The 72,089-nt window shown below is 41.7% G+C and overlaps 3 protein-coding genes across 6 annotated transcripts; all 3 read left to right on the top strand.

The window, feature by feature from the left end:
* Positions 1–10,681: 10,681 nt before the first annotated feature.
* Positions 10,682–17,168, top strand: LOC143103189 (sushi, nidogen and EGF-like domain-containing protein 1). Its single transcript, XM_076267007.1, has 9 exons — positions 10,682–10,743; positions 13,824–13,844; positions 13,962–14,089; positions 14,238–14,516; positions 14,634–14,729; positions 14,823–14,979; positions 15,098–15,121; positions 16,100–16,182; positions 16,573–17,168. The coding sequence occupies exons 1-9, from the start codon at positions 10,701–10,703 to the stop codon at positions 16,648–16,650; spliced, it is 909 nt and encodes a 302-aa protein (XP_076123122.1). The 5' UTR covers positions 10,682–10,700; the 3' UTR covers positions 16,651–17,168.
* Positions 17,169–36,508: 19,340 nt separating this feature from the next.
* LOC143103184 (oncoprotein-induced transcript 3 protein-like) lies at positions 36,509–41,176 on the top strand. 3 transcript variants are annotated; one of them, XM_076266995.1, is made up of 6 exons: positions 36,509–36,862; positions 38,239–38,339; positions 38,742–39,164; positions 39,277–39,321; positions 39,452–39,534; positions 40,627–41,176. In XM_076266995.1, exons 1-6 carry the CDS (start codon positions 36,738–36,740, stop codon positions 40,702–40,704), a joined length of 855 nt encoding a protein of 284 aa, XP_076123110.1. In that variant the 5' UTR covers positions 36,509–36,737; the 3' UTR covers positions 40,705–41,176. The 3 variants fall into 3 exon arrangements, with proteins under 3 accessions (XP_076123110.1, XP_076123111.1, XP_076123112.1); XM_076266996.1 differs by having other exon boundaries at positions 36,514–36,862; positions 38,262–38,339; XM_076266997.1 differs by lacking the exons at positions 39,277–39,321; positions 39,452–39,534 and having other exon boundaries at positions 36,580–36,862; positions 38,742–39,034.
* Positions 41,177–50,996: 9,820 nt separating this feature from the next.
* Positions 50,997–65,098, top strand: LOC143103186 (pancreatic secretory granule membrane major glycoprotein GP2-like). 2 transcript variants are annotated; one of them, XM_076266999.1, is made up of 6 exons: positions 50,997–51,131; positions 61,734–61,811; positions 62,222–62,644; positions 62,751–62,795; positions 62,906–62,988; positions 64,621–65,098. In XM_076266999.1, exons 2-6 carry the CDS (start codon positions 61,754–61,756, stop codon positions 64,696–64,698), a joined length of 687 nt encoding a protein of 228 aa, XP_076123114.1. In that variant the 5' UTR covers positions 50,997–51,131; positions 61,734–61,753; the 3' UTR covers positions 64,699–65,098. The 2 variants fall into 2 exon arrangements, with proteins under 2 accessions (XP_076123114.1, XP_076123113.1); XM_076266998.1 differs by having other exon boundaries at positions 50,997–51,135.
* Positions 65,099–72,089: the final 6,991 nt, after the last annotated feature.

Raw genomic sequence — 72,089 nt, 5'->3', positions numbered from 1 at the left:
AATGACTTGAAGTTTCAAAGGGCTGTAGTTTTGCAACGATTAGTTATCCAGATATACTATTTAAGATCTATGCATGGATTTGGTCTACAAACACCTGTAATTTTTTTCAGATTTTTTCGGAGAGGGTCACCTGCCAAATTGTGCTGAAATTGGGTGATTTCACACGGAATGACCCAGGTGAGTCTGGTGGTGCGGGAGCGCAGGCTTCTGTACCTCTTCCCAGAGGGCAGTTGGATCAAACAAATTGTGAGCGGGGTGACTTGCATCACTCACAATTGTGGTCGCCTTGCGGGTGAGGTGGGAGGTGTAAATGTCCTTCAGGGAGGGGAGTGAAGCGCTAATAATCCTTCCAGCTGTGTTCACTATGCGCTGCAGGGCTTTCCTGTTGTATTCAGTGCAGCTTCCACCCCACACAGCGATACAGCTGGAGAGTATGCTCTCAATGGTGCCTCGGTAGAATGTGGTCATGATGGCTGGTGGAGCACTTGCTCGCCCGAGTTTCTGCAGGAAGTACAGGCGGCGCTGAGCTTTCTTTGCCAGTGATGCAGTGTTGGTGGTCCAGGAGAGGTCTTCACTGATGTGCACCCCCAGGAATTTGGTGCTGCTCACTCTCTCCACCACAGCACCGTCGATGGTCAGTGGCAGGTGTTGGGTGTGACCACTCCGGAAGTCAACAACAATCTCCTTGCTCTTGCTGACGTTCAGCAGGAGGTTGTTGTCCCTGCACCACGTGGTCAGAAGGTCGACCTCCATCCTGTATTGAGTCTCGTCGCCCTTGGTGATGAGACCCACCAGAGTTGTGTCGTCAGCAAATTTCACTATGTGATTGTTGCTGTAGGTTGCAGTGCAGTCATGCGTCAGCAGGGTGAAGAGCAGCGGACTGAGCACGCAGCCTTGGGGGGCCCCCGTGCTCAGTGTGATGCTGCTTGAGATATTGTTGCCAACACATACTACTTGAGGCCTCTGACAGAGGAAGTCCAGTAGCCAGTTGCAGAGGTAGGTAGTGAGTCCCAGTTTGTCAAGTTTTTCAGATGAGTTGTTGTGGTATTATGGTGTTGAATGCAGAACTGAAGTCTATAAACAGCAATGAGTCTCTTTTTTCCAGGTGGGTGAGGGCTGGGTGGAGGGCAGAGCAGATTGCATCCTCTGTGGACCGTTTGGCTCGGTATGCAAACTGGAAGGGATCCAGGGTGGGGGGGGGAATGGATTTGATGTGTGACATGACAAGCCGCTCAAAGCACTTCATGATGATGGGTGTCAGTGCCACGGGGCGGTAATCATTGAAGCAGGATGGAGCAGTTTTCTTCGGCACAGGTATGATGGTGGCAGCTTTGAAACATGATGGGACGATGGCTTGCTTCAGGGAAGTGTTAAAGATGTCTGTGAAGACATCCTTAAGCTCCTCAGCGCAGTCCTTCAGCGCACGACCTGGGATGTTGTCTGGGCCTGCTGCTTTACGGGTGTTGATAGCAGCAAGTGTCCTCTTCACGCTGTCGGCAGAGAGGCACAGGGGCTGCTCGTGTGGAGGGGGAGGGGTGTTCTGTGGGCAAGTGCTGTTTTGTGCTTCAAAGCGAGAAAAGAAGCGGTTCAGATTGTTGAGCAGAGGGATATTGCTCTCACAGCTCTGTGGCGCGGGCTTGTAGCCGTGATGGCCTGAATGCCCTGCCATAGGCATTGTGCGTTTCTGCTGTCTTTGAAGTGGGTGGTTATCTTGTGAGTGTATTCCTTTTTTGCTTCCTTGATGCCACGGGACAGGTTGGCTCTCGCTGTTCTCATGCCAGCTTCATCCCCAGCTCTGTAGGCTTTGTCTCTGGCCCTCAGCAGCCTGAGGACATCCCCTGTCAGCCATGGCTTCCAGTTAGCCCGAGTGATGATGTCCTGATGATGATCACGAGGAGGAGGAATCTGTGTTTACATCCGTGACGAATGGTGCCGGGACACTGTCGTAGTATGCAAACACTGCTCACCACTGGCGGAGTTTATGATCATAAAGTGCCGTCCTTTTTACCTGCCAAGGGAAATTACTGCGATTCTGCTAGTCACAGTATACATCCCGCCTACCAGCAATAACAGCGACAGGAACACGGCTCTTAGTGAACTGTACCAGGCTGTCAGTGAACAACAGACGGCACACCCAGACGGTTTCACCATCTTCGCTGGAGATTTTAACCATGCTGATCTTAAAACTGTTCTTCCAAACCTACACCAGCATGTTGATTTTCCAACAAGAGGAGACAACATCCTGGACCTGGTCTACACCACACACAAAGGAGCATACAAAGCCACCCCCCTCCCCCACATTGGACTTTCTGACCATATCACTGTTATGCTAATGCCCGCATACAGACAAAGAGTGAAAGCAAACAAACCGGTTCGCAAGCAGGTAAAAGTGTGGCCTGAGGGAGCCTCTGATGCTCTTCAAGACTGCTTTGACACAACAGACTGGGAAATGTTTAAGCAGGCAGCCACTAACAACAACCAGACAGACATAGAGGAGTATACAGACACTGTAACCTCTTACATCACCAAGTGCATCGATGATGTGACCCACACAAAAGACATCATCAAAACACTCAGCACACAGTGAACACACAGTGAGGTGAAACACACACTAATCCCGGCGCAGTGAGCTGCCTGCATCAACAGCGGCACTCGGGGAGCAGTGAGGGGTTAGGTGCCTTGCTCAAGGGCACTTCAGCCTACTGGTCGGGGTTCGAACCGGCAACCCTCCGGTTACAAGTCTGAAGCACTAACCAGTAGGCCACGGCTGAAGCGCTAACCAGTAGGCCACGGCTGAAGCGCTAACCAGTAGGCCACGGCTGAAGCGCTAACCAGTAGGCCACGGCAGCCCCTTAAGCGCTAACCAGTAGGCCACGGCTGCCCTCCGGTTACAAGTCTGAAGCGCTAACCAGTAGGCCACGGTTGCCCTCCGGTTACAAGTCTGAAGCGCTAACCAGTAGGCCACGGCTGCCCTCCGGTTACAAGTCTGAAGCGCTAACCAGTAGGCCACGGCTGCCCTCCGGTTACAAGGCTGAAGCGCTAACCAGTAGGCCACGGCTGCCCTCCGGTTACAAGGCTGAAGCGCTAACCAGTAGGCCACGGCTGCCCCAACACTCGACACCCAACACTGGTTCTGCTCAACACGCAGCTAATCGCCAGGGGTGTCCTGCAACATACTGTAAGCGCCGCCTTGCAATGCCTGCAAAAAGTATGGACAGGTGGCAAAAGTATGCAGGGGAAGCAAGCAGGTTCAGATGGCCAAGTTACAACAAAGTTGTTTGTTCCATCTACAGCCACTGTCCAGAATGTTAAATTGAACCCACTGGGATGTGCTAAGGGCTTTACACACCTGGTTAAAGCCGGGTGATTCTCATGAAGCTGTGGTTAACATGTCCAGGTTCTATTTTCCGAAAACAATATTTTATTAATAGTAACTATGATATTTTCTACAAAGACAGTAAAGAATACTATAGGGACAGATGGTTTTTACTATCATTATAACACTATTTCATAGCAATTTAACAAAAAATCACAGTGAATTCTCATTACCGAAATGTGTCCGGATCCATTATTCTACTGTTTGTTTTAATTTCATGAAAAATCCTTTTTACCTAAATTGAAGAAGATTATGCAAAGTTGTGTAAAAATGTCTATATTTATGGTTAATATTTATATTTATGATATTTTGCAAAAGGAAAGGTTACATTTATTGTAAAAATATTGTGTCCACACTAAATGTTCCTCATTACCATAATGCGACTTGCCTGCCTATAAAAAGTACACTGTTCCATTAAATTAACAAGCAGACCCATGATGCATCACTTGGGACAAAAGGTTCAAAACGGAATCAAGTTCAGTTGTTCTCTCTTCTCTCATGATATCATGATATTTGTGTAAATGTCATAGAATCTTTATTCTGTTACACTGTTGATTATCATTACCGATATGCTGCGATACTCAATGCTTTTAAAAATATTTGAAATTATATTTTATGATGTTAAAGACAATATAAGCCTTTAATATGTTGTAAAGGTTAAGGTTACATAGCTTGCTACCATTTTGTGTTATTTGCCAACTTAGTCAAGGACATCTCATTACCGTTACTCCAATTTCTCATTACCACGCATTTTAAAGGGTAATAACAGTAATGAGAAGCTGAGTTGCGGTAATGATGTGGTGATGATCTTGATATAAGATGACCTGTTCCCTCTACTAGTCAGGTTCACCTAACATCTAGTGTTCTCTCCACTAACTTGTTTCTCAGCCCGTTGTTAAAAGGCGTTAAAACAGTTGATGTGATACCGCTTTGTGATTCCGATTTGTCCTCCCCAGATGATCTTTTTTTCAAGCGTAGCCTATTTCATGTTAAATCTTCTTGGATTTTTTACTAACTTTACTGTTTTATCTACAGTTTCGCCCGGTCCCTTGATATAATTTTGCCCCGATTGTCTGGTCTGCTCTGTACTGGCTCTGTGTTTTTGACTGTGGATTCTGTCTCATTTTTTGATGCCAAGTTTACTTGCATGGCATACCACAACACAGGCATTAAGACCAATGATAGTGTTTTAATCAGTTGCTTGTGTTTTTTTTCTATCTCTTGTCAATCAGTAATGTCATGGTTTCTTTTTATTTCTTTTAACTACCATTGGTTTTCACCATGGCAATGGAGGTAATTATGAGGGCACCATAATGGGTTGTCAAATTGGTTGTTGGAGGTACAGTAAAAGGTGCAGGATGGCACTCAGATACCTCCCATCTGAGCTTATGTGGCCCTACTGAGCCTATGTGGGCACTCAGATACCTTCCATCTGAGCCTATGTGGGTGACATGACCAATGTACTTGTGGCCATGTATCCGTCGGCTCCATGTACCCGTAGTCCAAGTTGAATGATAAAATGGATAACAAGGATATAACCTAGCAAATGTACAGGTGTATCTATTAGGAGAGGGAAACTAGTGGAAGAAAAGTTGTATATTGATGGCGAGGTGATTCCGTCTATTGTGAAAAACATGAATTTAGGGAGGTGGTCCAATGTTGTTGGGCAGGAGCAGAAAAGAAGAAAAGAGTTTGGTCTTGGTATCAGTTGGAAAGTGTGGGGTACTGTAAGTCTACAGCACAGGAGAAAAAACAGATGGTAACCAGCTTGTTTTGAGAACAAGAGGAGCAAACTAGACATTCAACAGCATTGCCTCAAGCAAAACAAGGAAAATGGATGAACTGGCATGATGTGGAGAAGATCAACTGAGAGAGCTAGGGCCATGGATGCCACTGCAATTGGAGAGACATATGGGTCAGGGATGTGACTGCTTTGAAACCAGACATGACATTTTTTTTCGGAGAGTAAGCACATTGTCTACTTTATTGCGCTAACTATTCTCTTTTGATGATGTGGTGGAGAAAGCCTTTGAAAGTTAAAGTATGCAGAACTGGTATCAGAGGTAAGGGAAGGTGGCTGACAAGCACACACAGTGAAGATAGGTGTTTGAGGCTTTGTAAGTCAACCACAACACTTCTGTTAGATTTTAGTATTCAAATATGGTCACTGAAAGGAGCTGAAAAAGGAACTCAGTGGCCATGACTGAGGCTCTCATAGCAACCTGAATTGACTCTGAGATGTGTTAAATCTTGCTGCTGTGTTTCCAGAGTGGTAGTTGTTGGTGCCCACTCTAGGGCTTGAGGTTTGTCTGGTTATGTTGCTGATTGGATCATAAACAGCCACAGCAATGAACAGGAATACCCAAAGAATTTGTTGATATTTGTTGGTAACAAATCAGGAGTGTGGAGGAGGGTGGATCTGGGAAGCCAGACACCACTGTTGAGCATTCTGGAGGTGTCATGGGTTCTAATTCAACAAAACACAGACGACGGAAGGTATCTGCTTGTAAGCCCAGTGAAATGCTCTCAAAGCTACTCTTTTGGTGATGTTTTTTGCCCACAAAGGTTGCTTTGTTGGTGATTTTTTGGATGGTAAAAGTTTTTGGTTGTTGACCGGCCACTCTGGTAAATCCCCTTCCTGTGACACTAGCAATTTAACACCTCTCCTGTGTGTATCTGAAATTCATTTGGTAAAATGAATCATTACCGTAACATAAATTCTCATCCTCCGTAACAGACTTTTCATTAACGTAATGCATAAAAATGCATAGATATTGTAAAGATGTTGTTTCTCAGAGACAAAAATGTCTTCATTTTGTTATAATATGTTCCTTAACTGTGCCCCACAAGTGGGTTTTGTTCAAAATATATCTATAACAAAGAGATTATTTGAAAAAGTGAACTCTACAATACACATTGTATTTCGGTAATGAGAGTTAATTCATTTAAACTGGAATTTAAAATATATAAAATATACATTTTGATGTGCAGTACTGTTCATTTAATGTACTTATTTGTGTAAATGAAAAAAAAAATCAAAAAATAGTTTTCTTACTAATGGTCTCCGTTTGTAATTTACCATATCGGTAATGAGAATTATTCTGGATCTTGCTACCATAACATTGAAATAAAGTTATATTAAATTGTTTTACTATAATACTTTTATCAGAAAATAAAAGTTAACATTCTATTCAGTCACTTAAATTTAAAAATCAATCAAATGAGGTAGATAATATTTTGATGTCAGTTTGACAGGCTTCGTGAGATTCACCCGGCCAGGGATCACACCAGTCCAACAGAAACTGTTTGCTGTTAGAGAAGTGTCTGAGGAGTTAATAAGACTGGTGGAGCAGGATGTCATAGAGCCTGTAGATTCTTCAGAGTGGACCTCACCCATAGTTGTCACCACAAAGAAAGGGGACAAAAACTGAGGCTCTGTGTTGATTTGTGAGAGACTAACAAAAGCTAGTGGTGGGTGGCTTTCTACTGCCGCACATGGAAGAAATGTTTACAGAGCTGCAAGGATCAACACTGTTTTCTACATTAGATATTCAGAGTGCTTATCACCAAGTGCCACTTCACAAAGACAGCCGCAGTTTGACAACATTCATCACCCATGGTGGCCTGTTTCGATTCAAGCGGGTGCCATACGGACTGGCATCCAGGCCCAGCTGCTTCCAGCGGATGATGTCATCAAGCCTGAAAATCATGCAAGGGGTCCAGTGCTACTTAGATGACATCCTAATAGCAGGACCAACAGCTAATGTACATGACATCCTAATAGCAGGACCAACAGCTGATGTACATGGATGACATCCTAACAGCAGGACCAACAGCTGATGTACATGACATCCTAATAGCAGGACCAACAGCTGATGTACATGGATTGCATCTTGCTTGTGTCTGTTGAGGGGTCCACGACCATGGCACCCTTGACAGGGACAACAAGGAAGCGATCATCCTCAACTGCACTCTGAATTACAGGCTCAGTCCCTGCCCTGTCATGCTTGAGCATCCTTAAGCACACTATGCTGATATTTGATTTAGTTTATAGTATATTTAGTGTTTAGTATTTTAGTATCATGTTTATCTTCTACTGTCTCTATTGTACAGTAGAGTTTTTTTTTATATGTATATTACTTTTTCTGCTGTAAGTGTATGTTGTGTGTGATGTCTGTATGCTACTGAGACCTTGAATTTCCCCTTGGGGATCAATAAAGTATCTCTCTATCTATTTATGTGTACATGACAAAAGGTTAAGGCAGTGCTCCAGCCAGGGGGGTCAGGGTATGAGGGGTTAGCTTAAAATAATATTCCACCATTTGGGGAATTACACTCATTTTCCACCTCCCCTTGAGTTAAACAATTGATTTTTACCTTTCTCCAGTTCATCCAACCGTTCTCTGAGTCTGGCAATAGATCAGCATAGATCATTGAATCGGATTAGACCATTAGCATCTCACCTGCTAGCATAACGTTTGTCGTTCGCCAGCTTTCCGGTAATTTTCCTATTTAAAACTTGTCTCCTCTCAAGTTAGAAAGTGTAATAAGACCAACGGAAAATTAAACGTGGCGACATTCCAGAGTAATAATCAAGGAACACCATGGGCGCAACAGTACAATGATATCATGCAGCACCTGAAAATAGTCACCGTAGGCTAACTTCCAGCAACAAGGTTGAGTCAAATTGGTTAGTGACTGGATTATTATGCCTGAATGAGAGTATAGGTCCATGTCAAATCAGCCTAGAAAATTGCCACATTTCATTTTCTGTTGGTATAAGAATATAATATAATTATATTAACATTAAGAAAAGCGCTCACTGTAAAGATACACATAGTATGACTATATGACTTTATATTGTCCTAATAACTAAATTTATTGAAAACACATTTGGAAAATTGCCCTCCATTTCCAATCAACTACTAATGTAGGCTATTCATCAAATGTCTATCAACAAAAGAAACAATCAACAACTATATGTTAATAATTATAAGGCTCACAATTAAAATAACCATATGTCATTAAGCAGACAATCTGTGGTGTTTCGCGAGCAAATACATTTAGAAAATATAAATGGAATAAAGCTCTTAAAAAAAAATCACATGGATGTCTGATTTGAATGACAGCTGGCTGTACCAATAATACAACATAATTCACATTAGAGTGAACTAAGCCTGGCTGTTAGACACAGAATACATACCCATGGCAAATTTGCTTAAAGCACTGGCAGACAAATTTGCTTGTTTTAATGATACGATGTCTTAAAATAAGTCAAACTCTTATTAAAGTAAGTCAAATGATTTTATGAGAAAGCACTAGGTAATTTGTTCAACCCTCAATGGCATAAGATAGAATGGCACATGAAAATAGGAAAGCAGTATTATTAGACATTATTGTTAAAGAGAAAAAATAAACATACAGTATCAACTCATGTGTTCATTTGTACATATAACAGAATGGCCGGAACTGATTTCACCCGCCATGCATAATTAATTGCGAATTAATAAAAAACAGATGAGTCTTTAAGCCCCCTCCCAAAACAATCACAAGAATGTAAAACACTAGGCAACTCATTCCACCTACGAGAAACCACCAAGGGAGAGTCTTGATTGTGACCTTTTAAGGTGGTCGAAACAGCAGACACTCATCAAAGGACCGCAGTGGGTGAGGGGATGATTAATCATTTATTAATATTTTTTATAATCATTAAATAATTAATAATTTCAAGTATATGATGATTTGTTGTCATTTTTATGTTTCATATTAAGGCCCTGAAATATAAACGTTTAATTTCAATAATAATGTGTCTGTATTGGGAACACCTCATGTTTGGCTGTTTAGGTTTGAAGCTTTGGTCTAAGCACTCATTTTGTAGTGTGTAAGTGGGCAAAAACTGTAAACCTGTTAAGCTTGGTTTCAGGCATTCTAATTCTGTTGATGTCACAAGTACCTGTCCCACCCACATTTTCTGCATATCCTACTGTGTCAGTCCCTGTACCCTGCCCCTTCAGCCCCTTCAGTCCCTGTACCCTGCCGCTTCAGTCCCTGTACCCTGCCCCTTCAGTCCCTGTACCCTGCCGCTGGCTCAGCTTTCAGCTGGCCTTCTGTGTGTCCACAGCAGTGGTTCTCAAACTGTTTCTGTCATTTGTCCCACTTTGGAGGCGGGGGATTTTCAAGCCCCACCTGACCCCATCACCCTGGCGAAGTGGTAACGTTAAAATATAATTTTTTTGGTTCCATGTTACATTTCCCATCTCGATCCTCTGGATCTGATGTTTTAATTCACATGTCGGTCTGTTTATGACTCCTATGTTTGTGTGTGGCTATTTTGTTTTGAAACTATGATCTTCCTTGTCAAAAAAGAATGGCATTACAGTAATAACAACAGGCACAAAATACAAATGTCCTCCTGTTCATCGCGCCCCACCTGCCATGTCTCTATTCCCCACTAGTGGTGCCCACCCCACACTTTGAGAACCCCTGGTCTACAGTAACCACACCTGTAAGTCTCGACATGGTCAGAGTCTGTGCGTTCAAACATTTACCTGTGTTATGCAGGTGCAACCAGTGTAACAGGAAAACTTGTCCATTAAACTGGAGGATCAAAACAAGACTAGGGAGGTGAGAGTAGGGTCATGTGCTCAGACAACAGCGGTGGTGCAGTGGACTGACAGCATTGTTGGGGGGGGTGGGGGGGAGTCTGGGAGGAGTCTTTTCCCAGCAATTACTTAATCCTAGTTACTGTTTTTTCTACTTAAATGTGTGCTAGCTGACAGAGGGCCCAGACAAAGCTTTGGGATTCTGGAGATTCCCCACAGAACAGCTCACAAGGGACTTTGGTAAGGGCTCATGCCTTACTTTTCAAATTCTGCTTTTGCCTTTTATATCCATGGTAACGGTTAATCTTTCCTTTAGTGACTTGAAGAATATTCAAACTCATGGAGTCTGATACACTACTTTTACATGATACAGTACTTTTGACTGACTTCCTTGAAACTCTTTAGGACAGTAGTCATTGTTATTTAGAGTCCTTTTCCAAATGCCAGATGGTAATCAGTAACAATCAATCAGAACAATCAGATTGAAGAATATTCAACTCAAGGAGTTTGATTGATTTATTTAGCTATTGAGAGTCCTCTTCCAAATACTAGGGGCTCTACCTTTTTGATGGTAATCAGTAATCAATCAGAACCGCTAATTAAAAGACATATTACATCACACAAAAGTGATGCTGGTTTCCCTAGAGTCAGCAAAGCAAATAGTAACACCAAAATTATCTATATCTGTGTGTTAACAGGTGCAACTGGCAAGTCGCATAACCATGACTACTCCACTGTCATTGACTCTCATCATGGTGGCAATGGGTGAGATTGATCAGCTCTGTTTATCAATATTGATCAGCTCTGTTTATCTATATTCTTGCTCATTCACTTACCACAAAGTTATTTTTGGTATTACATGGCTCAGTCTTCAGGGCTCTAGAGTGCGACCACTGTACGACCAAAAGCTTTAAGGGTGCGACTAAAATTTTTCCTGGGTTGCACTGGTGCATCTAACGTCAGGCATGTTGTGAGTAAAAGTGAGCCAACAAAAAAAAAACAATCCCTAATTACTCCTTGTGGCCTGCTTATTCACAATCTGGGGAATTCTCCCATGTGCGTAAGGGTGCGTAAGTAAAAAAAAACAAAAAAAACACGTAACTATGTGCATTTCACTCTGCGCGAATTCTCTCCTTCGCTTACAGTAAATCTGTCATTTACACGTGATAGAGGGAGTTACGCGTTTTGGGAGGAGCAACCCCAAAATCTGGGCGTTTCTTATCTATACAACTCTTGTGCGCATTCTGCCATGGCTTAAGCACCTTTCCAGCTACGCGATCTGGAGGGCTGTATTAAGGTCGAGTGCCACTACAAGGTGAAACAGCATATTGCTTGATGTCGGCAGTAGGCCTAAATACATGTGGTTACACAAAACGTTATAAATTAACATTAGGCCTACAGTACGCGGTGGCATATTTCCCGACATTACCTTATCCATGAGGCTACATTGTTCAATAGTGAAAACCCCGTTATAATCACCCACTTTGGATTTTGGAGCTTACCGACTGTGCATCTTCAGTTTTAACTTGACGTGAAGTCATAATCATCATAATCATAACAATTCGACTGATGTCTTCATACATTTGCACTGACGTCTGCACTTGTCGAGCAGCGTTTATATTCGCCTGTCTCTTGATTCGTTTGTGATAAAGGCTGGTATTGTTATGCCAGTCTCTCTGCTGTATTCAAAACTGCAGGTGTCAGTGTACAGTTTTGTTAGCGTAGATAAATTGATATTATGAGAAGCAGCTGCCATTGAAACTTTCTTTTTCAACAGTGAGTTTTTAAATTATGGATCTACACACCTCAAGCACGTCTTGACTCTTTATAAACAAACCTCAAAGCAAAAGTGAAAAGTAATGGATGTTGATAGACAGAAAGCTGAATGGATGTTGATAGGCAGATTGTTTAATGGATGTTGATGGATAGTTTAATGGGTGGATGAGTGAATGGTTTGAAGAGGATGAATGGATAGAAAGTTGGATGGAATGTGCCTTATATCCTTGTAGAATGGAGAGACACAGAGGGTGTGTTTGAAACGGGTAAAGTTGCTGCCTTTTAAGATATCTAACTGGGGAGCAAGGCAGCAAGTGCGGTTCGAAACCGAAAAAACTAATTCTGCTGCCTTTTAAGATATCTTAGAATTCCCAAATAACGGTCATTTTTGAAGGCAGCATCGATGCACACTTCATTCTCCCTCCTACCCATAATCCCTTGCGGCAACGTCTGAAACAGCTGTGAAAGGTAAACAAACATGGCGGATGACATCGGTAATGGCTGCTGAATCTGTTTAAAATGTCATTTGTGTGACCTTATTTTGCTTAGATTTGTAGATAAGAGATGAAAAATAAACAACTTACTATCTGATTATGCCATTGTTGTAACCATTAATAGCGTCTGGTCTGATATATCTGCCGGCCGTAAAACTAATTTATACCGTTAGCCTGCTAGCTTACGTAAGCTAATTTAGTTTAACGTCAGGCCTTTGCTAACGTCATACCGTAGTGTTAACCAAAGATTCTAGAGTGCTACGCTCATTTTTAAAAGATGCATTTAATCCAAAGTCATGTCTAGTGAGACAGCTCTCTATGTAGGGAGGGAGGCAGTAGGCAGCTGTCTCCCGTTTCGAACACACCCAGAGAGTTGGCCTATAAGCAGAAAGCAGTTGATACAGGTGCAATCAGTTTAACTGGCCTTTTGATGGGTCCTAGTTGAGCAGCTGGAAGTTGATACAGGTGCAAATCAAGTTAATTAGTCCATTGTGATGTCATAGTGCTAATGTAAAGTCTATGGGGAAAAATAAGCTTGTTTTTTGTTAATATCTCAAAAAGTATAAAGTTTACAAAAGTGAAAAAAACATTCCTCGAGTGTCCTTTTCAAGACCTACGTTACAAAGTTTGAACGAAGTTTCTACGTTAAACGGTTGAAGCTGAATTAGACGCAGAAATTTGGTGGGAAGAAGAAGAAGAAGAAGAAGAAGAAGAAGAAGAAGAAGACTTCGGATAACAGAACAGCTGTAATTAAAGGAAAATTCGTTTTTAGCACTTTAAGGCCCTTTTCTGGTTTGTTTTGGATGAACTAGAGTGGTGGACACCGAAATTTTGACGATTGGTCCTATCTTGACTTTTCTGACTCGTTTTGAATCGCCTTTTCACTTCTCAGGGTGGCTGGCAATGGGCATACTGTAGTAGGCTACTCAAACATGTCCTAAAACAACCCTTAACGTTCGTTTTCAAAACTGTGCAACTCACCGAGTGGTTAGTGGTGTTCGTTGATGTTCCAAAACAAGTAGTGTAGCGAAATACAGTTTCTGTCGTCTTTTATTTGGCATTTTGTAAAATCCCATTGATTTCTGTTGGAAGACTCATTGCATGCTGCGCCACCGTCTATGCTTCAGGTTCAAATACGAATCATACATTGCGTAGATATATTTGCTTTTAATAGTCAACGAACTCCACTAACCACTCGGTGAGTTGCACAGTTTTGAAAACGAACGTTAAGGGTTGTTTTAGGACATGTTTGAGTAGCCTACTACAGTATATTGCCAGCCACCCAACTTCAGCTGTGAGTGTCATTTCCTGCGTTGATCTACAACCCAAATTCTGTTGAAGTTGGGACGCTTTGTAAAATGTGAATAAAAAAAAAACAATGTTATGATTTACAAATCATGTCTACTCTATATTTAACTGGGAATAGTTCAAGAGCAACATATGAACTGTTGAAGGAGAGAAATGTTATTATTTTGTGGATAAAATATGTTCATTTTGAATTTTTTGAACACATTTGTATATTTCACAATTGCATAATTCTGTGCATCTCATGATGTGTTGGTGTCTTCCTCTCAGGTGGGAGTACCAAGGCCCCGGGTGAGCACATTTCCCCTTCCTTCCACTGTCTGACTTTTAGACACATTTTAAATCACAACAGAAATAAAAAAGGGACTTTCTGACATTTTCCCTAATATGTTTTTGTTATCCCCTCAGGCATTTTCTATCCGTTTGGATCAGCTGCGGGTGATACAGATGCGGGTCGTTCAGATGACGGCAGCTCCCCTCTCATTCCCCTGCGCCGCTCTTTCCCTTACTTTGGTCGCACGTACCAGCAGATATACGTACGCAGTGCTCCACTTCCACCTGAGCATGACCCAGACCATGACATTATCATATGATTACCGTGAAAGCTACTGTAATTTCACTATACTGTGAAATCAAAGGAAATTCTGGGATATTAAATGCCACTTTCTTTATGGTGTCTTTCAGGTGAATCACAATGGACACCTCACTTTCAACCAGTCACTGTTTCAATACGTGCCTAATGAGTTCCCTGAGAACTCGGCCAGGGACATTATCGCCCCCTTCTGGACAGATTTAGACAATCGTGAAAAAGGGAACATTTCCTATCAGCAGTATACTACTGGTGATGTTCTTCAAAGTGCAACTCAAGATATCAACACCTACTTCCCCAATGTGACTTTCACTGCTACCTGGGTGTTTGTGGCCACATGGGACAGGATGGCCTATTATCCAAACACAGGAACAGTGAGTACCCTTTGTTGTTTTGGGGGAAATTATTCTACAATGGGCTCAGGGGAAACCTGCTCTACTTTCTCCACCTTAAAGCAACACAATGCAGTTATGTTACCTTCAAATTTTCAGGAAACGACCTTCCAGGTGGTTTTGATTTCCGACAGTAATCTGTCCTTTGTCTTCATGAACTATGGTGTCATTGCCCAAACTGAAAGGAAGGTACAGGTAAGATCACCACAGATGTGTTTTTGTTTGTTTTTCATTTTTCCATTTGAGCAAAGTTCTGCCAATATAGTTTACTTTAACACCTCTCTCCAGATTGGATACGACACCATCGGCTCAACCCACTACGGATCTCTACGCACCTGCTATCCAAACAACACCATAGACATAGTGAACTTACACACCTCCAGCAACATCAATGTTCAGGGCCGCTGGGTCTTTGCTACGTCCCTCCATTCAGAGGGCTTCAGTTGTGAGTATTACGTCATTTCCTGTGTTCATTTTCATCATTCTCTCTGTGCTGCATAAGCAGTAACAGTGTTTTGTGATGTAACAGCTCTTCCCATTATGGGGTCTGATGTGCTTTTTAGGTCCAAACTATCCAGGATTATCAGGTAAACTGAGTTTCACTTGTATTTACACCAGACACATAATACCATAGTGATCTGCAGTTGAGAGGATTGTAGACTGTAAGGCTCTGCTGAATTCCACTATTTAATGAACAAATTCAGCTCTCAACGTCTCCAGTAAAACTCAAAACGCAAGGGGCTGCAATAAGGAATAGTTTGAATAGTTAGTTAGTAGAATAGTTTGATGCCTTCTACTAAACTAAGGATATACTTGCAGAGAAGTCAACATTTTGCTTCACGTAAGCTTGCTTGGAGAATGGATGCAACAGGCGTCACACAAAACTTCATAAAATCCAGTGCTTTATCAGGATGTATAGAGAAAACAAAATCCAGTGCTTTATCAGGATGTATAGAGAAATCCAGTGCTTTATCAGGATGTATAGAGAAATCCAGTGCTTTATCAGGATGTATAGAGAAAACAAAATGCCCTTCCTTTTTCCTTCTCCTTATTTGTGTAAAAGTGCATCCATTCTGCCAGAAATCTTACGTTGAACAGAATGTTGGATTCTCTGCAGTGCATCCATTCTGCCAGAAATCTTACGTTGAACAGAATGTTGGATTCTCTGCAAGTTCATCCTTAGTTTAATTTGTAGAAGGCACCAAACTTGCCTGTGATTTTTATGCAACACGTTAAGAACAATGAATCAGTGAATAAGGAGTTATATGTGTGAAATATCTACTTATTAGCCCCGCATATGGAGCAAGAGTGAAATAATATTAACAGTGTTTTAGGATTAGGAGGGCTATTTCTTAGGAACTAACATTAAGAAATACGAGACAATGGTCAAAATCTTCCTTGACTTCGACTGCAGCATCCAACCAATGTCAAATACAGCCTGCAAAAATGTCATTCTTCACAAGTAAAGAAATAATTAATCAGATATATGGATAAATATTTGTTCACCATAAAGGAGTATATGGTTTGCTTGTACATTGCAAATTCTTTTGTTTTATTTACCATAGATGATGTCGTTGGTATACGTCTGAAAGTTTCTTCAGCTGAAAGTCTAAGTGAGGCTGAGATTGAGGAACGGATACTGAAGCCAGTGAGTAAAGCCAGAGACAAACCGTATAGAGATAGTTTGGCCAACTAGGGAATCGAATGTGTGTCATGTTGGATATCAATATATCTGTAAGGTCCTTTTACATATTGAAACGTTGATGATAGCATTTATATGCCTGTTATAATGGTGAAAATAAGCAATTTATTTCAACATAGCATATTTGCCCCATAGGGGTACACTGTAGAGTCATCTGACGTTGGTATCCAACATGGTGGAGTTGGTCAAACTCTCTCTATATACGGCTCTGAGTAAAGCAGCAAAGTACTGCCGCCTAGAGGCCATGCTGGATGCTACAGAACACAACTGTTCGATCTGTTTGTTCTTGGTCTTAAACACATACTAACTTTACCTTGGTGTGTTGTGTGGCCCTAGTTGGGAGAACTCCTAAAGAAACGTGGAATAAACGTCTCTGACATACGCTTGCGAAAGATTTACAAGACAGAACTCTGAGAGAAGAACAGAGAGAAGAGGATGAGAAGGATGCAGGATACGGACCCAAACACCACCCAACAGCTCACCACTGGAGTCCAAACACCACCCAAATACCCTCAGACACCACCCAAACCTCCACTGAAACACCATCCAAACATCCTCACCTTCAGACACCACCAAAACATCCTCACCCTCATACACCACCCAAACACCCTGAAATACCACCCAATAGCTTACCTCTGGAGTTTAAACTCTACCCACACACCACCCAAACATCCTCACACACCACCCAGACATCCTCAAACACCACCCAAACACCCTCAAACACAACAACAAGACATTGCATTGATATTGTGCTTTTGAAGGTACCCAAAGTGCTTCACATTGAAGGGGGAACGAATATGAATACTTTATTGTTCTTTATAAGTGGAAAGACATATAAACATAAACAATAATCCCACAATACACAATCAAGCATTGAAGCACTGCACTTGTACAAAGCAGAAGAGGAGAACACTAAGTTATGATAAAAAATACATTTAAAATAGCCTACTAAGTTAATATAAAAGTACATTAGCACTCAGTAGAGTGTTTAGATTAATAAAGTAGCTGAGGAGTAGTAAATATAACACAATACAATACAATAATAAATAAAATAAGTAATAAGACCAATAAAGAACTGAGAATCCTGAGAATCCTGTATTATTAATCGCCCTTATTCCTTTAGGGACAAAGGAATTCTTAAAGATGTTTTTAATAGCGTTGGGCACCCTAAAACGCCTCCCAGAGGGTAGGAGCTCAAATTCACAGTACAGAGGATGGGAGGGGTCATTTATGATTTTCCTGGTTTTGTTTAAAATCTGTTCATCATACATCATACTTAGTTGCTTTTGCTGCTTTCCTATGATCTTTGAGGCCATATTCACTATTCTCTGTAATTTATTTTTTCGCTGCATGTTCAGGTTGCCATACCACATTATCATATTAAATGATAAAATGCTTTCAACAAGATTTTTATACACTGTTTGCAGGATGTCCCTGTTCACGCCAAAGTTTCTGAGTCTACGTAGAAGGTAAAGCCGTTGTGAGCACTTTTTATAAATAAAATCTGTGTTTTCTTTAAAGCTGAGGTTGCTGTTTAAAAGAGTGCCAAGGTATTTAAAAACATTTACCACTTCCACTCTCTGTCCCTTTATAATTATTGGCGGTAACAGGTCCATATCATTCTGAATGATAAGTTCTTTTGTCTTACTTACATTCATTTCTAAGAAGCTATTTTGGCACCATTGCTGAAAAGATGATGTGTGGCCGGCGTAGGCATGTTCTTTTTCCACATCACCTTTCTGCATTAAACCAACCAGGGCCATGTCACCAGCATATTTAAGTAAACTAAAATGTTGTTCTTGAATTTTAAATTCGTTCGTGTATATAGAGAACAGTAAGGGAGATAAAATGGTACCCTGCGGTGCTCCAGTGTTTAGCACAGTGGGCTCTGACTTGATGTTCCCCAAGACAACCTGTTGAGGGCGGTCTGAGAGAAAATCCCTAACCCAATGAATTACCCCACCATTAACCCCTAAATCAACAAGTCTTTGCAGCAGTACATGAATTTGCATAGAATTAAAAGCAGATGCAAAATCTATGAACAAAACTCTAGCATAATGAGAGGGAACCTGTAGATCAGTGGTCCCCAAACTTTTTCTTCCGAGGGCCAGCTCACTATGCCTGGCTCTAAGAGAGGGCCAGAGACTCGGAGTATATCAGTAACCATAAATAGCTTAGCGCTGTGAACAAAGGCAGTCTACCTTAGTTGAATATTCCATTACATTTAATCTATAGGCTATTGCAATTTAATACTATTGTTATCTGTGTTTATATTGCCATCTTGCCATATCAGTGTAAAATGTAGCTCAAATGAAATAATACTAATAATAGCATTCTCAAAACTATAAGCAGGGAGTCCCAAAAGTATATTTTGAACTCTGAACTTTGCATACACAGCTCAAGTTGTGAACAAGCAATATCCTACAAATGTAAAGTTTTATGAAGTGGTGGCAGAAACATCTGAAATGACCACCATTCTAACTTTCACTCACCTGATGAGAACTTTGTGAACTCTGTATTTTATTCTGTAGTGAATAAAAAATATAAATAATTATACCAGAAAGATCCAGAATTATGACTTGAATAGAAGTTAGTTAGTTATTAACAATTAATTGATAAACTTTTAGAATACCTTTGAGCACTGATGCAGTCAGCAGAGGCCTCTTACATTGTTTGCAGGTACAGTAGGTCTACTATACATTTCATTCCGTTTTCGATGGCAAACGCGAAACAGCGCCAAAACAACCACCAGTGGACAAAAAGAGTATTACATGTGCACTGTTAAGACCCGCCATAGAGAATGAATGGGCAAATTACGGAGGTTATAGTTTGACGATGTACTCCCGTGTGGGCCGGATCCTATATACCACGGACATGTTTTGGGGGGCCACCTAAAATGAGGTGGCGGGCCGGGCTGTAGTTTGGGGACCACTGCTGTAGATGTTTGGCTAAGACATCGAACAGTGTTGTAGTTGCATCATCTGTACCCCTTTGACATTTATATGCAAATTGAAGTTGGTCTAAGGTGTTGGACACACTGGATGTTATATGTTTACTCACTACTCTCTCCATGCATTTTCATAGAAAGGAAGTGAGAGCAATGGGTCTAAAGTGATTCAGTTCAGTTGCACCAGGTTTTTTTGGAACTGGCACAATATTTGACTGCTTCCATGTCTTGGGAACTGTGGATGTCTGCAGCAGAATCTGAAACAAGTTGGTGAGCACACCCTTTAGCTGGTGAGAGCAAAACTTGAGGACTTTACCACTTAAGCCATCAGGGCCGGGGGCCTAATTGGGCTTTATACGGGTCAGGCTTGAAAGGATTTCATGTTCAGTGAGATTAATTAAGTTGTATTCTGGGACAGATTTACAAACTTCCTCCCGCTCAGTGCTGAAGTCTATCTTATCAAATCTACTGTAGAAAATATTCAAGTCATTTGCAAAAGATAGGGTAGGGGGTGGGCCACCTCATTGTTTTGTTTCCCTCCCCATCATTTGATTTAGACCTTCCCATGCAGTTTTGGCATTGCCAGAACAAAATTGCTTCTCCACTTTATTTCTATAGTCCAACCTAGCCTTCTGCAGTTTGCTTCTCAATTCACATCTTTTTTTCCTCACAAGGTCCACATTACCAGCTTGTTTTTTCTCTATTATGCATGCCTTTAAGTCCCTCGTAATCCATGATTTTTTATTGGGGTAGATCCGTATAGTCTTTGTCTGGATGACGGTGCTCTCGCAGAAAATTAAATATGATGTGATCGTTTCAGTCAGTTCATGTGGGTCGTCACAAGAATTAAAAAAGATCTGCCAGTCTGTTTCGTCCAGACAGTCTCTCAGCTCCTCCTTGCTGGCATCGGTCCATACTTGAATATCTCGCGTTACTGGCTTGTCGCGCTTCAGTTTCGCTCTGTACCGTGGCAGCAGGTGCACAACGTTGTGGTCCGATTTGATAGATTTATACGCATCTTATGTTACCAAAACATTTATCTAGGATGCGCGTTGCGCGTGTGGGGCAGTCCACGTACTGATGGAGCGTGGGCAGATGACTTGACAAGTCACACAAGTTTAAGTCCCCTAGGATAAACACTGGCTGTTCCGTTGACCGAGCCATTGCATTATTATAGCTGTCCGCAAGTTTGGACGCCGCCCTTTCAAAGTCCGGTCCGCACATAAGTTAAAATAATAGTAATCTGGCCAAACTCTCTCGGTAAATAAAAAGGACGAAATGAAACCACCAGAATTTTGTAGTCAGACTGTCTCCCGTACAGTATACTGTGTAGCCCATCTTTCATCAAAGTACATGCATAGGCCACCTCCAATAGATTTGTTTGATTTGTGCGCATCTCTATCTGCCCTTATCAGAGTGCAACCGGGCAGTTTCGGGTCTGGCATGTCCTTTTTAAGCCAGGTCTCTGTGAAGCAGATTAAGTTACTTTGTCTATATGTAACAGTGATGCTTTAGTTTCTTCCACTTGCATTCATTTTTGAGTTGTTTTCTTACATACTGGTAACAGTTGGTTGAGTACTGGCCTCTAGTGGTCATACACGTAAAACTGCGTGGCTTTCCTCATAGTTTGAGGATTAGAGCCAGCGGTAAGTTGTATGTAAACAGAACTCCCACATAACTAGATTAGAATTCAGTACTAACATTCCAAATCAACACCTATGGTCTCAAGGTGTTATGCACTTCCTTTGCCAATGTAACCTGTGTATTTTGTGTAGTGTTTTTGTACATTAGAAGACATTTTACGTCGGAAATGTCAAATCACACGTGTGGATAGCTAATATTTCTTCTCCCTCTCATATTAGCATACTGTGTTAGAATCCATGCTGCTGCCTTGCTACGGAATCCCAAAGTGTTATCTCTCATGCCAGGTACATGTTATATAATTTGTTAGTATATCTGTATTGCATTTTTACTTTATTCATAAATACTAGATAGTTTGAGGATTAGAGCCAGCGCATACTGTGTTAGAATCCATGCTGCTGCCTTGCTACGGAATCCCAAAGTGTTATCTCTCATGCCAGGTCAATAAATGACGAACTGGTTCCACGTCTCCTTGCCATTTCTTGAGAAAACACAACGCAGACAAGTAGAAGGGGTTACAATGGTGCCGTGACCCGACGCTTCAATTCTTCAGCGTTTGCTGATCTTCGTGGGACAACGGAGCCATTTTCATCCGACGACGTGGGATTCCGAGGCGAGATAGTTGCATTCACACTGGTAGCACTGCTAACTTGAATGACACCATAACGTTTAGCTGCGCATTTTTATATGACGCATGTTCTATGACGAGTGTTGAGATAACTTTCATAGTTAATGTACATTGACCTTTGAATTGACTGTTAATATTTTCAGTGTAGTTTGATCTTTTTGCCACTGATTTAGTACTCTACTTTTTGTTTTGCATTTGCCACTGTATTAATAGGCTGTTATATCGTTTTTCTTTGTTTCCCTACTTTCATTTAGTGATGGATAATAGGGCTGATATTAGCAGGCTGGGTATTGGGAGGGCAAGTGATTTTGAGAGTTCAGGGAGGGCATATGCTACACCTGGGAGAGGTCGTGGGGGGGCTCAGCCATGTTTTCCTGGGTAGTTAGCTGCTACACCTGGCCCTGTAGATTTAGTGGATACTGGTAATATGCATAATGAGGGAGCGTGTGGAGGTAGTGTATTGTTTCCTGGTAATGGTCCAGTGCCCCTCACATCCACCCCCGTCAATTCATCTGAGACAGAGACCACAATGAGACATCTAGGTGTTTTGATTGCTGAAATAGGCAAACACATAGGTGACACGGTTACAGCTCATTTGATTTCTGACCGGAATCATGTAGGCCCACAGGCTCACAGCACTGATAATAGCCACCAGCCCCAGAGTACCATGGTGGATATGTCCCAACTTAATGTGGTGGTGAAGTCGGAGGTCAAAGACCCACCCACATTTCGTGGTGATGGGACCGATAAATGCACTGTGGGTGAGTGGGTGGATTTAATGGAGATATTTTTTAAGAAAAAAAAAGTTGTCCTCGCCGACAAAGCAGACGAGATACTAAGCAAACTAATGGGCAGGGCTAAGGACGTGGTCAAAATAGCACTTAGAAGTGACCTCTCTCGTGATGCAGCCCAGCATCCTGAAGTTATCTATATGATTCTTAAACAGCACTTCAGTACTAATTCATATTCATGTATGCCACTCGCAGACTTTTACAGCACGTTGCCTGCACAAAAGGAGGGCGTTCTTGATTATTGGGTCCGCCTGAACAAGGCTGCGGATGTAGCTGATGAGTGCCTTCAGCGTCAGGGTAAGCGGATGGAGGAGATGAACAAGGAGGTGGCAATGATGTTTGTGCGCCACTGCCCTGATCAGTCTCTCGCCATGGTGTTCAAGAGTAAGCTTGTTGAACAGTGGACGGCTAAAGAGGTCCAGGAAAGAATTGATGAGCATCAGAGTGAGGTCAGGATTAGAGACCGTAAGCGTGTAGATGTCAGCTGCTTGCCCAGGCAGAACACCGCGCTCATGCATGGCCATGAACAGGGCCACAGTGCTAATGCTTCAGATTATGGATTGCAGTCCTGTAGACAGAAAGTAGAGCAGCCTCGCAACTCTGAGTCTGGGCTCACTTCACAGCATGGTGTGGCCAACATGACTGACATGCTCAGTAAAGTCCTAGAAAGTCTCAATGCCCTCCATGCTGCTAACACTTTCAGTGCTCCACGGCGTGATAGGAAAGAACGTGGCAGATGTCGAATATGTGGTGAGGGATCTCACTCAACACTTGAACACTGCAGAAACCATCGCCTGTGTTTTGGTTGTCATAAGCCTGGTCACCTGCGACAGTCCTGTCCTTCAGCTCCTCAGGCTTCTCCAGCAGATGTGCCATCGTCATCCCCTCAGTTAAACTAAATAGCCCGCATTCGGTGAGGGTCAATGTGGGCGTTTTTAGTGCATCCCTCGATCATTCTCTTGATTTAGAGACCATGTTTGAATCAGTTAAGCAGTCCTTGCCAAGCACTGCCACAGTCATCATGCAGAATACATCACGTTTACGCACAAGTGACAGTTTGTTTTATACTCCTGTTGTTATAAATGGATCGTCTACTGTGAGAGCCATGCTTGATACAGGATCGATGGCATGCACCATAAACGAAGATGTTGAGAGAAAATTAACTGAGGACGGTTCTTTGGATTGTAATGTGAAGTCCGACACTGATATTGTCTTAGTAGGCTGTGGAGGAAAGCTTGTGTATCCTAAGACAGTCTATGACCTCCAATTTGACCTTTATGGATGTACTGTTGTTGTGCCCACACTGGTAGTGCCCGGTCAGATTGATGATTTGATCATTGGTACGAATGTAATTACGTTTTTGACCCATAAATTCAAGGACAATGACATGTATTGGAAAGTGGTCTCCACCCAGTACAGTTCAGATGTTGGAGACGGCCAGGATGACTTTGTTGCCATGCTTGCTGGCGTGCGCCAATGGAAAGGTGATGATCTCCCAGATAAAGTGGGTACAGTGAAGCTCCGCCAAGCTGTTACTCTTCTCCCGGGCCATGAGCATCTGGTCTGGGGCAAACTCCCGGAAAGCTTGCGTGGCCCCCCAGGTTCCACAGTTATGGTTGAGCCAACCTCATCACGAGCAGTCCCTAGAAACATCCTAGTTGGTCGTGTGGTTACGCCATTATGGGGTGATGGGTGGGTTCCCATGAAAATAATGAATCCAACTGATAAGCCTGTTGTGCTTAGGAGGAATGCAAAAGTGGCCGATGTCCATCCCTGCTTGGCATTGGAGGACATGCAAGATGGTGAGCTGTCCCGCCTTGTATCTAATAGCCAACACAGTAGCAACACACGGGTGCCAATCGCCAGCATTGCGGAAACATTAAAAGAGCATGGCCTCAATGATCGATCTGGATATTGATTCTTGTGAAGTGTCCGAGAGCTGGAAAAATGACATGTGTAAACTTGCAGTGACTTATTCAGACATTTTTTCCAAGCATAGCTTAGACTGTGGTGAGGTGAAAGATTTTGTCCACCGTATCCATTTGGTGGATAGTAAGCCATTCAGGTTGCCATACAGGCGAGTGCCTCCCGCTGACTATCAGAAACTTCGAGTTGTACTGAATGAAATGGAGGAGAGAGAGATTATTAGAAAGTCCTCGAGTGAATTTGCATCGCCACTGGTTCTTGTGTGGAAAAAGAACGGAGATCTGAGGCTCTGTACAGACTTTCGGTGGCTGAATGCGCGTACAGTCAAGGATGCGCACCCACTGCCCCACCAAGAAGACTGCCTTGCTGCGTTAGGCTGGAATGTGTTTTTCAGCACAATGGACTTAACCTCAGGCTTCTATAATATTCCTCTCCATGAAGATGATAAAAAGTTTACTGCCTTTTCCTCTCCTGTTGGCCTACATGAATATAACAGACTCCCTCAAGGGCTCTGCAACAGCCCTGCAAGCTTTATGAGGATGATGATGTCCATTTTCGGTGACCAAAATTTCATGAGTTTGCTCTGTTATCTTGACGATCTCATGACATTTGCCCCAAATGAGGCAGAGGCTTTGAAGAGGCTTGAAATGATTTTTCAGAGGCTGCGTTTACACAATCTGAAACTCGCGCCTAAAAAATGCTTTCTGCTCCGACGTTCTGTGCGCTTTCTTGGTCATGTCATAGATAGTCAAGGTATCTCTACTGACCCAGCCAAAGTAGAGGCGATCACTGGTGTGACCAGAGTGGATCTTATGAAAGCTGATGGACTGACTCCTGATGCCAGGAAGATTCAGTCATTTTTAGGACTAATCATGTGGTACCAGCGATTTATTGAAAACTGCTCCACTATAGCTAAGCCACTTTATAATCTTGTGTCTGGATGTAAGAGGGTCGGGATGAGGAAAGGGGGAAGGAGAAAACAGACTTTTGCATCCAGACAGTTGACTGCAGCTGATTGGACCCCTGTCTGTGAGCAAGCCTTGCATCAGCTGAAAGGGTCTCTGCTCGCAAATGTTGTGTTGGCACACCCCGATTTCACCAAGCCTTTTATATTGTCTACGGATGCTTCTTCCGATGGCTTGGGTGCCGTCTTGTCTCAGGTTATGCCAGGGGAAGATCGAGCCCGCCCTATAGCCTTTGCTAGCAAAACTTTGAATAAGGCCCAGAGCAAGTATCCCGCCCACCGCCTTGAGTTTTTTGCTTTGAAATGGGCAGTCTGTGAAAAGTTTAGTCATTGGCTGAAGGGCCACAAATTCACAGCATGGACAGACAACAATCCGCTCACCCATATTCTGACAAAGCCTAGGTTGGACGCATGTGAGCAACGCTGGGTGGCTAAGCTTGCAGCCTATGAATTTGATGTCAAATACGTCCCTGGAACTAAAAATGTAGTTGCTGACGCGCTGAGTCGGACCCCTTTTGCAGCAAAGACAGTGAGTCACCGTCTTATTCACGAACCTTACTCTGCACTTCTTTCAGCATCAGAACATCTGCCTGGCGCTGAATTACAGGACTTGTTCCGTCAGTCTACAGTCTGTCAAGCAACTCAGCATATTTGTGAAGCCGGAGGGTCGAACGATCAACATTCTGCTGTTGCTTCATTGTCTGCTGTGGAAGTGGCTGCAGTTATGAGTGGCCACACTGATTGGGAGATGTCTACAAGAGTGAGAGCTATTCCCTTAGCCAGTCATCTTCAGGGATTGACTGACATAGGTCAGAATAAATTGCCATCCTTCTCAGCGTGTGAGTTGCAAGAGAGACAACGTGATGATGCTGACCTTGCTCGTGTCATTTTTTATGTTGGGCGAAAGCGGCGGCCTTCCAGACGTGAACGGGCACAGGAGAACTGGACTACACTGAGGCTTCTAAAGCAGTGGGAGAAATTGGCTTTATTAGATGAGATCTTATATAGAGTGTCAAAAGATCCAGCCATTGGTAAGAAAAGATTTCAGTATGTTGTGCCGCAATCCCTGAAGCCAGATGTTCTTCAAGGCTGCCATGAAGATGCTGGACACCAGGGTCAGCTTCGAACGTTACACCTAGTCAAACAGAGGTTTTATTGGGCCAGTATGGAAAGGGATGTTGGGCACCATGTGAAATGTTGCACCAGATGTGTGGTGAGCAAAACACCAGAGCCTGAAGGTCGCGCTCCTCTTGAATGTGTCAAAACAACTTCGCCCCTAGAGTTAGTCTGCATTGATTTTTGGACCGCAGAGGATGCGAAGAACAGAACCGTCGACGTCTTAGTGGTGACTGATCACTACACAAAGCTGTCCCACGCATTCTGCTGCCCAGACCAGACAGCAAAACAGGTCGCCCGGAAGCTGTGGGATAATTTTTTTTGCTTCTATGGCTTTTCTGAGCGCATACACTCAGATCAGGGTGCGAACTTCGAGAGTGATCTGATTGCTGCCCTTCTTCAGATCTCGGGCGTGAAAAAATCCCACACAACTGCCTATCACCCTATGGGTAATGGTCTCGCTGAGCGGTTTAACCGTACGCTCGGTAACATGATCAGGACGCTTCCACCCAGAGAGAAAAAGTCTTGGCCTCAGATGCTACACACACTGGCGTTTATGTACAACTGTACTGTCCATGAGACAACCGGTTTTCCCCCATTCTATCTAATGTTTGGCCGCATCCCACGGCTTCCCGTGGATGTGTTGTTTAAGTCTGTACTGAGGGAAGATGGTGATGCTGCTTACCCTAAGTTTGTTGACTCCCTCCACAGAGATCTCAGGGAGGCAATGCTTCTTGTCGAAAAGAATACAGGCAGAGAGCAGAAACATCAAGCTCGAATCTACAACAGACGGGTGAAGGGTGGTCAGATTGTGTGTGGAGACAGGGTGTTGCTCGCTAACAAGGGTGAGAGAGGCCGAAAGAAGTTGGCTGATAAATGGGAAAATGTTGTGTATACCGTGACTGACTGTGATCCTAAGACCCACATTTTCAAAATTCTCAATCCAGTCACTGGACAGACTAAAGTTGTTCATCGCAACATGCTCTTATGTGTCAATTTTCTTCCTGTCATGGCCGAAGCAGAGGAAGAGGGTGTCTCTTTGTATTCCTCCTGCAGTGTCGAAGGTGACTGTGACACCAATGTTTCTTCTAACCAACACACAGAGTGCGTAGACAAAACCGTCCGCACTAAGGAATGGGTTTCTCAGATCCCTGTTGAGGAGCCTGACGGATTGCATACAAGCCCTGATGGTGATAACCATTCACAGACTCAAGATATAGCTGTATTAACTGTGGGACATGACTCTGTGACCAATAGTGTTGAGGTTGATATTGCTGTGCAGGGTCAGGAGATCTGTGTTTCTGACACAAATACTGGACAGGCAGTTGGTGATATATGTTTGGGCCAGACTGCACCACACACACACACTGAGCTCCTACATTCCCCTGATTCCTCACAGGCCGAGGCCCACCTTTCTGGCACTTTTACACATAGGTCCAGAGTAGGTCGTATTATTAGACCTGTAAATAGGCTTCTTTACAATATGTCAGCCCAGAAAATTTCACCAGCACATAGACTTAGGAAATGGGCCAGTTCAGTTCTCAGTCTAGGAACTATTGGTTAAGGTAAACTCTTACCTTCTTTCTTTCTTTTTTGTTTGTTTGTTTATTTTCTTTTGTTTGAATACAGTGGCTTGATGCTTTTGTGGCACTGATATGGCGCACTGGATGAGTTGATTATGGATGAGTTGAATATGTGAAGTGTAAATGGCACTTTATGGGTCTTCATTGAAGGGTTTGTGAATAGCGCTGCACTAACCCTCGTGAGTTCTTTAGTGAACAGCCTTTTGGTTGACAGAGGTATGCGAGAGATGCCTATTTCAATTCAGGAATGTATTGTGATAGTTGTTTGTGATGTGTATTGTGTATAATGATGTTCTAGTATGTGCTTAGAATGCTGTTGTCTTTGTACCTGGTCATTTTTCCATGTTATGAGCTGAGATTTCATGTAGAATTGTTATTAGGGGATGTCCTATGCAGGGGTATGGGTGATTTGTTTTCTTGTTTTTTTGTGCAAGTGGAATTAAGAGGGGGAGAATGTAACAGTGATGATTTAGTTTCTTCCACTTGCATTCATTTTTGAGTTGTTTTCTTACATACTGGTAACAGTTGGTTGAGTACTGGCCTCTAGTGGTCATACACGTAAAACTGCGTGGCTTTCCTCATAGTTTGAGGATTAGAGCCAGCGGTAAGTTGTATGTAAACAGAACTCCCACATAACTAGATTAGAATTCAGTACTAACATTCCAAATCAACACCTATGGTCTCAAGGTGTTATGCACTTCCTTTGCCAATGTAACCTGTGTATTTTGTGTAGTGTTTTTGTACATTAGAAGACATTTTACGTCGGAAGTTTCAAATCACACGTGTGGATAGCTAATATTTCTTCTCCCTCTCATATTAGCATACTGTGTTAGAATCCATGCTGCTGCCTTGCTACGGAATCCCAAAGTGTTATCTCTCATGCCAGGTACATGTTATATAATTTGTTAGTATATCTGTATTGCATTTTTACTTTATTCATAAATACTAGATAGTTTGAGGATTAGAGCCAGCGCATACTGTGTTAGAATCCATGCTGCTGCCTTGCTACGGAATCCCAAAGTGTTATCTCTCATGCCAGGTCAATAAATGACGAACTGGTTCCACGTCTCCTTGCCATTTCTTGAGAAAACACAACGCAGACAAGTAGAAGGGGTTACATATAGTCTCTGTCGTGCTGAAGTTTCGCCATCAATTCGTTAATTTTGTTGCTGATTGATCGGACATTAGAAAGAGTCATTGTGGGCAGAGGGTGTTTGGATCCGCGTCTCCTTACTCTCTCCCGTACACCTCCTCTAGAGCCCCTCTTTTTAATTCTGCCCTTTGCCCTTGTTTTTGGTCGTGCCCTTGTTTTTGGAACCTCACTAACCACCACCATTGATGGTGATGCACGACACCCATTATACGCCAGAATGCCATTAATGGCCCCCCACTTGGCAGCCATTCTCGGCACACTTTGGGCAGTTATCGGGCATCTATTTCAGGGCAGAACTGTGTGCGCAAGGCTTCACTACACCAACCTCATTTACGGCCATTGCCTCTGTGAGTTTCCCATCCAGTGTGTCTATGGAGTTTGAATGGGAGTACCTGACTTTGCATGCTCTTGTACAATCACTATATGCATTATGTCCCAACAAGTAGACAAAATTAGCAAAGCCACGAAACAGGTTGTTTTGCTAATTGGCAATTTGCTATTAGTCATGAAAACTTTGTTTGAAGTACCAATGCACAAATACTTACCAAAACATGCTTCCGCAGATTAGATGTGGAGTTATTGAATGCTGCCAGTTCAGTCACCTTTGGCAGACACATCTGGCATTGCATGATGATATGTTGGCCCTCTTGAATTTAAATGAAAAGCAGTCTTTCAAATGTGGCCAAGGATTTTCGTCGTTTTGGGCAGTAGAATTCGATGTTTCAGCTAGCATTTTTAGTGAAACGTAGTGAACTCTGAACTGTCGTCGCTCTCCTGATCCACCTCCATCTCGTTCCCAATCTCCTACAGAAAGACTTGGCGCCTGGTAGCCTAGATCTACATGATCACGTCACTCACTATAGTGGTTCCGGGCGCGATTTTTTGTCTTCCTTTCGGTTTTCCTTAGTCAAAGTTTTTTTTTTACTCAGTAACGGATGGGATTTGTAATGTAGCGAAATACAATACTTCACTCAAAACTTAATCAAGTAAAATTTTAATTACCGAAAAATACAAAATACACAAAAAACCTACTCAATACAGTAACTTGAGTAAATGTATTTCGTTACTTTCCACCTCTGCCACACACCACCCAACAGCTCACCACACTGGAGTCCAAACACCACCCAACAGCTCACCACCCAACAGCTCACCACACTGGAGTCCAAACACCACCCAACAGCTCACCACACACCACCCAACAGCTCACCAGCCTGGAGTCCAAACACCACCCAACAGCTCACCACACACCACCCAACAGCTCACCACACTGGAGTCCAAACACCACCCAACAGCTCACCAGCCTGGAGTCCAAACACCACCCAACAGGTCACCCCACTGGAGTCCAAACACCACCCAACAGCTCACCACACTGGAGTCCATCATTAGGGTTTCTACTGTGAAATGAGGCACAAGGACAGAACAGAAGGTCAACATGTTCTGTACAGAACCCTCCTGAAGAGTAAGATGCAGATGGGGATGGACACTAACTTTGAACTAACAGCAGGGAAAGACACCAGGCCCAACTTGAAATGGACATACAGTACGCAGACACAGTGGCGTAACAAGCCAATGGTGGACCCAGGTGCGAGAGCGCTACGCGGGCCCCATACTGAAGAACTTCCCAGGAAGGATTAGCTCTGATACATGCAATACACATTAAGGGTGACTTCAATTGTTTATGCAAAGGGCCTGAGGCACCGAAGTAGTTTAGTAGTTACAGATTACAATTTCAAATAAAAAACACACGACTACATATCCATTACATGTAAAAACATTAACAAATAATTGTATTAACAGCCTGCAGGCCAGGGTAATCTAATATTACTGCATTAACATCAACTCGCATGGAATTATGGGAACACTCAATGCGCCTCTTCAACCCTCTGAAACTGCAAGCGTAGATTGCTTGCTTATAAACTCGCACTGCGCAGAAACAAAACTTAATGTAGCCTAACTTATTTAACCGTCCAGAAACCAAATAAAATCATTCATATGCATACAATCCCCAATATGCGTGAATTAGGCCATTAGAAGAAGGCCATCTTACGAGCCTTTCGTTGTGCAAAATCGTCAACGATGTTCTCAATATTTAATGCTCTGGCTCTCGTATTTTCAATGGACAGGATAGCTAACCCACGGAGCCTCTCCTGCCCCATGCTGCTCCTTAGGTATAGGTCTTAATAAATTTGAGTTTGGAAAAAGATCGCTTAGCTGTTGCCACAGTCACAGGCATTGTCAGAAACAACATGAGTACACACTTCCCCGAATGTGGATGTTACACTGTCATAATCTACCACCAGCATTTTGGCAAGTTGAAAAATAGATGACTTCTGTGAAATATCTGCTTAAAGCAAGACCTGAATGAGAGGAGTTGTGTTGGGGATGTCGGTGCAATGTCCCTGCTATAATGGTCTGACAAACGTCTTGCCTTTTCAAGCAGTTCATCATTATGCGAGTTGAAGGGTATAGGACGTAAAGACTCAAACACATGACAAGTTTCCCGCATAGGCTACTTGCAAATCTTTGGGAGAGCTACTGATTATGATGTCCAGAGTTGCATTAAATACCTGCACTTTGAAGTATCTCTCTGCATCGGTTAAGCGCTCATCTTCCGATAGATCGTCAAAGTGACGCTTCACTCTCCGTGCTCTAACATTCTAAAGTTCTAAAAAAAATAAAAAAGGAGGCAGGGCGGGGGTAGCGACGGGCCCTGGTGCGACTGCACTTGCTGCACCTACTATAGTTACGCCACTGCGCAGACATATAGATTATACATTGAATGCAGACAGTTTCACACAACCTTTCTAAATTTTGACACATCAATAAATGAAAACACATTGACAGAATGCCAAAAGTGATTACTCTATTGGAACACAGGTTGCTAATGCATGAGGTAAGAAGTTTAATTGTTGAACTTTAGTAAGGCTTCCTGGGATTGGGATGTTCTTTTCCCTGTCTTCTGACCATACCTTCACTCATTGACATTGCCCACTGGATAATATATTTCCCTCCCATTAAGCTCCTCCCCTTCCACGGCACGGAGACAAAGATAATAGGGGAGTTCGACTTGCGGCAGATCTGTGCAGATCTGACTTGATGTGATGCATGCTGGGTTGAACACAATGCATACTGGGATGGACGCAATGCATACTGGTTAGAAATTCTGTCCGACTTCTGTCAGCCGGGGAGGGACTTACCACCGTGACACCATGTCACATGGCCTTAAAATATCGCGGGAGTCTTAGCCTGCAGACAGATCTTGCAGTTGCCTTCCACGAACTGCACGAGCTGAAACACGCCCTCATGACGTCAGTTCAAAGACGTGATAGGGCCATTTGGGAGGAATGTCCTCATGACGATTATGACTAGAGGCTCATGCTGCTTCCTTATGTTGGAATATGCGAAAATAAACAGAAATCGAAGGGATACCTTCTTATACGTGATTTCTGCAACAATGGTAGGCTAGCCTACTGAAAACGTTTGGATATTCTGTTATTTTCTGCTGTTGGCTAAATAGATAGAGACACATATAGGGAAAACACTTCACTCTAAAAAACATTGGGTTAAAAAAAACCCAAATTCAACCCATCCACTGGGTAAATAGTGGTCGAGCCCAGCACTGAGTTATATTAGCCCCGAAAATTGGGTTGTTCGGTCAACCCAATGAGTTGGGTTGATAGTCTAACCCAAACATTGGGTTATCGTAACAAAACTGTTAGGTTGGCTATCTTATACAACCCAGGATTTATATTATTTTCACTGTCATTTCTGGGTTATGCTGACCTAATTTATGGGTTATTCTAAGTATCTTATTTTTCTCCTTAATCCAATCACTATTAATTGATAACAATTCAAATACATCGTTTGCAAATCATTAATGTTACAATATAATGTTTTAAAATCCATCCAATGGGCAACAATAGCCATGCAATGAAATAAAACAGTTCGACATTTATTTATTTGGCAGTTTATTTTTTGAACAGATAGCTAGAAAAAGCTTGTGATACTTCCATGAAGGCAGGCAGATTCCACCGTCCGTTTTGGGGATCACCCCTGTGAATCAAAGAAAAAAAAAGAATGCATTAATCACTGTTATTTACAGAACTTTATCTCAAGATTTTCATGAACCATTATCATTGAATGATGTTGACAAACATTAAAAATCCACCAGGAGACAAAATATTAGCGCAACACACTCGGAAACCATAACCACCTATGCAGTTATAATAACTTGTAGCTTCTAGTTCTAGATGCTGTTACCGGGTAACGTTATCTAAATGACTGTCTGATAGTGCTACTACAACCAGAGCCCGTCTTCTCTGCTACAACCAAAAACACCCAGTAACGTTAAGTTACATGGCTATAATATAAAGCTACCCTGAATGAATTAATAAGATGTTGTTTGCCATTATTATTACCGTATGTGTGGCTTGTGAAGAGACTAACATTACTTCAACTGTGTCGGCTAATATTAGCTGACAAACGTTAGCTGCAACTAGGGTTGCCAACCGTTCCGTAAAATACGGAATCGTCCCGTATTTGCAAGGAAAAAGATGTGTTCCGTATTGAACTGATACGGAACGCATTTTGTTCCGTATTATTGAGAATCAACTCGTGCAAATCCATGACCAGTATTATAAGTTAGACTGAATGAAAAATTCACGATTTGTATGAGATAAAGGGAAACTTTGCTGCTGTCCTTTATCCCTCTCAGTTTGTCTGTCATCACTATCCCAACAGAGAATGCACTTTTCGTTTGAGCCACTGTGAGTCACGTATATTACGCTGATAGCCTAGTAGCATGAGATGACATGTCTTGCTCAGAGTTTTACAGTGCATCTGTGCAAGATAAACAAATAGGCTAGCCTACTTGCTGCAGAGACAGAAAAAAGCCAGAAATAAAATAAGGCTTCACCAAATTCACCCCCCCCGTTCCTTATTTTCATATCAGAAAGTTGGTAACCCTAGCTGCAACCATAGTCTAGCTGCTAGGCTACAACCACCACGAAGCATATTTAATTAGCATTGATGCTAGCTATATGGTCTGCTAATGTCAACCAGCTTGGTATGCTCATTTTAGTTCGTTGTAAAAGTTCGTTTTGTTTCTGTCAGCAGTTCATACCCAGTGAACAAAGAACTATGTTTTTATGAGTCTGTCTTTGTGTATATTTAACATGAACAGTAATTGTAAGTTAATTTTAGCTAACGTTAGTTAGCATGAATGACACAATTGTTAACCTGTTTGAGGCTGAACGAAATTGGCAGGCAGAATATCCATTCATATCATGAAGGGTAGCTTCTACATCTCTGGGTGGACTTTTAAAATCAGTCTGGATAAAACATTTTAAAAAAAGTTAAAGATACATACCTTACGAAATCACCTGATTTCCATTGCATGCTGACAGCTGGTGGACTGGACGGTTGGGAGAATAACGATGTTTTTTCGAACTCTCAAATAACTATGCAGCTGTGTTAAAGTCACCCAGGTGCTGGGTAGTGTACTCCACGTCAGGTGGGAGAGAGGAGGGGCGCTGTCCTAAACTATCAACCCAACAAGCTGGGTTACAGAAAATAACCCAACATGAGTAAAAACAACCCCACAAAATGCCCTGACAGCCTCAACCCAACGTTTGGGTTGAGAAAATAACCCAGTATTTTTTAGAGTGTTGATATTGAATTTATGTGCTACAATGCAGGCCTGTTAACTGTATGACAACAGTGGTTTATTTAAACTACATCATAAGAATTTATTTCGTCAGTCATCATGCTCATTTTAATGAGTAAGAATGAAAGTTCTGCTGTGTTTATTGCAAACAACATTCCGCGATATCTCCCGCGATGTCTCCCGCGAGTCACGTCAGGCAGACTGTAGCCTTTCTGTCCGGGATGAGCTGCCCTCTGTTGTAGTTCCTCCCGGCTAGGCTCTGAAGATCACGTTTACGTAGTAAGCCAGACCAAGTCAGACTCAGCCGAAGTCAAACAAGCCTAGTGAATGCGTAGCAAGAAGGGTCGTCCTAGTTCATGTCTATGAGGGCAAAGTGGAGTTCAGCCAGAGACGGGCTCTGGTTCAGTTCCCGCCTGCACAGGGGCGTGTCACTGACGTATGACTGACGTTTGAACGCCTCGGTTCCACGCCAGACAAGCCAGAGTACAAAATAAACTTGGTGTACACCTTCATTAATGTTGATTTTCTCCCGACTGGAGGGTCATACTATCACAACATTCTACTGAAATAGGGAGCAGGGTTTGGAGATCATGATACCGTGTCCGAAATGTGCATCCATTGCTCAGAAAAATAAGGCTTTGACAAATTCTGGGAAATTCTTGGATTCTGCCATAGACCTCAATGTTAAAAAGGGAGCCCGATCACTGCATAAATGTGCGGGGGCGTGTACTGCTACCCTATTTGCATAAATTTCCAGGGACAGGAAATGGCCTCTCATTAAGTATCTTCGTAATCAACCATCTTTGACGGAGAGTAACGTGGGAAGTTATTGACACTGTAATTGATGCGCAGTGTCAAGTTCCTTAAGATATAGGCAGGGGGATTTCCCACTGTGGACAATCAACGCCCAGCCTTAACATTACACAACATGACATGGAATACCACAACCACACCAACAACAACAACAACAACAACAACAACACCACCAACAACAACAACAACAACAACAACAACAACAACAACAAACCAAAGCAGCAAACACAAAAACCCCATGAAGCAGCCTTCATGTGCAACAGGTTTCATTAGCAAGTGCTTAGGCAACGTTGATGCAGACTCAAAGCAACGCTAATAGCCCAGTTACCCAGAGAAAAACACAAAGCAGCAGCAAACTTCTAGCATCTCCAAACTAGCCAGTGCTTACAGTATGTCCCATTGATGAGGATTCTAAGAAAGGCTACAGCAGCCTAATCACCACTTGAGGTGGGATAATGCAACACACCGACAAAGCAGCCTTTGTACGTAACAACAAAAAAACAACACAAATGCAGTGGCAAAAACTGATAGGAAGAACCAAAGAAATATTGTCATTGTAAAATTACCATAAAACTTCTACAACAACTTAACAGTGTCCATGGTTCCAGTGTCATAATGTTCTATTTTTAGATGTATTATTAGTTTTTAAATCAGTGTCACTCCGTTATATAAATGCAATGAGTTGTTTTTTCATGCCAATATTAAAGCTCTGTAAATGTCAAGAGCTGTGTTTCAGGTCAAACTGGATTAAACTTCTCTGCATTAATTACTCCAAGTTCCTCATCTGATTCTAGTGAAGAGGGAGTAAGATGGTGCACAGATAACAGAAGAGGAAGAACCCAAGGGACAGAGACTGAGACATCTTGTGATAATATCTTTTGCATTTCTTATACAAACAATGTCAGTCATGGCATGGAACTCACTCATGCCTTTCAGCAGGACACCTGCCAAGTTTGAAATCGTCGGACGACGGTTTGAGAGACTTGCGGATAACAGACAAACACAAACAGACAGGCAGATCCTGTCATTAATAATTAGAGTATCATTATGCTTAATGTTTGCTTTTTAACTTTATTTAAAACTATTATTTTTAACTAATGTAGACACTGTAGGTCGATTTGGACAAAAGCCAAATACCATTACGATAAAAGTGGAGTGACTGCATACCATTACAGTACTTAAATTACACAGTGGAGGCAGATGGCACACCCAATAATATAAGAATACATCTGCTGTAGAAGGAAGTTGTGTCTAGAAAATCATTCATCTGCCTGATGTCCTGGACGTGTACATTTTCCTACACTGAAAATCGTGATCATTTTGTCTTGCTCTTCTCTGTGTTTTGGAGTTTGTGTGGCCAGACGAGAGAGAAGCCACTTCTAGGCCCACGGACACGTCGGTAAGTCTGTGTTTGATACATTTTGGATTGCATTTCCTGCCTTTGATTTCAATCAGTCTTCTTTTTTATGATGTGGAGGTCAGTAATAATCAAACTATCCAAAGTGAAGTAGATACCTCTCTACTATCTATGTTAGAGAAATATATCCACCAGTCTCATCTCAGTGAAAACACACGACAAACGTTTTAACAGCTGTTTTGATCGATGGCAAAATACAGACTTATTATAATAATCGTCATTTAGCTGACACTGTTATCCAGAGTCAGTTACAGTGCATTACGTGCAGGGACAGACTCCCTGGAGCAACTTAAGGAGTTAAGTGGACTAAAAAATGCCTCAAAATGTGTTAACACAAAACCCCACGGCTGATTCTCCAGAGAGAGATTTAGGTCAGGGATTGAGTTTTGTTTCAGGGATGGAGTTTTGTTTCAGATTGTCTGATGGATCAGAGTGACTTATAGTTAATGAAATGTAGGGGCAGTCTCCCAGGAGCGACTCAGGGTTAAGTACCTCCTGTAAATGGAACAAACTACAAGAGGTATTAAAATTAGGTTGTGCGTGTCAGTATACTAATTCAAGGGTATAATAGATGATGTGGCTGTTTTACAGTGTTCTTGCTTTGACTGGTATTTAGACTTTTTTATATTATATTATAGAGACTTGAGATGAACTTTCACTGGCTCTATCGTTCAATTACATAACACAGCTCACTCGTAATTAATTCTCTCCAACTCTGACTCAAACTTTACTAAACCCCCTTCAATTACTTATTGATCTTTATTAAACATTGACCTATCTAAACCCCTAATTATGTCAAACAGGCCTTGGCGCTACACTAATTCCCCTCTTCTTTTTATGTTTATTTTTTATATAAGTTTTTATTGTTCTTGTTTGCTGTTTGATTATTGCTGTTGTATGTTTGTAAACTCAGGCCATTAAAAGAGCTGAATGTTTAGCATATTTTCCTGAATAAACAATGTTGTGATGAACTCTCTGGTGTTCCACAGCCCCCTATAGCCACTAAATGACCACAATCAGTGGTTACACAAACTGCTTTGAGTTGAATGGAACAAATATCTGATTACCAATACTACAAAATGCTTCAAAACCCCACTACCGATTCTCCAGACAGACGTAGGTCAGGAATCTTGTCTTGCGAAAGGCACATATAGACGCACTGTCACGAGATGTAGCCTAAGCAGCCATTAGCAATAAGTCCCAAACAACTCGTCTGCAGGATAAATATCCTTTAGGATTTTTATTCAGTCATTCTATCCATGAAGCAATGCACAAACATAGACAATGTCTGTTGCATCAATTAAATGAAAGTCTCAACCAAAGATTTTAGAGTGTATAGATTTTTTTTGTCTCGACAGAATCTTGTATTATACTTTTATAGGTGCAGCAGGTGATGAGACGATGAAGATGAGCATGATGATGACTCCACTGTCATTATATCTCCCCCTGCTGGCTATGAGTAAGACTTGTCAGGTCCTCTTATCAAAACATCTGTTCATACATTTCATGGCGATGTATCTGGTCTTGTGAATGTGCTGAGGTCTGTTTATAATTATGGAGTGTCTGTTTGTCAAACTGTGTTTGTGTGTGTGTGTGCTATTAAGGAGTCCCTCCAACTAAATATCTTGCACCAAAAACAACATGTAGGTTTATGTGTGTGTTTGTTTGTGTCTTTGCTATTAAGTCCCTCCAACTAAAACTCTTGCTCCAATAATTACATGGTTTGTGTATGTGTGTTTGTTTGCGTGTGCTGTGTGTGAGTGTATATATTTGTTTGATTGTGTGTGTGCTGTGTGTGTGTTTGATTGTGGCTGTGCTGTCTGTTCTGTGTGTGTGTGTGTTTATCTGAATCCTGTATTAGTTCTACACACTCCTCAAGCCACAACAGCCCAAGAGATTGACCCTTGTTACAACTACACTGTGCTGAACGACACCTGGAGGGCCACCACCAACCTGGACCAATCAGATCTCAAGTGTGACCGTTCCTTTAATGGTGTTACAGTCCAGTGGCAGGGCTGGTACCTGTTGGTCCACCAGGAAGTGAGCGTTCGGATTCCCAACACGTGTGTGCCCAGGAATCGCTGTGGTACCCACGCACCCCTCTGGCTGAATGGACCTCACCCTCGCCCAGAGGATGGCATCGTGACCAGGCAGGTGTGTGGAAGCTGGATTAATGGCTGCTGCACTTTCAATTCAACACCCATACAGGTTAAAGCGTGTCCTGGAAACTACACTGTTTACAAACTTGTGGATCCTTTGAGCTGTTATTTTGCATACTGTACAGGTAAACATGTTACATTTTATAGGTATTAATTATTGGGCATTTTCTTTTCTAATGCAATATGTTGTGCTTGGAGGTCAGATTCATAACTTTGTATCTACAAACTTCTCCATAGATTTGAGCGATAAAGGTGCCCTTCCAACTAAAAGTCCCGATCCAAGTAGGTTTCTGTGTGTGTGTGTGTGTGTGTGTTTGTTTGTGTGTGTGTGTTTGCGTGCATGTGTATTTTTGTTTGTATGAACATTTGAATCTCAAAACCACAGCCACCTCTACTTCCTCCATCCTCCCAGGTCATGTTGTTGGTTTGCTTCTGAAGGTCTCTGCTGTTGAGACTTTGAATGAAACTGAGATTGAGGAGCAGATACTGAAGCCAGTGAGTACAACAGTACAGTGCTGCCCTCTAGAGGCCATGCTGGACACTGCATTCAATAATACAACTGTTCAATCTAACCTTTGTGTAGGAGATTGTTTGTCAGTGGCCTCTTCTCAATAAAAAACTGTAAATGTGCAGTACCATTGTAAAGGGTGGTGGTGCTCTAGTGGTCTATGATCTGCCTCTCTGTGGGACTCCACAGGGTTGGGAGTCTGAGCCCAGGAACCACCACCACAGAGTCACTCCAGGGGCAATAGGCCTGTAATGACTTCACCTTTTCAGAACTGCATACAACCTGCCATTTGCCATTTTCATTTAAGTTTTCATGTGCTTTGTTTTCTCTATGGTTGTTTTAACCTTCCTTAACCTTTTAACTATGCAAAGTGGGTAACACTTTATTTTACAGGCCCTGGAGTTATGCTTTAATGTTAGGGTGTCAAGAGTCCCAAACTTCACCCCATAGCCACTTTCTTTCCTTCTCCAAAGAGAGAGGCCACTTTGGCAAAGCATTGTAACAAGCACTTCGTATTATGTACTAATGATCTGTAGGTACACAAACATACATTATGTATGGACAACATAAATATGTGATATTACAAATTGTTACATAGGTTGTTACACTGTGTGCTGAGTGTGTTTCACTAATTCACGGATTGGGATAAATGCAGACCAAATTTCCCTCATGGGATCAAAAGAGTATACTTATACTTACTTATACACTGTACTCCATTATGTAGATACACTGGAACAAGGACCCTGTAACATAGTGTTATTATTTCAGTGTAATGACTACTGATGCAAAATAGAACTATCTCTTTGGGGAGCCCTGTGGTGCAACCCCCTGTGCCACATTGGGTCCAAGTGCCCACAGTGACCCGGGTTCGAGTCCAATTCGGGTCATTTCCTATCCCACCCGATCTCTCTCTCCCACTCGCTTCTATCAGTCTCTTCACTGTCCTATGACTAAGGCAAAAAGCCCCAAAATATATTTTAATAACAGTCTCTTTGGAGATACCTAAAGAGATGTCAAATGAAATAACTTATTGAAAAACCTTTAATCACTTATCATCTTGGTGTGTTGTTCATTCTCAGTTTGGAGAAACCCTCAGAGCACAAGGACTAGATGTTACCGGGATCCAGTTAAGAAGAGTTCATCAGACTGGACCATAAGGGGACAGAGGAGGAACGTGAAGCACGATGCAGGACACTCACCCACTGCAGAGATGACATGGATGTGTAAACATGAGACGGCATTATTACTCTGTGTTTGATGGCCTAAACATGAGACGGCATTATTGCTCTGTGTGTGATGTCCTAAACATGAGACGGCATTATTGCTCTGTGTGTGATGTCCTAAACATGAGACGGCATTATTACTCTGTGTGTGATGTCCTAAACATGAGACAGCATTATTACTCTGTGTGTGATGTCCTAAACATGAGACGGCATTATTACTCTGTGTGTGATGTCCTAAACATGAGACGGCTTCTGTGTGTAATGGCTAAAAATCTGTTAGTGTTTTCCTAAACAAGAGACGGCATTATTCCTCTGTGTGTGATTTCTAATCTGTTTTCCTGAACATGAGACAGCATTACGACTCTAGTCTATTTGTTATAGCAAAATAAAGCTGTTTTCCTATTTATCCCAATCCGTGAATTAGTGAAACACACTCAGCACACAGTGAACACACAGTGAGGTGAAGCACACACTAATCCCGACGCAGTGAGCTGCCTGCTACAACGGCGGCGCTCGGGGAGCAGTGAGGGGTTAGGTGCCTTGCTCAAGGGCACTTGAGCCACTTCCTACTGGTCGGGGTTCGAACCGGCAACCCTCCGGTTACAAAGTCCGAAGCGTTAACCAGTAGGCCAAGGCTGCCCCAAGCTGTGGCGGAGGAGTATGCCATTGCTTTTAGGGATCCTGCAAGAAAGCACAGGACGCTTAGGAATCCTGCAAAGAAAGCACAGGACGCTTAGGAATCCTGCAGAGAAAGCACAGGACACTTGGATAGATAGATAGTCTTTATTGTCCCATAGGGATAATCATTTCCACACATCTTCTTCCATCATGTTCCACAGCACAACAACACATTTAAACACATATAACATGTAGCACATATCCATCCACCCCTGTGACATATCCACACAGCATATAAAAACATGTAACACATATATCCCATCCACCTATGTGACATATATCTCATCCATCCAGCAGAAAACGCACAGGACACTTGGGAATCCTGCAGAGAACGCACAGGACACTTAGGAATCCTGCAGAAAAAGCACAGGACACTTAGGAACAGTTAATAAAATAAAGAGTCACAAAACAAGCTACTATCATTAGTGGTAAATAATTAATGCACTTCAGGCAGGTCCGTTATGTAGTCTTATGGCGGCCGGAACAAATGACCTCCTGAACCTCTCAGTCCTGCAGCTCACGGCTGCTTTGCTGGGCAACCACAGTGTCATGCAGCGGGTGGCTCCTGTTACTGAGGATGGATTTCATTATGCTACTCATTCTTTCATCCACCAAATCTCCTACAGAGTCCACCCTCCTCCCCAACACAGACACACACTTCCTGACCAGGGGTGCGTTTCCCAAAACCATAGTTGCTAACCTGTTAGCAACTTGGTTGGTTGGCAATGGGAAATTGCATTGCAACCAACAAAGTTGCTTACTTAGTTAGCAACTATGGTTTTGGGAAACACGCCCCAGTTTGTCAAGTCGGTTCCCCTCCCTGGCTGTCATACAGCTGCCCCAGCACACCACAGCAAAGAACACTGCACTGGCAACAACCAAATGATAAAAAAGGTACAGCATCTCGTTAAAGACTTGGAAGGATTTTAGCTTCCTGAGAAAAAAGTGCCTGCTCTGACCTTTCCTGTATGCTGCATTTACATGCACTGACCAGTCCAGTTTATGGTCCAGGTGGACTCCCAGGTATTTGTATGTTTGGACCATCTCAATGCCCTCCCCCTCAATTACCACAGGTAGATGATGTGTCTTACGCCTCCCAAAGTCCACTATCATCTCCTTGGTTTTGGATGTATTGAGGATAAGACCATTACACCTGCTCCAGGTCGCGAACTCTCTGAGATAACCCTCCTGTACTCCTCCTCGTCTCCTCCCCTCACACAAGCCGCCACAACAGTGTCATCAGAATATTTTTGTATGTGACATGATGATGTTCTGTGTGAGAAGTCTGATGTGTATAGACCCTTTCAACAAGAAAAACAAAAGCAATGCTTGAAGATTCTATTTTGTTCCCAATCTACTTCCGCTTCATTAAGATAACATATGGAACGTTAAAATGGAAGCATTGTGGGAACAACTATGATGCTGATAATGGAACTCTCTTGAAACGGTCAATAGGGTGAAGAGGAAAGGGGATAGTACAGTTACCTGGGGGGCCCCAATACTTGATTTCACGGTGTCTGAGACCATGTTCCCCAGTCTGACATACTGTGGCCGCTCTGTCAGGTCGCTGATGATCCACTCGATGAAGGCAGGCTCCATGCCCAGATTCTCAAGTTTGCCTCTCAGGATCTGAGGCTGGATGGTGTTGAATGCGCTCGAGAAATCGAAGAACATCAGCCTCACATACCCCCGTCCCCCCCTCCCATCGAGAACAGAGAGGGCTCGATGAAGCAAGTAAAGAATATCAGCATCACATACCCCCCTGTCCCATCGAGAAAAGAGAGGGCTCGATGAAGCAAGGAAAGAACATCAGCCTCACATACCCACCCCCCTGTCCCATTGAGAACAGAGAGGGCTCAATGAAGCAAGTAAAGGACAGCATCCTCCACTACCATGTTCGCTCGATAGGCAAACTGCAGGGGGTCTAGTGTCTGCTGTAGAAGGATTACAGACGTCAGGGCCACTGGTCTGTAATCCTGGTCTGTAATCCTGGCCCCGGAAGGTCTCCCCCCCTTAGGCACTGGCACAATGCAGGATGTCTTCCACTGCTTCGGCACCTGACTCGTCTGGAGGCTCCAGTTGAAGAGTGTTTGCAGAGGAACCGCCAGCTCCGCAGCAAGGTCCTTCAGAAGCCTCGGTGGTGTACCATGCGGTCCAGCTGACTTGCCAGGGCGCAATCTGAGCTCCGCCCTCACCTCCTCCACGCTAAAATAAGCACTGATGGGTAATTCAGCCGAGCAGGAGGCAGCAGCAGCAGAGGTGGAACAGCCGCTGGGTGGAGCAGAGCAGGGCGCTAAGTATAAATACTTAGAAACCACAATTAGTGGAGCAGTTAAGTTCAAATAATGAGAAGTATTGTGCATTTTATGACTAAAGCATGACATTTTGTTCAGTGTCTCTACACACCTTGAAGTTTATTTTCAGACGTGGAGCCACTTCAGATCTGACCTCTGTGGCTAGATATTTGCTGTATAATATACACATCTTTTAGGAGTAAAATATTTGTACAAGTCATTCCAGAATTCTACTGTGAAGATCTAGAACTTACATTAACTGCCATTCAAACTGGTTGCTTGAGTTCATTATGACAGTTTCAAATGGAACCTTTAATTGGCAACATTCTAATCATATACAAATGTGATTTCTTTTTTCACCTTTAGACCTATAGTTTGGCAAACTAAATTAAGTAAGTTCTGATCATGAACTATATAAAAAAACTATTTGTAAGTTAGAATGGCAAATAATAATACATATAAAAAAACGCAAGGTTGTAGTAAGACATAGTAGTAATAGCACATGAGGCAGTATTATTGCACATTTCATTAATGTATTAAGCACTGTTCCTTCATTAATATTGGAAATTTGCCTAATTTATAAAGTTATAACAGATATATAGATCTAGGCAAGATGTACAGTATAACCAGACTTAAGGGCTCATGCACAGGTGAGAGAAACACTTCTAACATTCAAGAGGATATCAGAGATGCTCTCATGAAGCCCTGTGACCACGATCATGACAGTGATGCTATGCATTTGGTGAGAGCAGCACAAGTGGTGCGCAAAGAGATTTTTGATTCTATGTTTCACTTTGACGACTCATTCCATCCCAGTAGTCAGAATTATTCTGTCCCACCATCACTTTTTGCATTGATGTCTATGATCTTCGATGGAGCAAACATCAAACACCAAGCTCAACACAGACCACCATGACTACAAACATTTCAAAGAAACACCCAGCAATTCTGAAAGAATTCCATGCTGGGAGGTTCGTTGTGCATAAGACATGCAACAAGTTCTCAGCCATTGTAATAGACCAGTGTCATGAACAGAACAATGCACTCATCAAAGGATCTGGTGGACCAGTTAGACTAACAGAGAATCCCGGGGCACTGCGATGCTGGATGGTGGCTTGGCCCGGCCCTGAAATTGCCAGAATAATTATTGAATTTGAAAATGGAAGGTCACCACAACCTGAAAACCATCACCAGCATTGAGCAGCACAGGAAGCATGTTAGGTCCCTCATAACAGTGATTGAGGAGATGGGTAACCCATTTCTTGAAGAGAGCCAAGATCTGCTGGTCCTTGATACCAATGACATCAAACTGCATGGGAGACATGGAAATCTTCCACAGAAGTTACTGAAGCTTTCAATGAGCTCATGCAATTGAAGAATGATCAGAGTGAACTGCTGGAGCGCTTTATAGTGCTAATGTATAGGACAAGTGACATCATGGTGAATGAGGCCAGAAAACCTGTTTGCAAAGAAATCTAGAGTTTTAGAGAACATCCCACCCACAAAGGCTGCACTTGAGCAACATATTAAGCGGGCCAAACCATAATGCATAAGAAAGACTTAATAAACTAATGTTGAACAGATATGCCTTTAGACCCCTCTTGAAAGACCCAAAACTATCTCAGGAACAGAGAGCACTGGGCAACTCATTCCACTAACAAGGAACCACTGAGGAAAAGAGTCTTGAATTTGACCTAGCGTTTATGTCTGGTCGACACAACATCATCAGAAGTCAGGAACAGATGTATATAAACTTAGTTGTGCAGTGTTGACATCATGAATATAAACTTTCTTTTTACAACTATCAATCCAGTTGCTACAGCTTTCATATCCATTATATGCATAGTAAACATATAAAGTCCAAGAACCACAACCATATAAGGTGAAGATAAAATCAATCCCAAGAGGAAGTACACAGACACATAATGCAAGTAAGCATTGAGTTCCCAACTTTGTGACACCTCCAAGTGGGCAGGTCAAAACTAAAGTAATCAATTTTGCATTGAACCCGGAAAGGAGATATGTCTACTCTCTAAAATATTCTATATATTTTAATAATGGCATTCTCCTTAATGGTAGCCTAATCCTTAGACTAGAAAATCCAGACCCTGATAATCTAGAAACTGGCCCAACTCAAGGGGCGGCACCAAGCATGCATTTGAAAATCTCACTGCACGCAATTGGATAACACTACGACCAATGTTTACTGACTAATTCCGGACTTCGACGCAATTGGATAACACTATGACCAATGTTTACTGACTGATTTGTTGCAACGCTGCCGTCATTTGTTTAGCTCGCCTCTGGCCCGCCTATATCAGATACACCGATGTGATTGGTTACACAAGATGCAAGGGGTAAAAGTAACGTGCATTATTACTCATTGCCGGAGTCTCTTGCAGAGAGAATTCAAATGATGCTCTTGTGAGAACTCTGGATTTCCAGGGTAGGTAATCCTGACAATTCTCTGAAACTCTTACACAGTAATTTTGCTTATCAGTTGTTCTACTTCATACAAATCCAAAAAAGCCACAATAAACAGTAATGAGAAAAAAGAAACATTATAAACAGGAAAGTAGCATTTACCCATAATCCCTAACTGCTTTGTATCAACTGTGCCACTAGTTTATGGGACAATAACACCGATTTCTAAGTTATTTGAACAATTGCCGTGAATCATAGTCAACTTCAGACATTCAGACAGGATGGCAGCCATTCTAGACCACTCTTCCAGAGGCCTCCCATGGCTGTTATGAAACGATCCATTGTGGCTGCAAAAGGGTGTACTATGCGTTGCAGGTGCAAGAAGGCTGCCTTCAAGTGCACTGATCTTTGCTCTTGCTCAGGAGACTGTTAGCCTGGACACAGCCAATAGAGACATGACATTAAAAAAGGAAAACATTGTTGAGACAAATACTTGTGTTTTTTTGAAAGGGGTCCTTATTAAATTGCTCTTTATCATATTATGTACTATCTGCCATTCCACTATGTATCTATCTATCTATAGGCATAGCAGTATAGGCCTAAAGGTGAAAAAATAAATCACATTTGTATGTGATTAGAATGTTGCCAGTTAAAGGTTCCATTTGATACTGTCATAATGAACTCAAGCAACCAGTTTGAATGGCAGTTAATGTAAGTTCTAGATCTTCACAGTAGAATTCTGGAATGATATGTAAAAATATTTTACTCCTCAAAGATGTGTATATTATACAGCAAATATCTAGCCCCAGAGGTCAGATCTGAAGTGGCTCCACGTCTGAAATTAAACCTTAGGGGGTGAAGATTATATGGTGAAACTTTCATGCTTTAGTCATAAAATGCACAATTGTTTTGCTTATCAGCCTAACTAAATAGATAGATATATACTTTATTGATCCCCAAGAGGACATTCAAGGTCTCAGTAGCATACAGACAACACACACAACATGCACTTACAGCAGAAATGGTAAATATAAGTATAAACATATAACAAAACTCCACTGTACAATAGAGACAGCTAAACTATCATGGAATCCCAATACTGATGCCATCTACAAAAAGCGTTTGCAAGCGACTTTATTTCATGTGGAAGCTGAAACAGTTCAGAGTAAGTAGAGACATACCGTAATGGTTCTTTTCTGTTGCTCTTTTGCTGAGGGCAACCTTTTTGGTCCATTGCCTGGTGTTTTTCACTTTACACAACAGTTAAATTCTCTGACCATGATCTGCGAATCCAGAGTGGCGAGGAAAGGAGGAGCAATAAGTGGTGGTGCGCTACATCCCCTATTCCAGGTGTATGAGGTGCTGCCATCAGGCAGAAGGTATAAGGTGCTCTCCTTCTAAACCAACCTGACTCGCAAATCATTCATCCCTACCCGCATTACACTGTTGAATACTGTAAGCTAGGAAGGGAATCAATTTGAATCTATGTGTGATAATACTGCACTTTAGTACTGGGCAATTCCACGGAAAATTTACTTTTTGTCACATCCATAACGCTAGTGAAATCCCTTGGCATTTGTATGATGTGAATGATAACATTAATTTTTTGTGCATTTTTTCTCATGTACATTCTTCAGCCAAAAATAGCAAATGCTCAAATTCCATTTAATCATTTTACGTCATACCATACCATCACATTTTATTGGCGTTATGGAAAACATAAAAAAACATACAAAAAACATAATTTTCTATGGAATTGCATTATGCCACTGATGATACGGCACTTATTGCATAAGTCTGTTTTCTGTCTGACAGGCTGTGTGATGCAAGATGAATTTATGAAAGGATCAATAAATATCTATTGATCAGTATGCTGGAGAATCCTGAAGAGGAGACACAGTATGCTGGAGAATCCTGAAGAAAATTCAATCTTGATTATAGTCGCTTTCACATCACCAGGGTAGCTCCAAAGCAGTTCTATTGTTAGCAGGGATACATACATTTAATTTAAATAGTTTTTCAGTGCAGTCAACTGCATGGTCTCATTTTACCAGCATACGTTTAATACATGGCTAGTCCGATGTCCGAGGCACCCCCATTGAAAACCTGTTGGTAGCACTGGCTAACTAGTGCCAGATTTCGGAGTGCAGGGGACAAGCCGTGATGGGCTATGAGACAAAAGTTCACACTCGGTATCATGTTTCAACACACTTTACAGTAGGTGAATATCACACCGAACTTATCCTTCAAGGCATTAAGATCAATTTCCAAAAGATGATTTTATATTCCTATTTTTAGTCAATTTTTGCATGGGTTCAAATACTTATGAGCTGAACTGTATATGTTTCCATAGCAGATGGCCACACCATGCAGTGGTCATATTATATATTGCTATGCGGTACATCTAGTTGTAGAGACAGAGAGTGTATTGGTCGTGCGTGTATTGGTCCTCTTCTTGTTCTCTTCAGGGTTTGACAAATCATGTCTTGTGTATTCATGCTTCACATGAATTCGCGTGGGTTTTGCATGGCCCGCCATTGGTCTTTTGCACTGATGTATTTCCTCGTTCACAGGCATGGTAGTAGTAATATGGGCTGGTCTGTTTCGCTGCCAAGAAAAATATGTTTTCTTTCTCCTTAATTTGCTGTATGTATCTCTCCATTAATTCTGCTTTCTTCTCTGCATGAAGAATCTTTATGTGGTACCCGGCAAGTGGTATACCTTCTTTACAGTCTGACTACGCCACCCCCTGATGTTGGGCAGGAGGACCCACAGATCTTTCCCTGAATGTAGTGTGGCTAGTTCTATATGTTACCCGCAAAGGGACATTGGACAAGAGGCAGATATGTAAATGTATTTCAAATTTATTACAATTTAGTACAAAAGGTACACCAACAAAGCAGCCTTTGTGCGTAACAACAAACAAAACAACACAAATGCAGTAACAAAAACTGATAGGAAGAACCAAAGAAATATTGTCATTGTAAAATGACCATAAAACTTTTACAACAACTTAACAGTGTCCATGGTTCCAGTGTCATAATGTTCTATTTTTAAAAGTATTATTATTTTTTTAATCAGTGTCACTCCATTATATAAATGCAATGAGTTGTTTTTCCATGCCAATATTAAAGCTCTGTAAATGTCAAGAGCTGTGTTTCAGGTCAAACTGGATTAAACTTGTCTCTGCATTAATTACACCAAGTTCCTCATCTGATTTTAGTGAAGACAGAGTAAAATGGTAGCCTGGAAAATCCAGACCCTGATAATCTAGAAAGATTAAGGGTCTGGCAAAGAGCAATGTAATGGCCCAACTCGAGGGGCGGCAACAAGCATGCATTTAAAAATCTCACTGCACGCAATTGGATAACACTAGACCGTTTACACTGAATGATTTCGGACTTCGACGCAATCAGATAACACTATGACCAATGTGTACTGTCCTCCAACGTTGCAGCGCTGTCTTCATCAGTTTAGCTGGTTCCCGGAATGCAAGGGGAAAAAGTAACATGCATCATTGCTCTTTGCCAATTCCATTGTGCTCTTGTGAGAACTCTGGATTTCCAGGGTAGTAAGATGGTGCACAGATAACCAGAGCCGGACAGTAACAGAGTACATTTACTTGAGTACAGTACTTGAGTACAATTTTGAGGGATCTGTACTTTACTCGAGTATCATTTTTGGGGAGTACTCATGACTTTACTCAAGTACATTTAAGAGGCAAATATTGTACTCTTTACTCCACTACATTTCTATCCATAACCGTGAGTACCCGTTACTTCTTCTAAAAAAAAAGGAAAAAAGAAAAATCTCGGAACAAAATTTGTTGTTTCCCTCTCAAACGTGATTGGATTGTGCAGGTGCCACTGATTGGGCCAGCCTATCAGCAATCACCTATAGCTTTCCGCCAAGGTCAACTCCATGGTCAGATTTAGATAAGAGACGAAACCATGGACGAACCAATGGATGAAGACGCAGCAGGTCCATCCCGGGAATGTGCCAACCTGTGGCCCCACCTCGCCAGACTAAATCAAGTCATCAAAATTACTTGATTTTACTTTCAATTCCTTTTACATTCACCAAGGTATTAACATTAACATTTCCATGTAGGACCATTCTGTACATAAATGTAAGCACTGTGGCAGTAGTAATGCAATATTTAGAAAATGTAGGCTACTCTTCTTGTACTCTTGATACTCAAGTACTTTTAAAAACAAGTACTTCAGTACTTTTACTTAAGTAGACATCTGACTGTTGTACTTTTACTTGTACTTGAGTAAAATTTAGCAATGGGTATCTGTACTTTTACTCAAGTAATGAGGCTGTGTACTCTGTCCGCCTCTGCAGATAACAGAAGAGTAAGAAGCCAAGGGAGTAAGATGGTGCTTTGATTACAGCAGAGGAAGAAGCCAAGGGACAGAGACTAAGACATCTTGTGATAATATCTTTTGTATTTCTTATACAAACAAATGTCAGTCATGGCACGGAACTCACTCATGCCTTTCAGCAGGACACCTGCCAAGTTTGAGATCGTCGGACGACGGTTTGAGAGACATGCAGATAACAGACAAACACAAACAGGCAGATCCTGTCATTAATAATTTGAGTATTATTATGCTTAATGTTGGCTTTTTTACTTTATTTTTAAAATGATTATTTTTAACTAATGTAGACACTGTAGGTTGATTCGGACAAAAGCCAAATGCCATTATGATAAAAGTGGAGTGACTGCATTCCATTACAGCACTAAATTCCACAGTGGAGGCAGATGCCCCACCCACTAACATAAGAATACATCTGCTGTAGAAGGAAGTTGTGTCTATATAAAATCATTAATTTGCCAGGTGTTCTGGGCGTGTATATTTTCCTGAACGAAAATTCGTGATCATTTTGTCTTGCTCCTCTCTGTGTTTTGGAGTTTGTCTGGCCAGACAAGAAAGAAGCCACTTCTAGGCCCACGGACAGGTTGGTAAGGATTGACATCATACTTTTCTGTGTTTGATAGTTTTTGGACTGCCTTTTATTTCAATCAGTCTTCTTCTTTATGATTTGGAGGTCAGTAATAATCAAACTATCCAAAGTGAAGTAGATACCAATCTACTATCTATGCTATCCACCAGTCTCATCTCAGTGAAAACACCTGACAAACATTTTAAAACAGCTGTTTTGATCGATGGCAAAATACAGACTCATTATAATAATCGTCATTTAGCTGACACTGTTATCCAGAGTCAGTTACAGTGCATTACGTGCAGGGACAGACTCCCTGGAGCAACTTGGAGTTAAGTGAACTAGAAAAAGCCTCAAAATGTGTCAACACAAAACCCCACTGATTTTTCAGAGAGAGATGTAGGTCAGAGATCTGATCATTTGCTTGAGTTTTGTTTCAGATTGTCTGATAGGTCAGAGTGACTTACAATCAAATGCAGGGACAGTCTCCCAGGAGAGACTCAGGTTTAAGTACCTCCTGTAAGTAACAAATTACAAAAGGTATTAAAATTAGATTGTGCATGTCAGTATACTAATTCAAGGGTATAATAGATGATGTGGCTGTTTTGCAGTGTACTTGCTTTGACTGGTATTTATACTTTTTTATATTATATTATAGAGACTTGAGGTGAACTTTCACTGGCTCTATCGCTTAAATACATTTAACCCCTTTTTAACGTGTGCTAGTAGTCACTCAGCACAGTAAAGGTGAACTTAGAGTTACACTAAACTACAATAAATGGCGCGACAGTGTCCTGAATTCTCAGCGGTGGAACTGGTCTGACCTGATTTGTGTGCCTATGGTGTATGCACTCATGATTCTCTACAACAACTTTTTACTGCATTGCCATAAACAAAGTAGAGGCATAAAAGGGGTTTCAGAGTAATTCAAACGAGAGTAATGGGTGCTCAGGTGAATGCAAAAAAGTATAGACTGTAAATATGATGCAATTTGATTTAATTTCATGATTTTTTATTTTATTTTCATACTTGATCGTACAGACAAGTGCGTAGTCTCGTTGGAAAGCCCCACTTCTGCCCCCAACTTCTCAATAAAGGTTTCATCTCGCTGCGATGAACAGTTCCAGAGCAATAGAAGAAAGGGTGTGTTTTTTGATTAAAATGTTATGTTTGACAGCCCTAATACAAACATAACGTTAACCATCTCCTTGCTTAACTAGTTGTAACTGTCGCTAGCTAGCTGACGTGTACAGGGCTCTCAAGTTTTGAGGACAGGCAAGAGTGACGCCCCCCCCCCCCCCCCGTCCGAGGGTTAAAGGGGTGGCCTGTCAGACGGGTTGCGAGAATGGGGGTGTCATTAGTAATACTACAACTTTTTGTTGCTGTTAATAATATGCCTTCAGATGTTCCAGTGTAACAGAGGTCGTTTCGTCTGCTGCTCACGGCCCTCAAACCCGCCACCTCAACACACACCGGCTTGTGAGTCGAGCGCTCTAACCCAGTGTTTCCCAAACTTTTTTTCTGGCGACCCACTTTTAAAAAATTACAGACCATCGCGACCCATTTCACTTCAAATCTACCCTGCAACCACCAATATTGTTTTAGGCCACAGGTTCTCCAACTTTTCTATGCCTCCCCCAACCATACATTGCTATAGGATCCCTGCTTTGAACACGGTTGTAGGCCTATTGCATTTTGAGCACCATCAGCGTGAAAAGTTGGAAATGACTACTGAATAGATACGTTTTAATGCGCATCCGAGAGTAGGGGAAATTCTCGCATGTTGTTATTCGTCAGCATAGTAAGCTGTTCCTGTATTTCTAAAAAAAAAATGTTGTAGGCTACATTGCGTTGCAGACAAATGGGTCCATAACACTGTGGACGTCAATTCCAATGTAAACAGCAAATAACTCAAGTCGTTATATTGTATTGTTGTATTATATTATATTGTATAGTCGTTATATCAGAACAAGAGGCGTTTGCGCAATAGCCGGAAGAATGCGCCTTTACTTTGGAGTTAGCGAGGTAGAAAAAGAGAGGAATAGTGTTTAAAATGCCCATTTAAATTGTAGAACATAATGCACTGTTGTGCATTTTAAATCAGAAATAAGAATGTGAGGAGGTTGCTATTAACTTTAAAGATTGCATCTGCAATCGAAACTGAATGCAAATTGAATGGCCTTATGTCCGGTCTATGGATGTCTGCTGTAGTTGACAGCACGGTCACTAGATTTTAATCGGTAAAGTTGAGGAGCTGGTATCTATTAATGTTCGTGCAAATAGGCGGATTCATGTCCCTTGCAGTTTGCAACTGCGAGGTACATGGCAGGCGCCCCACAGAACTGTTTCATTTTGAAAGGTAGATATACATGCTGGCACCCCCTCTGCGATGCGTTCGTCCCCCAGTTTAATGCGCCAGTTTCATGAGCTTTTATGACAAAACCGTGACTGTGGTAGTTAACAATCTACATCCTAATAGAAAACTGTCAGCTTTCCTGGTATCAAATGAAAAAATGGTATCAGTTAGGCCTATAACACAACATAAATTGTGCTGGCGACCCAAATAAAATCTCCTGCGACCCACCCGTGGGTCGCGACCCAGACTTTGGGAAACACTGCTCTAACCACTGAGCTAAAAGCCCAAGCTTCCAACTCAGCGGTTAGAGCCGTTCTTAAGGTTAGGGGTGTGAGGATTTACACGCGCAACTAGCATCACCAGCTAGCATACACCAGCCCCAGGTCGGTTACCAGTTGATCCAATATTAGTTGTGCAGAAATATAGCCCATCTTATACACACCAATTGAATTGAAATAGAAATGTGTAGATATAATAGATAATGGGTCAGTGACAGATAAGGGTTGGTAAGATGAGAAAATTAAAAATATGTTTAAACCTTTAAAACAAAACATGCCTGAGGTTTGATAAAGTGTATACTTTGTATTTCTGTTGTATTCATATTATTTAATATGACGTTTATGCTATTTTTTAACAAAAGATAGAACTAACAGCCTGTTAAATTGTCAAATGGTGTAACCACAAAAATGACAAATATCTAATATTTCACACCTCCTAGAGTTCATGCAATTGCTCTCATGAAATTATTAGTTTATTTTGTAATATCCTATGAGAATATGTTTTATTATATTTATTTCTAAATTTAAATTATATGGGTTTTTCATTGTACTGAGCAAGACCATATGCTGTAAACATCTTGTTTTCTGTCTATTCTTTGACCATTTGAGTAAAAATGGTTTAAACAACCATTATTACAGTAGAGTATTAAATCATTATCCCTATTCATTTTTTTGTACATTATTAGTATTTTAGACAAAATACTGGTTACACCAATTGACCATGAAACGTTTATAGCAATAGGACAAGAAATTGACACAGAAAATAGGCATCAAGGTAAACTGAATTGGATATTTTGATATGTATTCATGTCATTCATCATATTCCATATCAAATATCATTTCATATCATCAATGAAGAAACTTGTGTTCTATTTGATTTCAATTCAATTCTCATACAATTTCAGTCCATTATTTTCAAAGAGAGTGAGATAAAGGGCCCTGTTTTCGTGATGCAAAACCGGGCGCAAAGTGTATTATTATTCTGACGCAAAGTTTTTTCCTATCTTACACTTCACTTTTATTAAATAATGCGCCCAGGGGTGTGGCAATTACCGACATAAGGTGTGGCCTGGCACATGATCTAAAAATCGCTATCTTATACCGTCTAAAAAGCATTATGCCACTGACCAAGAAAAGCCTGGTCTACAGTATAGCGAAAGGCGCATATGAAGCTGAAGACGCACGGTCACGCGATGTAAGCAGCAATTCCTCTGCAGAATAAATGTCCTTAGGTTATTTATTCAGTCATTCGAACATTATAGGGGGAAATTTTGCTTTTTTCAGGCTATGTTTTTTGCTGGTAACCCATTGTCAGTCAATATTGAAAGTAATTAACTGTGTATAACTGTTTTGTCGTTGACTATGACACCACAGTCAAGTTAGTTTCACTTAATATGTTCAATTAATAGACAAGTGCAGATGTGTGTAGCCTATACTCTACTCGGTTTTAATAAAGAATGGCTTAGTGGAATACCTGTTCCATACGGTCTTGCGTACAAGCAGATTCCTTCAAATACACCGCTGACTATCAAAATACTGATGCGCTGTTTGAAGTTGCCCTGCTTGCTGTTAAAGGGAATGACAGATGTCCTCCTCATTGGTTTAAAGAATGTTAAGCCCAAAACACACCCATGACTGATTAAGAAACATAAGAGCCACCTTTTTGCGCCAGGCACCTGACGTTTGATAACAAAACCACCCCGAATGTGGACTGGACAAAATCCTAAATGTATTTACGCTATTTGCTAGTGACCATGCATTTTATTTTGCTAAATTAGGGCCCAAAGTGTGTGTGAGAGAGAATAAGAGTGAGTGAAAGAGTGGGTATGATCATTTCTTAACAACCAACCAACAGCAGGATCTGCGTTCACATGCACTCTATGGTGAGACAAGTTTTACAAGAGGTACATTTTATATAAAATAAATGTATTTATATTATTTATTTATAATTTGAACATACTGTTTACTTACATCATAATAAAATATTAAAAATAATTATGGAAGTTTAAATTTAAAATGAAAAGCTTTGACATTTCAAAAATCGCTTAAATTGCAATCTAATTAAACCCTTTTAAAGCTATTGTTTATGCTAAACAGTTAGTCACTATTTAAATTATAAAAATAATATAATTGGCACCTAAAATTATATACTCTTGGCCCTGAATCTGATCAAACTGGTCTCAAACAGAAAAGAGTCAAATGGTGTAACCGGTTACACCATTTGACATTTCTATTTAAAAGCAAAATTTGCAGGCATTATTATGGACCACTATGTATACACTTCACCTTTATATGAATATTAAAACACAGTTTTCACATTAAATTTAATATTTTATGATTATTATGATTTATCAACATTTTTAAAAGGTCATACCATTTGACATGTAACCTAAGCTTGCCTGGCCATGGCCTAAAAACACTATTATGTTACTTTAAGAGAGTTGCTAACCTTGACTCATAGCAGTTGGGGTCCTTCTCTATGACATAATTTCCTGTCACATGATTCTCTGACATAATACATACAAAATTGCTCTTTAAATGGTGGTTACACCACTTGACATTTTAAGTGGTTAATGTGACAGACACGATTCCCCATATTAATTCAAACATTCAGAACAATGGGGTTTCATTACTTGTATTAAATATTGAAAAGTTCTTGTGCAAGATCATGCCAGATTATTTAAGAAGGGATTTTGGAGAGAATTTCACATTTTTTTCAGCAAGTGTAATTATTTGGTTCATGTTTTTGTGGTTACACCGTGTTGACAATTTTACCAAAATTCAGTTAATACTCTTTCAAAATTAAATAAATCCAAAACTTTAAGATTAGGGTTTGATGAAAATGATATTTGAAAATAATTTGTCAAATTGTTTTCAAATTGTAACAATTTTAAATGTATGTAAGCCATGTTTACACAAAAAAATGAGCGTCACGTCATTGACCCATATAATAGAATAATAGATTAGTATTTTTTTTTAATTATTCCATATTTAGTGTAGTCATATCAGAACCTGAAGTAGCCTACAATCCAAATGCAAGCATGAAACTTCAGAGTATTACCTTTCATTTGAGGCCAAGATTATGCTTATAAGGTGTTCATATGCAGCAAGGATTTGATTGCCAGTATGCATTTTGGATAACCCAAAGTCCTATGGGGAGTTTTCATAGGGCATTTTAAAAATGCATGAGCATACCTTGGCAAACTAGATGTACCGCATAGTGGTACAAAATATGACCGCTAATCTGCGGTAAACTACAGTCTTGTCCTTGTAGGAAGCGTAGTGTCTTTCCAACCCACTTTAGATTAACTTCCAACAAAATTACGTCTCACTGCAACGATGCGCCATCTGGTGGACAAACGAATACGTGACGCCAATACTGGAAATGCAGCCAAATTATTATGATGAATATTTGGTTTTCCTTTAATCCTACTGAATTTGTAATTATGTATCGGCCGTTGTAATTGCCGATACTGATGGTATGTGCGTGCCTGTGTGCGTGTGTATATGTGTGCACCACCATCTACAGGCCAATGAGTGTACAGTCACTAAATGTACACATAATTTAATTTTTTTAGACCCCCCCCCCCCCCCCATGGATGAAATTCTACGAAACTTGGCATACCCCCTGAGAATGTCAGGTTAATCATACACATAAAATTTGGTGCAGTTCTGAACATCTTAACTGAAGAGAGGGGCGATTAAAGCAGAATGATATTGCATTTTAATTTTTTACCGGGGGGGGGGTTGCAAATCACAAATGAGTGATTATGGGCTAGGTTGATGTGGGCCCTTGAGACCAACATACCATAAAAATGTCTTCATCCTCGGTGCTTTTTCCGTAAAAGTCTAGTGGGGCTACATACCCACCAAATTTCATGTGCCCCGGTGGTTCGGTGTCCCGGGTATCGTTGACCAAAAATTCAGGAAATAGATGACGATAGTTGCTGTTGTCTTCAGCAACAGATTGTATAAGGTTGACAAGAGGTTGCGATATGGTGAGGGACAGGTCGTGTTGCGCTATGAAAGAACATGCGTAGCCTACTTAGCGCAAAAACGGTCAGCCATAGATAAACGTACACAAATCATGACGCTATTATGCGAGGTTCTGGTAGGCCTACTGGTTATGGTTTTGTGCTATACATTAATAATAGCAAAGTTTTAAGTTGACTATTTTAATTGCATGGTAATTTTTTGTCAACATACGCTCACAACCTACTGTCGTTAAAAGTGAGGCCTAAGCAAAATAGGCTACAAGGCTGTCTGTACGTCATAAACACGACTGACCCCCTTACTTAACATAAAATAATAATGTCGCGAACTGTTCACGCTCTGAACTGAACACGCTCAGTCAAAACCTTCCGTCGGAAATTGTGAAAAACACTGTTGTACATGTCATAACAGACGGGAGGCATAGGCTACAGTTTATATTGCGTCGCTTTACACATAATGTTAGTTGCATTGATTAAAAACTGTAACAATAATAGTACATCGGGTGGCATAGCAGGCTATCTGTTCAAGTCATAGGTGGCACCCAAAATGAATGACCTCCCCTGACAAGAGTTCGCGATAGTAAGAAATTGTCTACATTAATGCATGGAAAGAACACAGCCCCCGAATTCGCACATAGAGCTCACAAAAGCATATCCAAAAAAATTAAACGGATTGGGCAACCTCATCAGCTGTCTCGATTGTGTCACTGTAATCCAACTTTTAGACCGTCCTGCAGACGTGTTCTTTTTTTTTTAAGCAACCGCCCCAGGCCAATGAAACAACCGTGTAGCTAACATAAACAAAGCGAAACTCATGGCTGACTTATCTTCTTGAGCGATCTCTGATTGAGACACAGAAAGTTCTCAAGAACACTATTAGGTCTTTAAACATTTACCATCACACACATTCATTCATCGGACCTAATATTTGTAGTTGCCTTAAAAAAAGGAAAATAAAAGGTGATAGACCCCCCCCTCCTTTTTTTTTTCTCACCGGATCTGCATCGATCTCAAATATGACATTTCTAAAATCAAACTGACGGAAATCCGTGTACGACGGAGAACTTTAATCCTTGTATTTACGCTACGTGAGGATATTAGACTAAATCTACTGATCATTTGAAAAATTAAGACCTCAGACTTTGAGGTGAAATTCAATACTTTTTAAGGCCTTAATTTAGGAAAATGAAATGTAATACTTTTTAATACTTTTATAACTCCGCGGGTACCCTGTGATGCTAATTGTGGGCGGTGGTAGTGTAGTGGTTAAGGAGCTGGGCTAGCGTGCAGTAGCCTGAAAGTTGTCGGTTCAATTCCTGGCTTCCACCGTTGTGCTCTTGAGCAAGGCACTTAACCCCAAGTTGCTCCGGGGACAATGTGATCCCTAACTAGATGTACCGCAGAGCGGTACAAAATATGACCGCCGCCCAGTCCAGCACATTTTTTCCACAAAAAGAAATCACGCTGAAAGGCCTATATGATTCTGACTGTCTCACTAAATTGCATTATCCACACTCAATTCTCACTGGTATCTGCTAGACAACAAGTACCAAAACATGATTAGTTCATAGATTTCACATGTAAAATGAATTTTATACAACCCCACCTCCATCTTGCCTGTTCATAATTCTGAGAAATTCTTGATTGTTTGTGTTATGTTTATGTTATGTGTGTGGGTGTGTGTGTGTGTGAGTGTGTGTGTGTGTGTGTGTGTGGGTGTGTGTGTGTGTGTGTGCGTGCTTGTGTGTGTGCCTGCGTATGTGGCTGTGCATGCAAGCGTACATATGTCTACTGTGTGAGTATGTGTCATACGTATGATTACTGTGAATGTATGTGTGTGTGTGTGTGTGTGTGTATCTGTTTGTGCACATGTGTGCACATGAAATGGGTTAACATGACCCCTGGAGGCAAACATACGGAAAAAAATGGTCATCCTAGGCCCTACAGTTCTCAAGATATTCACAGAGAACTGTGTCTGCCCTACCCTCCTTTCGGGGGGTCCAGTCCAGCGGGGGGGCTACAGATCAAAACGAAAAATGACGGTTCCATGCTATCCATGTGGGGGTACATGCCCACCAAGTTTTGTGTACCCCAGTCTTTCAGTGTCCCGGGAATCCTTGTTGGTGTACGTCACTAAATGTACACATAAATTATTTTATTGTAAGGCCCCCCATGAACGAAAGTACACAAAACTTGGCATGCATTCGGAGGGTGTCATAATGATCCTACACTTTTAATTTCGTGCAGTTTTGACCTTGTCAGCCAGAGATATTGTGATGAAAACACCTAATTTTTTGCTTTTTAATTTTTAACTAGGTGGCGCTATACATGAAATAAGTGGTAATGGGATGGGTTGACATGCCCCCTTAAGACCAACATACATAAAAAAGGTGGACCTCCTAGGCCCTACGGTTCTCGAGATATTCACAGAAAACTGTCTCCGGCCACCTACAGGCCAGTTGGTGTATAGTAACATAAATTAATTTATTGTGTGGCCTCCCATGAACGGAATTCCTCAAAATTTGGCGTGCATACAGAGGGTGTCATAATGATCCTACACTTCCAATTTCGTGCAGTTTAGACTATGTTAGGTCACAGATACCTTCAATTACAACACCTCATTTTTACTTTTTTGTGTTTAACTAGGTGGCGCTATACATGAAATGAGTGGTTATGGAATGGGTTGACATGGCCCCTTGAGATCAACATACAAAAAAAAAATGGTCCTCCTAAACCCTACGGTTTTCGAGATATTCACAGAAAACTGTGTCTGCCCTACCCTCCTTTCGGGGGGTCCAGTCCAGCGGGGGGGCTACAGATCAAAACGAAAAACGATGGTTCCATGCTATCCATGTGGGGTTACATGCCCACCAAGTTTCGTGTACCCCGGTCTTTCAGTGTCCCGGGACTCATTGACGGAAATTTGGGCATGCGAAAAAGAAAAAAAAAAAAAAAAAAAAAAAACAATTTTCGCTGCGCGGCGGTCATAATAAGAGGTGGATAAACTCTATTTCTGAAATTTCAGAGGTGGATAAACTGCATTTACCTACGTTTAGCCTCCACTACATCCCTGTTTACAAACACTCGCACGTGCACACACATACTGTGGGTACAAGTTAAAAATGGACACTTCACTCACGAAAAACGTGATTCACGCAGCTACGTGAAATGTAAGTACAACTGCAGCGACTTGGGGGCAGCATAAGTCCGCTGTGGCGTTCCGCGCTCGAACCGGAAGGAGCGTTCGACAGCAAGGGCTGTGATTGGCCGAGTTTTCAGTGTGTTGTTGGTTGTTTGTCTGTGTTTTTAGCAGCCCCTGCAGCATGTTAGTCCACTGTAGCACTTACAGTACAGCTTTGTGCACATGCTCAGACTGAGGAAACAGGGAACACAAACAGGCCATGGCGCTACACTAATTCCCCTCTTCTTTTTATCTTTATTTTTTATATACGTTTTTATTGTTCTTGTTTGCTGTTTGATTGTTGTTTGTATGTTTGTTTGTAAACTCAGGCCATTGCTGTAAAAGAGCTGAATGTTCAGCATATTTTCCTGAATAAACAATGTTGTGATGAACTCTCTGGTGTTCCACAGCCCCCTATAGCCACTAAATGACCACCATCAGTGGTTACACAAACTGCTTTGAGTTGAATGGAACAAATATCTGTGTACCAATACTAGAAAATGCTTCAAAACCCCACTACCGATTCTCCAGAGAGACGTAGGTCAGGAATCTTGTCTTGCGAAAGGCCCATATAAAAGTACAGACGCACTGTCACAAGATGTAGCCTAAGCAGCCATTAGCAATAAGTCCCAGACTCGTCTGCAGGATAAATATCCTTTAGGATTTTTATTCAGTCATTCTATCCAAGAAGCAATGCACAAACATAGACAACAATGTCTGTTGCATCAATTAAATGAAAGTCTCAACCAAAGATTTTAGAGTGTATAGATTTTTTTTGTCTCGACAGAATCTTGTATTATACTTTTATAGGTGCAGCAGGCGATGAGACGATGAAGATGAGCATGATGATGACTCCACTGTCATTATATCTCCCCCTGCTGGCTATGAGTAAGACTTGTCAGGTCCTCTTATCAAAACATCTGTTCATACATTTCATGGCGATGTATCTGGTCTTGTGAATGTGCTGAGGTCTGTTTATAATTATGGAGTGTCTGTTTGTCAAACTGTGTTTGTGTGTGTGTGTGCTATTAAGGAGTCCCTCCAACTAAATATCTTGCACCAAAAACAACATGTAGGTTTATGTGTGTATGTGTGTGTTTGTTTGTGTCTTTGCTATTAAGTCCCTCCAACTAAAACTCTTGCTCCAATAATTACATGGTTTGTGTATGTGTGTTTGTTTGCGTGTGCTGTGTGTGAGTGTATATATTTGTTTGATTGTGTGTGTGCTGTGTGTGTGTTTGATTGTGGCTGTGCTGTCTGTTCTGTGTGTGTGTGTGTTTATCTGAATCCTGTATTAGTTCTACACACTCCTCAAGCCACAACAGCCCAAGAGATTGACCCTTGTTACAACTACACTGTGCTGAACGACACCTGGAGGGCCACCACCAACCTGGACCAATCAGATCTCAAGTGTGACCGTTCCTTTAATGGTGTTACAGTCCAGTGGCAGGGCTGGTACCTGTTGGTCCACCAGGAAGTGAGCGTTCGGATTCCCAACACGTGTGTGCCCAGGAATCGCTGTGGTACCCACGCACCCCTCTGGCTGAATGGACCTCACCCTCGCCCAGAGGATGGCATCGTGACCAGGCAGGTGTGTGGACACTGGATTAATGGCTGCTGTAATTTCAATTCAACACCCATACAGGTTAAAGCGTGTCCTGGAAACTACACTGTTTACAAACTTGTGGAGCCTATTAACTGTTATTTGGCGTACTGTGCAGGTAAACTTGTTTAATTTTACAGATATTCATTTGGGCATTTTCTTAAAGTTTAATCCTGTGCTTGGAGGTTAGACTTATAACTTTGTATCTACAAACTTCTCCATAGATTTGAGCGATAAAGGTGCCCTTCCAACTAAAAGTCCCGATCCAAGTAGGTTTCTGTGTGTGTGTGTGTGTGTGTGTGCATGTGTTTGGATTTTTGTTTGTGTGAACATTTCAATCTGAAAATCACAGCCACCTCTACTTCCTCCATCTTCCCAGGTCATGTTGTTGGTTTGCTTCTGAAGGTCTCTGCTGTTAAGACTTTGAATGAAACTGAGATTGAGGAGCAGATACTGAAGCCAGTGAGTACAGCAGTACAGTGCTGCCCTCTAGAGGCCATACTGGACACTGCACTCGATAATACAACTGTTCAATCTAACCTTTGTGTAGCACAGGGGTCTTCAATGTTTTTCACACCAGGGACCCCCAAACGGATGGAGAGCTGGAGCAGGGACCCCCCTACTATATATATATATACATATAAAATATAAAATTGTCTAATCAACCAAAGATTTTTTTGACCCCCGCAGTACGTCCGCAGACCCCCTGTTGAAGACCTCTGGTGTAGGAGATTGTTTGTCAGTGGCCTCTTCTCAATAATAAACTGTATCGTAAACATATTACCAACCATTTTGTTCGAAAATTCTAAAACAACAATGTTTTTTAATACTTCAAAATAACATTTGATAAATGAACCTTACATTTTTCAGTAGCCATAGGTGTGTAGATTTGAACAAAATCGAGTTTGGTTCTTACCAGGACTTACTGCCTAAAATATCAGATTTTGTGTACCACACTCGGAGATTAGTGCTGGGCTGGTGGGTGCATATTCCCAACCTTCTCAAGGCATATCAACGGTTAGCCCGAGAATTCTCGTCGCAATTGAAAATACCACTGGAGCTCCAAGCGGATTTGTACACGCAGCCTTACAAGACTGTTTACAGCTCTTCGAGTCACGGTAAAATGTAATTTTTGGTACATAGCTAATTTATATACATTTATGGTGTGGGTGCTTGCGTTTCTTTAGGAATCCGCCATCTTTTGTATAGAAGGGAATATTAAGTGACACATACACGTAAAAGTTGGTTGTCTGATAAATGTGCAGTGCCATTGTAAAGGGTGGTGGTGCTCTAGTGGTCGATGATATGCCCCTACGTGGGTCTCTACAGGGTTGGGAGTCTGAGCCCAGGAACCACCACCACAGAGTCACTCCAGGGGCAATAGCCCTGTAATGACTTCACCTTTTCAGAACCGCATACAGCCTGCCATAATCCCATTTTCATTTAAGTTTTCATGTGCTTTGTTTTCTCTATTATTGTTTTAACCTGTCTTAACCTTCTTGTACAATGCAAAGCAGGTGACACTTTATTTTACAGGGCCCGGAGTTATGCTTTAATGTTAGGGTGTCACGAGTCCCAAATTTCACCCCATAGCCACTTTCTTTCCTTCTCCAAAGAGAGAGGCCACTTTGGCAAAGCATTCTAACAAGAACTTCATATTACACATGTACTAATGATCTGTAGGTACACAAACATACATTATGTATGAATAACATAAATATGTGATATTACAAATTGTTACATAGGTTCATACATAGATGCTGTAACATAAAGTGTCATCTAATTATTTCAGTGTAATGAATACTGATGCAAAATAGAACTATCTCTTTGAGGAGCCCTGTGGTGCAACTGTCTGTGCCACATTGGGTCCAAGTGCCCACAGTGACCCGGGTTCGAGTCTGATTTGGGTCATTTCCTATCCCACCCCATCTCTCTCTCCCACTCGCTTCTGTCAGTCTCTTCACTGTCCTATGACTAAGGCAAAAAGCCCCAACATATATTTTAATAACAGTCTCTTTGGAGATGTCAAATGAAATAACTTTAAATTGAAAAACCTTTAATCACTTATCATTTTGGTGTGTTGTTCATTCTCAGTTTGGAGAAACCCTCAGAGCACGAGGACTAGATGTTACTGGGATCCGGTTAAGAAGAGTTCAACAGACTGGACCATAAGGGGACAGAGGAGGAACGTGAAGCACAATGCAGGACACTCACCCACTGCAGAGATGACATGGATGTGTAAACATGAGACGGCATTATTACTCTGTGTGTGATGGCCTAAACATGAGACGGCATTATTGCTCTGTGTGTGATGGCCTAAACATGAGACGGCATTATTGCTCTGTGTGTGATGGATAACAATCTGTTAGTGTTTTCCTAAACATGAGACGGCATTATTACTCTGTGTGTGATGTCCTAAACATGAGACGGCATTATTACTCTGTGTGTGATGGCCTAAACATGAGACGGCATTATTACTCTGTGTGTGATGGCCTAAACATGAGACGGCATTATTCCTCTGTGTGTGATTTCTAATCTGTTTTCCTGAACATGAGACAGCATTACGACTCTAGTCTATTTGTTATAGCAAAATTAAGCTGTTTTCCTATTTATCCCAATCCGTGAATTAGTGAAACACACTCAGCACACAGTGAACACACAGTGAGGTGAAGCACACACTAATCCCGACGCAGTGATCTGCCTGCTACAACAGCGGCACTCGGGGAGCAGTGAGGGGTTAGGTGCCTTGCTCAAGGGCACTTCAGCCGCTTCCTACTGGTCGGGGTTCGAACCGGCAACCCTCCGGTAGGCCGTGGCTGCCCCAAGCATGCCCCAAAGTATGCCATTGCCTTTAGGGATCCTGCAAGAAAGCACAGGACGCTTGGATAGATCTTCTTTTCATCGTGTTCCACAGCACAACAACACATAAACACATATAACATTTAGCACTGTGACATATATCTAATCCGCACAGCATATAGAAACGTGTAACACATATACCCTATCCACCTATGTGACATATATCTCATCCACACAGCATATAGAAACATGTAACAAATATATGTCCCATCCACCTATGTGACATATATCTCATCCACCAAGCAGAGAAAGCACAGGACACTTACTAATCCTGCAGAGAAAGCACAGGACACTTAGAAATCCTGCAGAGAAAGCACAGGACACTTAGAAATACAGAAGAGAAAGCACAGGACACTTACTAATCCTGCAGAGAAAGCACATGACGCTTAGAAATCCTGCAGAGAAAGCACAGGACACTTACTAATCCTGCAGAGAAAGCACATGACGCTTAGAAATCCTGCAGAGAAAGCACAGGACACTTAGAAATACAGAAGAGAAAGCACAGGACACTTAGGAATACAGAAGAGAAAGCACAGGACACTTAGGAATACAGAAGAGAAAGCACAGGACACTTGGGAGTCCAGAAGAGAACAGTATTAAGGGAAAAGGGATTGAAGTGGTATGGGAGTACAAGATAGATAGATAGATCCTTTTATTTATTCCGCAGGGGAAATTCAGATGTCCAGCAGCAGTGTGTTGTCTACTAACTAGTGTTGTCACGATACCAAAATTATGACTTCAATACGATACCTGCCATAAATATCACGATGCTCGATACTAAAACGATACTACGGCGAAATCCTAATATATCTGGAGAAGAAAGGACTCATACCTCCTCCAAGTGTATTGAGTCATTTGTGTTGAATTTGGTGCACTTTTGTAGTGTGTAGGTCAATTCTGGGTTCTAAACTTCTAAACTTCCTACATAATTATTATTTTTTTTATAGTCAGTAAAATAGTAGGCCTACTTTCTGTGATTAAGTCCTTTATTGTTTGTTATAGTTAATTTACATTGTGTTGTGTTTTGGCAATAAAGTAGCTTTAAATAGCCAAACTAGGCTAGATCAAGGACAGTGTATAAAATACTGCATGCAAATCACTGAATGCTATGCAGAGGGGCCTAATCTTTAGGCCATCTGATGTACAGTATAGGCTACCCTAGGCCTTCCCATGTTCATGGGATTTCTTTGACAGTTGCAAAGGGGGAAATGTGAGGATAGTTTTCTTTGCGCCCAGTGTACAAGTACGACATTCCAACCACTCAGGTCTTCGTCAGATAGGCCTACACCATTACCTGTTGCAATATATCTGTGTGCATTCCTACATTACGTCTATTTCTTTGATAACATGATTTGCTAGCACGTACTGTAACAATACGCCGCTATTATTATTAGGACTCAACACGCTTTGGTTGTATTATGCTGTGGGCTTTAATTAGCGCATTTCGGGTAGCCTATCCTACATCTGGGCAATAATTATTGAACAAATTGCAGTCTACATGCCATGACAAATATGACCAGTAGGCTACTGACCGAACATGAAATAGATCGTTTACAAGTTATGGTAATGTTATTCTGGCGTGAACATTGCGCTTTCATCACGTTAGCACCCTATGATTACAGCTCGTTATGTCTCGTCAAAATGATTACAGCTCGTTATGTCTCGTCAAAATTCATTGATGAAGGAAGGTTCGCTTTATCCCAGAGAACCATACTCGTTTCACTTAGGCTAGACTAAAACGTCAGAGAAGAACTTGACACTAACCATGTAGTCGTGTTTTCTATAGCATATTCGTTAACCTGTCGTTCTTAGAACTCTTTAAAAATGTTGGGATATGTCTGCGAGGTGTTTAGCCAAGTTCCATGCGTAGCCTACTGCTTTTAAATGACTTTATGTACCTGATGGCTTGCCTTAATTCGCGATGTATCCGAAATAGTTGCAGATTTCACTGCACCTTTTGTTTTATCCACAAGGCCTAGAACAACTGTCGGCAAAGAACTATGTTGACTAGGGATGGGCGTATCGATCCTGTGGTATCGATAGATCGATACTCAGGCACTACTCATTTGGAATTTATTTCCTTTAAAAAGTATCGATATAAACTAAAAAATAATAATTAGGGGTGTATGCATCACTTTCATCTGTTTTGATTCCTTACTAAACTTACTATGTGCCGGAACACCCCTGTACTGGCGGCGTATTGAGCTGGTCCATGTCACGTGACAGGAGACGAGCGAATGAGCGTCAACGTGAGACAGCAGACAACGACACAGCCCGAGCCCGCTCAGCACGAATGCGCGCCAGCCTGAGGAAAAAACAGGAAGCGACATGTCAGACAAAAAGCGAAGTGTGGTGTGGAGTTATTTCTCCCCAATAGACAAACTGACGGCAAGGTGTCAAGTTTGTGATAAAATAGTTTCCCACTGCAGTAATACAAGCAATTTATTTAAACATTTAAAGACGACGCACCCAGAGAGCCACACCGAACTTGGAAAAAGACAGGCTGCTGTCAGAGTCGAGTCTCCTTCGCCACCCGCAGTCTGGCAGAAGACCCTGCACGAGTATGCACAACACCCAACCGTATCCAGGTACAGACCTTTGACAGTGGTGATAAAGTCTATAAATATTCCGATCGCAGTCTAATTTTAACACACACTTTAGGTGAAGGGGATAATTATATCCAGTATTGTCCAGTTGTTGATTAGCCTACTTAAAACAGGCTTTGGTTTTTAGTCATGAACTAAACTGAATGTTTTGTTTTGTAATTATCCGAAATACAAATTATTTCCACACAATTGCTGGCTTAGAGTAGGCTATTAAAACAAGAAAATGAGATACAATTTTGGGGATTTTTTCATCTTTGCATGACAGTTTTATTTTTTCCATTGAAAAGAGAATAGTAAAAACTATGATGTTTGGATATTGGTTTAAATCTGTAACATGATTTCTTACATTTGGAAAATATTTCATATTTCATTCATTATATCACAAACTTTAAAAACATAACTGCAGCTTCTTGCGATTCAGAATTGGAAAGTGACGTGAAAACTTTATCCTTTTCAGATGAGTCTCAAAGAGCACGTGAGATCACTGTCAGCCTGGCCACAGTATCGGTATCGATATCGATGAAAATGCAAGAAAAAGTATCAGTATCGTATCGAATCCTAAAAGTGTGGTATCACCCATCCCTAATGTTGACGTTGGCTGCGCACTCACTCACTCAGAGCTGCCTGCTTGACACGCCCACTTGCCTAGATGCCTGCAAGGAGCAGTAAGAGCAGCAGTTCACACAGACACAGAATGTAATTATTTTAATAAAGTATCGATTCTAAAAACATCTGAAATCGTACCGTTTTTTGCGTGAAGGCATCGCGATACCTTTTTAGTATCGATACACCGTGCAACACTACTACTAACAAGCATTCTCACTGAAATACATTCATACAAAACACTGATGACAACAGTTAATAAAATAAAGAGTCACAAAACAAGCTACTATCATTAGTGGTAAATAATTAATGCACTTCAAGCAGGTCCGTTATGTAGTCTTATGGCGGCCGGAACAAATGACCTCCTGAACCTCTAAGTCCTGCAGCTCATGAGAGAGGAGTCGGTCACTGCGGCTGCTTTGCTGGGCAACCACAGTGTCATGCAGCGGGTGGCTCCTGTTACTGAGAATGGATTTCATCATGCTCCTCATTCTTTCATCCACCAAATCTCCTACAGAGTCCACCCTCCTCCCCAACACAGACACACACTTCCTGACCAGTTAGTCAAGTCGGTTCCCCTCCCTGGCTGTCATACAGCTGCCCCAGCACACCACAGCAAAGAACACTGCACTGGCCACAACCGACTGATAAAAAAGGTACAGCATCTCGTTAGAGACTTGGAAGGATTTTAGCTTCCTGCTCTGACCTTTCCTGTATTTACATGTACTGACCAGTCCAGTTTATGGTCCAGGAGGACTCCCAGGTATTTGAATGTTTGGACCACCTCAATGCCCTCCCCCTCAATTACCACAGGTAGATGATGTGTCTTACGCCTCCCCAAAAGTCCACTATCATCTCCTTGGTTTTGGATGTATTGAGGATAAGACCATTACACCTGCTCCAGGTTGCAAACTCTGAGATAACCCTCCTGTACTCCTCCTCGTCTCCTCAGATTATCAGATTGCTGAGTGTGTTGTAACACGCTCTGGAAATTCACAATTTCGTCGCCGTTTTTTTTTGTTTTTTTTTTAAAACATAGTCCAGTATTTCTTTCGAAATTGAAATGAAGTTGTATGGACTGGACTATGTTTTTTTTTTTTTTTTAAACGGCTACGAAATTGTGAATTTCCAGAGCGTGTTACAACACACTCAGCAATAAGACTCCTACGGACTTTCCCCTGAAGCTGGCGGCAAAGATGGCAACATTTCCGGAAAGGTACTGGCTTGATGAAATTCATTCTGGACTCTCTATTCGACCACATAAAGACCTCGGGATACTTCGGTTTGGCTTTAGGGACCCTCTACTCACTACCACGTAAGTGTTATGTTGTTTGGAACTGTAGAAGAGGTATAAAAATAGCGTTTTGTAGCGGCGCAATTGAAATGCCCCGCTTACTTCCAGGCTACGAGTTGTGACTGAAAACGGTACAATCGAACTTTCTCAAAACACATCTGAATGACATGATTTTGATGTCAACTCAACGTATGTACCCCCAATCATCCGTAAATCGATCTAAAGTGCATTTTACTCCGGATAATTCCTTTAAGATAACTTATCACCCGGAGAGAAGAAATACTCTTTTCTGATTGGCTGGTCGGGTGGCTATTAATTCTGAATAACAGGACACCGTTCCATATCAATGCTTATGAATGGTAACTATAACAACCATAGTAGGACGACGGTTGCAGCGCTCTAGAATCTTTAGTTGCAGGCTTCCCAACAATGGAATCAACTGTAAACAAGCTAACTGTCCATGCTAAAGTTGTACAACAAGCTGAACTAGTGAGTTTATTTTTAAACAGAACCGCGTTTCCTTTGCTTTACAGTGGCAACCGGGTGATAAGCTGGGCGTGCGCTCCGCTGCGCGTCGGGGAGTTTTTTGCCCCTCGCCCTCGTCCATTAATTCCGTATAACAGGACACCTCGGCGGCCGTTATCCCTTACATATGGAATTTTTAAAACGGAAGCCTTGTGGGACCAACTCTCCTGAAAGGGTCTACTTCGCCCGGAAAACTTTGTGAAGGTTGTCAGGATCTGGCCCGGACTGTTGGAGTTTGTGCCACCCTGGTGGCCATTTTGTGTATTGTCCTGTGTTTGTTTTTGCCGGTTCCCCATGTGCTTTGTGTTACCTGCCTTTCTGTGAATTGGTATGTGTATTTCTACCAGGGCTTGAAAACGAAATTATTTTTCAAACGTTCCGTTCCGAACGGTTCAGGTAGGCCTATGTTTGAAGTTTTCGTTCTTGCATGCGTTCCGCCACCAACATATCGGTCCTGAACCGGTTCGGAACGCAAAATATTGTTCGTTCTTAAAGTTCCGGCAGTGTTTGGCGAGCCTATCAAGTCTATTTTTGTGGACTTTACCTTAGAATAGACATACTCATTATTAGGGCTGTAACGATATACGATTCGAAACCGAAATCACGACATTCATATCCACGATACTGTGTCGCGGTGTGAAAAGGCAGAATCGCGACACACCCTTTCTAGTGTTTCACGCAGTGATTTGCAGCTTACGCGGCCGCAAAAGCAACCACATCTCCCGCTTTACTTATCGGTAGCCAAAAATAAATAAATAAATAATAATTTCATACCTCTCCTTGCTTTCATTGTAGACTATGTGTGCAACTTTACCAAACAGTATAGAAGTAAACCCCCTCTCCTTGCCCCGCTCTCTCTCGCGCTTCCTCCCTCTCACTCTCCCTCCCTCTCCTGCTCAATAAACACGCGCGACTTAAATAAAACATTCACAATCGTGAAAGCAAGGACGCATAGAAGACGACTAGCTAAATTACTATTAAATCCGCTTAGCATCATTAGTATGCTGCACATATTTTTTTAAAACTCTTGCATTGAAGTTGACTGATCATCTCAATACCAACGTTTCCCAAAAGGGCCTAAAGTATTACCTTGAAACTTAAACACACATGGGGAAACTGAACAGTCTAATCAGTAGACTATGATAGGCTAAGCTAGCCAACTATGCTACTTTGTTTACAATATTTCCAGGCTTCAACCAGACAGCTGAATTAAAGAGGTAGAGTTGTAATAAAAAATAGTAGGCCTAGGCTATAGGCTAATCTGCATAAAGTGTGCTGTCATAAATATCAGTCATTCAGAAAAATCTTTTTATATCAGGATATAAAATATATAAAATAATAGATATATTATATTGTAATCCTCTGTTGTTCTAAGGGAGGCTATTAAAATGTTATTTAATAAAATGTCTAGCCCCCCCCCCCCCCCCCCGTCATGTGATTAATTTCACCCCACTCCATTCCCAGTTCTTTTATCCAGCCTCTCCCAAGCAGGTTTGGTCCAGTGCCTGGTACCACAACTAGTGGTAATTCTTTAATCGTCATCTTGTGCTTCACCGCAACTGTCACTGTCCCTAGTATGTCCACTTTCTGTCCGGTGTATGTTTTCAGTTTTATGGGGCACCTTTTTAACTCTGGCAATCTCTCACTATTCCACAATTTCCGAAAATCAGAATCCT

This window comes from Alosa pseudoharengus, unplaced genomic scaffold, assembly GCF_046254945.1.
Source record: "Alosa pseudoharengus isolate Yale_2024_CS ecotype anadromous, Long Island Sound unplaced genomic scaffold, YU_APseudo_1.1 YU_APseudo_1.1_scf_4, whole genome shotgun sequence".
In the NCBI taxonomy this organism is placed as follows: Eukaryota; Metazoa; Chordata; class Actinopteri; order Clupeiformes; family Clupeidae; genus Alosa; species Alosa pseudoharengus.
Note: the sequence above shows the minus strand (reverse complement) of the source record. Positions and strands in the feature narration are given on the sequence as shown.

What these genes read in the sequence shown, in the direction of transcription:
- LOC143103189 (XM_076267007.1), top strand. Translation starts at nt 10,701, where the DNA reads ATGACTACTCCACTGTCATTGACTCTCATCATGGTGGCAATGG. An exon ending in TGGGAGTACCAAGGCCCCGG is followed by an intron (nt 13,845 to 13,961) that starts GTGAGCACATTT and finishes TTATCCCCTCAG; the next exon opens with GCATTTTCTATCCGTTTGGA. An exon ending in AAACTATCCAGGATTATCAG is followed by an intron (nt 15,122 to 16,099) that starts GTAAACTGAGTT and finishes TATTTACCATAG; the next exon opens with ATGATGTCGTTGGTATACGT.
- LOC143103184 (XM_076266995.1), top strand. Translation starts at nt 36,738, where the DNA reads ATGTCCTGGACGTGTACATTTTCCTACACTGAAAATCGTGATCATTTT. An exon ending in AACTAAAAGTCCCGATCCAA is followed by an intron (nt 39,322 to 39,451) that starts GTAGGTTTCTGT and finishes CCATCCTCCCAG; the next exon opens with GTCATGTTGTTGGTTTGCTT. An exon ending in AGGAGCAGATACTGAAGCCA is followed by an intron (nt 39,535 to 40,626) that starts GTGAGTACAACA and finishes GTTCATTCTCAG; the next exon opens with TTTGGAGAAACCCTCAGAGC.
- LOC143103186 (XM_076266999.1), top strand. Translation starts at nt 61,754, where the DNA reads ATGAAGATGAGCATGATGATGACTCCACTGTCATTATATCTCCCCCTG. An exon ending in TCTCCCCCTGCTGGCTATGA is followed by an intron (nt 61,812 to 62,221) that starts GTAAGACTTGTC and finishes ATCCTGTATTAG; the next exon opens with TTCTACACACTCCTCAAGCC. An exon ending in AGGAGCAGATACTGAAGCCA is followed by an intron (nt 62,989 to 64,620) that starts GTGAGTACAGCA and finishes GTTCATTCTCAG; the next exon opens with TTTGGAGAAACCCTCAGAGC.